General features: G+C 45.0%; 1 protein-coding gene and 1 long non-coding RNA gene across 3 annotated transcripts; both read right to left on the bottom strand.

Annotated features, from left to right (window-relative positions):
- Window positions 1-24,677: 24,677 nt before the first annotated feature.
- LOC118701498 (MLV-related proviral Env polyprotein-like) lies at window positions 24,678-25,824 on the bottom strand. Its single transcript, XM_036406145.1, has one exon. It carries the CDS (start codon window positions 25,472-25,474, stop codon window positions 24,680-24,682), a length of 795 nt encoding a protein of 264 aa, XP_036262038.1. The 5' UTR covers window positions 25,475-25,824; the 3' UTR covers window positions 24,678-24,679.
- Window positions 25,825-46,857: 21,033 nt separating this feature from the next.
- On the bottom strand, window positions 46,858-64,721 carry LOC118701499 (uncharacterized). 2 transcript variants are annotated; one of them, XR_008508918.1, is made up of 4 exons: window positions 64,681-64,721; window positions 62,677-62,879; window positions 50,947-56,353; window positions 46,858-49,350 (listed from the first exon to the last, which is right to left on the bottom strand). It is a non-coding gene; the product is annotated as an uncharacterized LOC118701499 (long non-coding RNA). The 2 variants fall into 2 exon arrangements; XR_008508917.1 differs by having other exon boundaries at window positions 62,519-62,879.
- Between the last annotated feature and the right edge of the window lie 7,368 nt (window positions 64,722-72,089).

Raw genomic sequence — 72,089 nt, forward strand, 5'->3', positions numbered from 1 at the left:
TTACATAGGTTGGTTTAGTTAAAGTAAAGTTATACCAACAGTCAGTGGGTTCATTTCTACAAAGCTTCTTGATTTCAACGTTGTTGGTATTGGGGTCCAAGGAATAGTTACTGATATTTTTTCTGACGACAACAAAGTATGAGGGGGGGTTTGTTTGTTACACATCCACACTGTTGTAGGGCAAAGTTTCACCGTGATGTTGGGGCGCAAATTGCTTGTTATATCTGGTGCTGGACGACTTCCAGCGATTGCAATGGTGAAAACTTTCTCGTAAGGGGATCTTTCTACTTTTCTGCATCCTACCTTAATTTCTTCACCAATTGTTCTAGTTGACACTCTAGCCCAATCTTTTTGGTCCCAACCCCAGTCACTTGGGCAGTATACTTCAGAGTCATGCAGTACTATGGTGGCTAGGCTTGGGCGATGATCTCTGGGGTAGAGTCCCAGAGCACTGGTCTACCTGATGGTTGCTTCAGACCACGGCCACTCAGCCAAGTTTTGGCTGTGGTGTTGGTAGGATGCAAAGAAGTATCACTAGTGTTACCACTGTTTATCAAGTCTTCATGTCCCTCGGAGTTCTTCTGTGAAAAAGTAAACACAACAGAGTCTGCCACCAAGAAGCAGGAAATTAAAATGATGGAATTATCCAGCATGTGTTTATCCAATGCTCTTTCCCCAGAGCATCAGAGGCTACCCATGCATATTTATTCAGAGGAGTTTTTAGCACAAGTGGTACTTCTCCATACAGTAGGGAGGTCCACCAGAACAGGTTTTCCAGGGTAATGTGCTGGATTATTAGGATCATTTGGTCCCTGTAGTGTGGGGATGATGCTTAGGGCTTTTGGAAAGAAAGCAGTGATTTTGGGACAACTGTTTACCCCCCATCTATCATTTACACCTTTTACAACTTCCCTTAGCCGAAGATCCCAACTTCCCTCCTGTGGTTTAAGGAGTCGTTTCAGGAGACCATTAGTTCTTTCTAAAATCCTGTTAGCTTGGGGCTAGTAAGGGGTGTGAAAAGTCAATTTTATTCCTTCACTTTTTGCCCAATGCTGTACACCTCTAGCAGTGAAGTGGGACCCATTATCAGATTGAATTTCCTGTGGTTTTGGGAATTTCCAAACCACCCCTGCAATGCTTTAACAGTATTATCTCCTGTAACTCTTTTAAAAGCTTTGGCTTGGACTAACCCAGATATAATCTCCACTCCTACCAGCACAAAGTGTTTACTACCTGAACTCCTAAAGGGACCGATATAATCTATCTGCCATGCATCCCGTAAGCCTTTACCCTTTCTTAAGTGCAGAGGATCTTCTTCCAAAGGATGTCTTTCTAGTCATCTGCAACATTGCTTGCAGGCTGATATGCATGTTTTGCACATTTCCCTGGTGACAGGCCAACCCTGGGCAAGAGCTTCTTTGTACAAATCTTTTGCACCTGTGTGCTGTCTTTTTACATGCAGCCATTCTAATAGGTGCTCCCAGTCCACTGTAATTTGTTCCTTTTTCAGGGGACTTAGTCTTGCTAACTCATCAACTGTATTGTCTTGCTAACTCATCAACTGTATTGTTCCACTCTCCTGCTGGGTTTCCATCTGTCTGGTGAGAGGCTACCCACCCCACGGCAAAATTCCCTTTATTTGCGATATTTAAAATTTCTTGCCACTTTTCCTTTTGCCATACTGGAATTCTGTTAACTTCACAATAATTTTGCTGCCAAAAAGGAAGCCACTCAGTACATCCTTTATACACAGCATAGGAGTCAGTGTAGATACAAATAGGAGAGGTATTCTGTTCCTCATACTGGAAAACACTCCAAACAGCTATCAGCTCCCCAACCTGAGCACTGCCTTCTCCCTCAGTAATAATGCGTTCACTAGAGGAAATGTGGAGGGCTTCTGCCCTGTATCTCCACACCTTTCCCTCTCGTTTAGCAGAGGCATCAGTGAACCAAGAATTTGATGATTGTTTGGGGGAGAAAGGAGGGGCTACTTTAATTAGAGGCAGGTTTGTCATGGCTGCTACCCAAGCTCTCAGTTTCTTATATCACTAAATTTTTTACAGCTCCTTCTGTTATCGAGAAGATGTTACAGTAATGTTCAATCTGAGCATACCATTTTCTAACTGAGGCCCTCTGGGCCACCCCATCAGGTGGGGGGGGTCCCAGTAGTGGCTATCTTAAAAACTTTGAAAGGGCCTTTCAAGACAATTGGTTGTTGTCGTGCAATTTTTTCCACTTCTATGAGAGCTAAGCTAACCACAAACAATCCTTTTTCCCAGGTAGTGTATCTTTTCTCAACATCTTTGAAACCACGGGAATAAAAACCAACAGGCCTCGTCGGACCCTCAGGACCTCGCTGCCATATGGGTACTGACAGCCCTGAGGAGGCAAATCCCCATTCCACCTTGAAAGGATCTGTGGGATCCCTTGAAATTCAGGAGTATGTTCCACCAGGGTCACCAAAATTGTTAGTAAAAATTGGTAAAAATAAAAAAAAAAAATCCTTGACACCCATATAGTATTAAAAAGTAGACAATCTTTATTCAGCTGGATGAACAAGGGGATATTTCATCCAAAATGCTGTGCATGCTGAATACAGAAAAGTTCCTGTTTATATGCCATATTTCACATACATTTTATTGATTTTCCCAGAATTAACATACATATGATAATCATTTCCCCAAAATCATTAACATATGTTCCCTCTTAATGCATGCATTCTTCTGTCTTGGGGGTCTCTTTGGTGGTCCCTGGTGGTCAGCAATCCCAAAGTCATACCTGACCGCTCGGTGAACTGGTAAAAGTTGGCACAACAGGGCTGGTTGCTTTCCAGTTGTCCTTCTTACAGAATGGGCATTGTGCAGTTCCATAGGCCAATGGTTTTTGAAGAATAATCATTGTGTTAGCTCACCAGGTGCAGATGATTTTTCATCTGGCAACACTATTGACCTTGTGTCATAGGGAGATGTTGGAAAAGCCTCTCTGTGAATGGAGGGCTCTAGGCTGTGATCAGCAGGATGTTGCTAGCCATATGGAGTATCCAAGCCTGAATTACACGGTATGTGTATCCACAGCTGCTAGCTTTTGAGTACTTATAAAAAAGCCTCAACTCCTAGTGCATATTTTATTTCATGTAATGTGCAAATGCATTTCTCAGTTGTGACACACCACCTAATGTTCTCTCACAAAGTTTGTGGTAAGGCTTTATTCCTCTCCTCAGCTGACCCCCTTTTTAGCAGGCCTTGCTGAAAGGCCAAGGGAACAAACAGAGGATTAAGTACAGAAGTGATATTAGTGCCTCAGAATAAAGGCTCAAAGTTAATATTTTGAATCTGTCCCATTGTGGCCTGTAAGCCTAGGCTGTTTCAAAACATGTTGGTGCTGAGAAGCCCGAGTCCTTCAGAGAAGCAGGAAGATGTGGGTCCCCAAGTCTTCATGGCTCTGTGGACGTCTCTGCCATACAGTATTTCCTGCCTGATGAACAAAGGGGTGTTTTACCCCATTCCATCATCTTTCATGAACTTTGTGGGCAGTGTTTGCATCATATAATTTTGGCACCTAATGTAGAAGGCAAGTTTCCCCTTGTCCTGGTTTAGGGCAAATTTTGGGTGGAAACCTCCAATTGGAGTCCCTCTAGAAAAGCAAATTCAAGCGGCCCCTCCCCCAACTGGTTTGGTAAAAGATTTTCTTGGAGAAAAGTGGAAAAAAACTGTTTATTTAACAAGCAAAATATTCACAAGCATTAAAAAAAAAAAAAAGAAAAAAAAAAAGAATAATATTAAACAATAAAACCTTTGCTGTTCTGAAGAGATGGCAAATTCAGCAAGTCCTTGTCGTGGAGTGTAGCTCGGCTCACTCAGTCTCTTATCAGTCCCTCCAGTTCTGGAATGCAGCATCCCAGGCCCCAGTAGGCCACAGGTGTGAGCTCCCTGTGTTTTTCTGGGTTTTCAGTCCAGAGCATGTTTGAACAGTTCCAAATTCCAAGAAAAAGAAAAACCACTGCAGTCTGGGGAACTTCTCTGCTTCAGCTAGCAAAAAAAAACTAACTAAAAGCAAAGGAGAGGTCTCTCCCTGTCTGTGCTGCAGACAACACAGTCCAGGAGAAGGAATGCAGAGGAGTGAGTGCAGTTTCTGAAAACAAACTGCCTGCTTCTTTTCCCCCCCCTTTGCTCTCAGAACCAGTCTTAAAGGTGCAGAACTTAGTATCCAGCATAAACAGAACAGACAATTGAGGATACAAGCATCATAAAGTCATCCCAGAACACCCCGGCTATAAGACAGCCAACAGCAGAACAAATGCAGCAATTCAGAGCAATTGAAAGCCCCACAGGATCTTTATCAGTGACTTGGACAATGGGACAGAATGCAGCCTCAACAAGTTTGCAGATGATATAAAAGTGGGAGTAGTTGATAGACCAGACAATTGTGCTACCATTCAGTGGGATCAAAATGACTGTAGCGGGTTGACCCTGGCTGGGTGCCAAGTGCCGATTAAGTCACTTGATCACTCCCTTTCCCACTGCGATGGGGGAGAGAATAAGATGGAGAACAACCAGCAGGGTGAGATAAGGCAGTTTTATTACAGTTAAAGAAAGAAATAAGCAGACATCTCCAGGTGCATGAGCTATAGAGGAAAAAAAGTCTCAAATTCCTGTCAGCAGTGATATTCAGACACTTCCTGGGAAGCAGGGCTTCAGCACACATGACAGTTCCTCTGGAAGGCAAACATTGAAAACTCACTAATGCCCCTAAAAGCTGGGGTACTGGCTTGTAGGGATGAGGGACTACCCAGAGATTCTTCTACATTTCGGAGCCAGGAGGATGCCCTCTCTCCAGTTGGTGTATCCATTTGCGGATAATACAGTGCTACCAAACTGCTGGAATATGATGCAGGGGTACCTTGAGCCACCTTTGTTCATATGGTGAGTGTACAAGGGACATCCGCTGGATCTTTGGAGACACTGTCATTCTTTAGATCACTATAGACAATTTCCAGCACTGCTATTTCTCTCAAGTACTGGATACCTTCATCTGCAGTAGTCCACTTCACAAGGTCTTCCTTAAAGGGATATCTTGCTAGAAAAACAAATTCAAGTGGCCTCTCCCCCAACTAGTTTGGGAAAAAGATTTCCTTGGAGAAAAGTGGGAAAAACTGTTTATTTAACAGGCAAAGCATTCACCAGCACAAAAAAATGAGCAATATTAAACAATATAACCTCTTGCTGCTCCAAAAGAGATGACAAACTCAGAAAGTCCCCTTCATGGACTGTAGCTCATCTCACTCACTCTCTTATCAGTCCCTCTGGTGCTGGAAATGCCGCGGCCCTGGCCCGGCCCGGTGGGCCACAGGTGCGAGTTCCCAGTGCTCTTCTGGATGTTCAGTCCAGAGCAGGTTTAAACAGGTCTAAAGAAAAAGAAAACCCACAGTCCAGGGAACTTCTCTGCCTCGGCTAGCTAAAAACTAACTAAAAACAAAGGAGAGCTCTGTCTCACTGTCTGTCTGTCCGCAGACAACACAGTCCAGGAGCAGGATGCAGTTTTTGATAACAAACTCTGCTCTTCTTCTCTTCCCCTCTTTGCTCTCGGAGCAAGTCTTAAAGGTGTAAAAGTTATTATCCAGCATAAACAGAACAGATGACTGGGGATGCAAGCATCATATAACCAATCCAGGACAGAAAGAAAACACTGTAGGGGGGAGGAGAAGTGTTCTAAAGGTTTTATTCTGATTCTTATTATTCTTTCTTTTAGTTACTGTTAATAAAGTTTTCTTTATACCCTTTTGAAGTTTTGAGCCTGCTTTGCCTTCCTCCTAATCCTATCCCACAGCAGGAAATAAGCATATTCTAGTGGGTGCACTAGCATTTGGCCAGCGCTAGACCCGCCACACTCTCCCACGGCTTCCACTGTACGAGGGCCAGGACATCTGCGGTGCTACCCAGCTAAGCTTCTGTAGCTGTCTGATCTTCCACATCTCCTCCTTTCTGTTCAACAATTATTATTTGCTTTATTGATTTATTAATCCATCTCTGAATACATTGAATCAAGCAAGGCAGGCATATCACTATAACTAATAGCATCCCAAATAAAAACATTCCCATCTTAATTAAGTATTTGACCCAGACAGTAATCTTTCCATTTCTAAAAAGGCTGTTAAACCAATCAGTTCCATCTTCTAGTTCTAATTTGGCTACATTATCTTGTAAAGCTTTAATACTTGCACGAATAGATTGTGAAGGATCAGAAAGGTTGATAAAACATTCCATCAAAATCTTCACATCCATGTCTGTATGCTAAAAGCAAAAAATCAATAGTGGCTCAATTCTGCAATGTAGAATGTCTAATTGAATCAATATCAGTTAACAATTCTGTTAAAGCAGGCGAAGTAGCATTAGTTTGTCAAACTAACCAGCAGCCTAGTCTATTTAACAATCTCAGTGCCTTTCGGGCTCCTACTCCTGGAACAAAGAAGGAGGCAACCTAACACCGTTGTAGTGACCAAAAATCAAGGTTATCATTGCAATCAGAGGTAAACACATGAATACTGCTGTGGCAGTGGGGTTTTGAAGATTATATGTTTAGTCTCTCCCTAAAGTTGTTTACCACCTGTCTACCCGCCTTTTCTCTGTGGCAGTTATGATATTTCCAGATCCTTCCTTGTCCATCCTCCAAAATCCTGCCCCTGCAGCCTGTCTGTCATAATTTGCTACACCCATTTATCTAGAAGCTTTGTTGTCAGTTATGATATTTCCCTTCACTCATTGGTATGCACCTTTCCCTTCCCCTTCTCTATTGGTTTTATGTTTAGGTTTATCCCCCCATATCCCTCCTATCTAGTCCTTGATTCACTGTTAGGCAGTCTCCTCCCGGGAGGCAGCCCCCCCCTTAAAAGCCACCATTTTATTTGTTTTCTACTCTTTTGCCTCTGATCCCCTTCGAGCCACAGCACTGCAGCACCTGAGCCGTTCCCATCACAGGAAAGAATAAAGACAGCTCGGAGACGCAAGCAAGGAGTCCTTCCTTCTTCCTTTACCCCGATCCTTTGACGTGGGTCCACATTTATCAGCCACTTCTGGTGGTACGGGACCCCAGCCAGTGGCTGAACCGCAATCCTGCCTGCCAGTGGCTGAGGCAGGGTGCAACCACTCCTGATGCGCGCCGAGAGCGAAAGGGGATCAGAGCAGGTGGGGGACCAGCCCCACCCCTCCTCCCGCGATCGGGGCCCAGTGTCATACTGTGTTTCCCCCTCCGCGGAAATCTATGTCGTGAAATCATGGATGTGTTGGGTGTTAACAGTGAGACTCGCCCTGAACTGCAGGGGTCTCCCTTAATATGTGATGGAATAGCAGCCCAGGCTCTGTCTCCAGAAATAAAAAACACTCCTGCTGGTAACAATAATGGAGCATTAGTAGAGCAAGAGATGTTGGTGGAAGTGTAATTACACCAGGAACTTTAATTTCTGAATATGAGTTAGCTTGAAGAAACATCCCATGTTTGAGATTGGTTGCCCCCAGAATAATTAAATTTAACACAAAAGTCCATTTTTACCGATCCCAAAAGTTCTAATTCCCGGGGCTCAAGGGTTGCACAAAGGAGATATGGGACCCATTGGTTCCAAGCATCAGCATGATTTTCCAAATGAAGAATATGAGTCGAAGGGGGATGTGGCCATGTATCTAAAGGTAAACCAAGGAGACAAGTAGAAAATGGGTTTTCAGGAGAGGCCGTAGCCAAGCATAAAGTATCTTGTCCTACTAAATTGTCTGAAGTTATCCATACATTTATTTTTAGCTGATTAACAGGACAACTAAAAGTAACAGGAAGAAGCATTGATACTAAAAAAGCCTTTGCTAGCATAAGCCAAATATTACTTTGAGGCAATGGCGATAGAGGGCTCCCCATTACTACTATGGGGGGAGTTAGAACTAACACTACAAAACATATTAACAGTGGCAAGCCACTGCTCACTTAATAATTCCTGATATTCGGGCAAACCATATCGATGCCCACGCATCAGCTGTTTAATTTGTATAGTATTCTGATTGCTCCTTAAAGGGCCTCAATGCTGACAGTCAGCTCTTGTTTTAGGAGATGCACAATACCAAAGGCACCCACACCTTTGACACTCACACAGAGTCCACGCTTGATGATGCCCTGTGTGACAGGCCAAGCAGGGAAAGGAAGTTAACAGACCTGCTGAGACCACACGTTCAAAAGAGGTTACAAACTGGCCAGGGTCTGGGTGTTGTCTAAAGCAAGAAAATGGTCATCAAAAGGAAAGGGAGCACAGTACTAATCACTTCTGGACATATGATCTGTTGCAGTGTGTCGCCATTTCCTGTCTCACCTATCCCATCCCCCTCAGGTATGCCAACCTTTCCCCCTTCCCCTTTTCCCTCTTGCCTGGAAGCTGTCCATTAATCTAAACCTTCCAGCAAGGCGTCGTGTGATTGGCAGATGCCCCCCAGGTCTGGGATCATTGGTTTGTCCTAGCGTCCACATCCCCTGACCCTTCCCCTGCTCCCACCTGGTTGGCCCTCACCTGTCCCTCCCCTCCCCCTGTCCCCGGGGCTTAAAAAGGACATGAGACCATGCGGCCGGGTCTCTGTCGGTCTGTCTGAGAGCTGTTACCACATTCAGATGTCTACCACGCTACAATAAAACTCTGGATCTAAGCTCCACGGCAGAACCCGCTCCTTTTCTCTTCACTGTCGTCTGAACCTTTTCTACCAAAGGTAAACTGAGTTCCTATTTTGCCTGGACTTGTTCTGAGCGCCCAGCTGCAGCACCCAGCCAGCCAAAGGCATCTCTGGGGTGAAAAACGCCACAGCTGCCGCCTTTGATCCAGAAGCAAGGCCAGACAAAGCCAGGCAGGACACACCCCGAAACATTCGGGGCTTAATATTTAATAATGATCGACTAATTCTCCGAGGACAGAAGATTTATCTTTTATTACTTTGATGTCTCTGGGAAACCCAAACCACTTCTTCAAGGACATTAATCCTTTTCTGTATTTTGATCAGCTGGCTGTTCAATGAAGGGTCTGATGTTCTTGACTGGAACCCAATGAGGACCGGTATCTGTGGAAACACAAGCATAACCCCTTCCCCATGTAATGAGGAGAAATGGGTCTATGATTTTTCCACTTTCTGGGTCTTTTACAAGGTCTCGTGCTTTTTTCCTTGTGTCTGATGATGTTTCTTTAGAAGTAGAAAAGTGTTTTATTATAGGGGGAACTTTGCTATCAGCATAGCAATTGAAACAATTAAAAACATACAGTGCTTTGTGTAGCCGTTCCATTGGAGTATATCCCTGCATTCCCCCTTTCTGTTGAGCTAAAAGACACTTAAACGTTGAATGAGCACATTCAATAATTTCTTGTCCTGTGGGGGAGTGAGGGATGCCAGTAATATGAGAGATTCCCCATAGGGTAAAAAAGGAGAAAAGTCATTGAGAAGTGTAAGCAGGACCATTATCAGTTTAAATCTGTTGAGGAATCCCTAAAGTTGCAAAAGCGGCAAAAAAAATGGCGGCAAACATCTTTAGCAGTTTCACCTGTGGGGCATGATGCAAATAATGTACCTGAAAAGGTGTCAATGGATGAGTGAACATATTTGAGATGACCAAATTCGGGGTAGTGGGTGACATCAGTTTGCCATATTTGGAGGCTTTGTAAGCCCCGTGGGTTAATTTCCCCTGAGCCTGTCACAAAATTATGACGTTGACAATCAGGGCAAGCAGCAATAATGTCCTTTGCTTGTTGGTGCTTTAAACCAAATGTGAGACAAAGAGCTGCAGCATTTTAGTGAAAAAAGGAATGGCTAAGTTTGACCTGTGCAAAACCATCAGGGAGTACCTGGACAAGTCAAGTAAGTAAATCCACCTGTCAGTTTCCTTCTTCTATAAAGCCAGGTTACTTTGTATGAGAGGGAACATACATAAAATAAGGGTGTTGTCTGGCATCTAAAAGAAAAATTATTTGCTGCAACCACTGGGAAAGATCGTCATTAGAAACTTCTCTCAACATAGCAGCTTCAGCTCTTTCAACAATACCTGCAACATAAGCAGAATCTGTTATTAAATTAAAAGGTGTAGGCCATTTTTGGAAAGCACAAACAACTGCAGCTAATTCCACAATTTGTGGGGACCCAGAAACTACAGTTACATCAGAGGCTTATGTACCAGTATCATTATTCCTCCAAAGTAAAACAGATTTATGGGATGGTCCAGAGCCATCAAAAAATACTGTAAGAGCTTGTAAAGGAGTTTCACTGTGCTTGGGTTTTAACACAATTTTAATGTTATAGTAAAAATTGTATGAGGTTGTGAATGGAGAGTAATCCAACCTGAAAAACCAGCTAGTGCAATCTGAAAAGGTCCTGATGTTTGCAAATGCCATTGCAGGCAGACAGTAGTTATAGGTATACAGATTTGTTCAAAATCACAACCTGTCAACATTTGTAATCTCTGTCATGACTCAATAATGAGCTGTGCAAACATTTAATGTTGAGTAACAATTGTATTTGTCATTTGATGAGGTAAAAAATTCCATTCAATGATAAGTAGAGGGTTGACTATATTAGGATCCCATTGGAACAGCAAAGCATGTGGCTGTCATGAAGGATTTAAAAGGATTAGTAAAAGTAGAAGATCAGGTGCCCATCGTGAGGCTTGCCTATGGGCAATAGCATCTGCCACCTTTTGCAAAGCCAATTGTGCTTCATGATTCAAATGTCTTGGGGAAGACAAATCTGACTCTCCTTTTAACAATACAAAAAGAGGAGTTAAATTGGAGTTTGTGGTTCCCAGTAAGGTTCTCACCCAATTAATGGTTCCTGGCAACTTTTGTGTTTCATGTAATGTAGAATTTTTTTTTTGAATTTGCAATTGATGTGGCTGTGCAGTTTGAGATTAATATGTCAACCTAAATACTGCCATGGAGGCATTTGTTGAATCTTGTCCTGAGCTATTTGCAATCCTACACATTTTACAGCTTCTGTGGCGAGGACTAAGGTTTTCTTCATGTCATCTTGTTTTTCAGCTGCAATGAGAATATCATCCATATAGTGGTATAGTAGCACGAGGCTTTGCCTGTGGTACTGGGCTAAGGGCCCACTCAACAAACCACTGGCAAATTGTGGGATGGTTTTTCATCCTCTGGAGTAAAACTACCCAGTGAAATCTTTGCAAAGGTTCTTGCATATTTAAACTGGACACTGAAAAGGCAAATTTTGGTACATCCTCTGGGGGCAGAGGAATTGTGAAAAAACAGTCTTTCAAATCAATGATTTTCAAGTGCAAATTTGGAGGAATCATGGTAGGAGATGGGCGTCCTGGCTGCAGGGCTCCCATATCTTCCGTGACTGCATTTATTTTTCTGAGATCATGAAGTGAACACCACTTGCCACTTCTTTTCTGAATGACAAATACAGGACAGTTCCACGGGCTTGTGGAGGGGACAATATATCCTGCTTGCAATTCTTCATTAACCAGGTTTTTTAAGGTGCTTTAGTGGTTTTGCTTCACGACTCCGAGTTTCCTGGCCAATGCACCAATTAATGTAGTGGGTTTAGTGCTGGCCAAATGCCAGTGCAATAGCTAGAATTATTTACTCATTTTCTTTTGCGAGATAAGGATTAGGAGGAGAGCAAAGCAGGCGTAAAACTTTAAAGGGTATAAAGAAAACTTTATTAGCAGAACTAAAACAAAAAATAGTAAGAAATCAGAATAAACCTTCAGAATGCTTCTCCTTCCCCCAACTCTTCTTTCTCTTCCTACTGAAAAAGTAAAGAGACAAATTTGGTATTTTCAATCAGTTTACCACTTTTAAAATAATCTTTCTTCAGTTCACTTAGGGAGAGGAGTGTCTCCTGCCATGCCATGGGGACTTTTCCATAGGAAACAGTTCTCTCTTGGTTTTCATTTTCATGAATAGCAGCCACCCAGAAATCTGCAATTGTGAAGTCCCTACCACAATTTGGTAGTCTTCCCACAACTACAATCATGGGTCATTTCAGCTTATTGGGGTGCAATTTTAAGGATGAGCTGTTCTAGTATAGAAACAAAAGTTCTCTTTTATCTCTGGGAACAGACATTTTCTTCTTCTATTCCTGAGGCAAGGTTTCTCATCTGTCTCATGTCTCTCTGTTCAAGCTTCTCATTGGATCACAGCTACTGCAACATCTGTTCACTTCAACACGGGTGCCTCTGCTCATGGCTGTGGTTAGAACACTACATTCCCTCAACGTATTTCATGAGTTACAGGGGAAAAAAAGAGTCTGATGTATCAATTCTATCTTCACCATAGCCTTACAACAGAATTTCAGCCCAATACTAAGGCATCTCCTCATTCTCCTCCCTTCTGAGATTTGACTCCTTCACTGACATTGGTGTCTCCATGTTTTCTTTACATGTTTTCACCCTTTCCTTTTTCAATTGAGAGAGGAGTGATGTCTGCAAGTTTCATCTGTACACTGAAAGAGTAAATATCTTCCCTGGGCCTGCAGATGGGCTGCAGGGCTGCCTCTGTTATTAGCCACATGATTTTCCTCTGTGCCAACAGGGTGGCTCAGCAGCTCACAACTGGAATGGGGCCTGGCTCAGCTCCATCCGAAGCTGAGTGGAGCTGGCCTGGCTTGCTGGCTGTGGCTGGAACTTGGTGGCGGCAGAAGTCTCAGCCGAGCTGCAACATGGGCCAACCTGGCCGCACGGACTAGTGGGGCCGGGCCCAGCCAGCACTGTAGCGGGGCAGGGCCCAGCCCAGGCAGTGTCCAGTTACCTGTTCAAAGGCCAGAAGCAAGAGAGATTTTCCTGGGGCTTGTTCGTCTTTAAATGTGATTTCTCAGACGCCTATTCAGCTCTCTTAAGTGGTTTAACAGGGTGTCAGTATTCAAAATTAGCCAACTGACTGGTTCTGTCAGGTCCAAAGGAAGCTGCCAAGGTCCTTACAGGGAACACTTCCATAGCATGTGGATTTTTCTTTAACTAAAACCCAAACTATGTAAAATCACGACAGCCTCCCAGTCACAGAAGCTGTTTCTCTTCCTCATCACGGCCTTATGATTTTGGTTTTCTCCCAAGAGAGCTGTTACCCTACTGATTATCTCAGAATATTCCTTTTCTGGTGTGTTGCTCAGACCCAATACCTTCTGTGACCAGGAAAGTCTGAGCACTTAGTTTTGGATCTGACTTCAGCCCTGGTGGAAGGCAGTGAAGGCTAGATATTACAGTGCTCTCTGCAGCAGGACTACTCTACTATGAAAGACTTGTAGGACTTTTTGGAAATCTCTTTACATCATAGATCCCATTAGCATTTTTCGTAAAATCATAGAATATTATGGATTGGAAGGGACCTTTAAAGGTCATGTAGTTGTAAAGACCTGATAATAAGAGAAATGCCTCAAAAAGTGCTTCTTCACTATATCTGCTTATCATAATCTTTCTTTAACACCTGAAAAGTATATGTGGGATGGACTTTGAGCAGCCCACCTTGAGGCCTGTGAAAAATGCATATTATATGACTGGCTCTTCGCAAATATTAAAATGAATGCTATATGTGTTATGTTGAAAAGTTATGCTGTATTAATCTCTTTTAAGTAGTGCTATATTAATCTCTTTTAAGTAGTGTGGTAAATATAGCTTTCAGGCTGTAGCATAATATTAAAATAGAAACTATGTGATGTAAGATACCTTTTGTAACTAATACATGAATGGAAAAGATAATGAAGAAATTCTTTGCATTATCCTATCTGGATAGAGATAACAGCAACAGACAACAAGATCTAAAGAGAAGAATTATTGCCTCCTTATCAGGAAAGCTCAGACTTAGAGGAACCAAGAAGATTGATTTACAAGATGAGGGGGGGAACTAAAATTAAGCAGAAACACCCTTGTGTGAAAAGAATGTTTGAATCATGTATGAGATATATGAATATGCAATAGGCTATTGCTTTTAAGGGGTAATCCTTTGTTAGCAAGGTGTGCTTTGTGGCAGAGTGCCAGGCACCTGGATGTCTGTAATTCTTTGCTTTTTATTGTCTCTTATTATCCTAATTTTTTTTACTATTTTTATTACTATTTTCATTACTATTGAACTTCTAAAATTTTAACAAAAATGAATAGCATTTTTCACAATTGGTGCCGTGACTCGGATCTAACACCTCGCTTCCAAAACCTCAGAGGATTCCGAGTGAGGGAGGCGCACCCTGTCAAGTTTGGCAGCCTCGCTCTGTTTCTTCTGGTGTGATTGGCAGACGCAGGTTCCTACCCGGTGGACAAAAAGAGACAATAAAACAAAGAAAAGGGAAAAGGCTCCCTAAAACTGCGGTAATTGGCCCCCTAAGACTAGTAGTGTACATGAAGACCCCGAAAGGAAAAAGGATTGTAAGTACTTTTCGGGGGGGGGGGGGGGGGGGGAGCAAATACAGGGGGGTTGTGAGAGGTGTGAATGAGACGTGGGCCAGCTACTCCAGACCTGCAAAGTGATCGTGGAGTTTCTGAATGCTGCGGTTCCACTATGTTGCAAGAAAGGTGGCCAGCGAGCAAACAAAGTGATTGAAAAAGGAGTGAGAGAGACCCCCGGGGTGACTGGGACAGGGGCCAGGGAGGGGTTGGACCCTTCGGAGGAAGGATACAGAGGAGTTTCCTAGCCCAATCTACTAGGAAATGGGACAAAAGTGAGGGGGCCCTAGAAGTTTTGCCAGGTTGAGGGTCTAAACCAAACAAGACACTCGGGAGTGCCAAACTCAAGAGCATCTAGGCTTAAAAGCTTCTAGGCTGAGAGTAGACACACTAGAGACTTGGGTGTGGCATCCAAGAGTACCTTGAAATGGCCAATAACATGAGATTTTAACAAGTGATTTAAAAGTAAAAGGTACCTTATTGTTGTCTTGTTGTGTGTGAGAGTGAGTGAGAAATAAGTGAGTAAATGCAGATGAATGAAAGTATATGTAATGTAGAGTGTTTAAGCTTCACTTTATCTCCTTGGAGGGAGGTGTATTGTACTGAATTGTATTGTGAGAGAAAGGGGTTTTTGTGTTGTGGGAAGAAGGTGGTATTTAGGTTGTTAGAGAAAGTGGGAAACAGAGGCAGGGGACGAATAGATAAGATCTTGAAAAATTGGGCAGAAAACCAATAAGTTGGGTACAGACAAAAAAAAAAAAAAAGGGTAATAAAAAGGTATGAGCAGAGATACCCCAAGATAGCCTTCTGGGAGTTATGTTAGCTAACTGGGATAAAAATCCTTGTACGAGGAGAAAGGACAAGGTAAAGATGATCTAATTTTGTATGATAGAATGGGCAAAGAAGGAAATAAGACTTGACCACGTTTACTGGCCTAGATACAGCTCTTTTGAAGTTTGGATTTGTCAGGCTCTGAATTTATTTGTAAATTCAAAAGAACCGTTTAATCCAGAAGAAAGAGAATATGCCGCATGCTGGACGGGAGATCGTAGGAGAATAAAATTCTTTAAAATATCATAAACCCCCAAGACAAAGCTAGAAAAGAAAAAGGGGAAAGAAAAGGGCTGGGAACAAGAGGGAAAAAAAAGGAAAAATTTGGATCCTTTACAAGTATTGCCTCCTCTGTTCCTGCTTGCTCCCACTCACCCCAGCCCCTGTCCCAGCCCCGTCACTTGCAACTGCACCACCCGATCCAGCCCCTGTGTCAGCTCTGGCCCCGCTGGTGAATTTGTCTGCCCCAGTCCCAGCCATCTGGCCTGCGGCTGCTCCACTGGCCATGCCGGGGGTCCTGCCTGCCGGGTGGTCTGTGGTTGCCAGCTGTGCCGGGCGTCCCATTTGTTCCGGTTGCTCCATCCCCAACCGCTTGTCCTGCGGCTGTCCCCACTGCCCCACCCCTGGCTGCTCTGCCCATGCCGAGTGCACTCGGTGTCACCACTGCTACCGCCCCCGCCCCACTTGCTTTGTCTACGCCAGCTGCGCTGGGAGCTGCTGACCTAGCCGCCATGAACCATGTGTGGGCCATCCATGCGCCCGTTTGGTTTCCACCGGAAGACCCCCCTCCTTTGGCCATTCTGGCAGCAGACCCTGTCTACGCCCTCTGCTTGGAGGACCAAGCCTTGGCGCAGATCAGTCTCCTCACTCCCCTTCCTTCGACACTTCCATCCATCCCTGCCCTGGGTCCCATTCCCTTGGTAACGACAGCTCCTGCTGTTTAAGAAAACTTTCTCCTTGAAGAAGAAGCACCTTATCGAAACACAAGAAGCTCAGCCAAAAGACAGGCCTCCCCTGATCGTTCCTCAAAACAAGGGAGAAAGGTTAAAAAGGATAAAGAACAAAAAGAGTGGGATGAAGAGGTTAGTTTATTCCCACTACTAAAATTTCCAATGGGAGGGGGAGGAATGGGGTTTGTAAATGCCCCTTTGACTTCTTCTGAAGTCAATTTTTTTTTAAAAAAGGGAAATAAAAGGATTACTGGAAGATCCCATAGGCACAGCTGAGCAATTAGACCAATTCTTAGGTCCTAACATTTTTACTTGGGAAGAGATGCAATCTATAATAAAATTGCTTTTTCTCAGGTTGAGAGGCAAATTATCAGGGTTGCTGGAATAAAAATTTGGGAAAGGGAAAACCAGCAGGGCCCCCATAAGATCAGAAAATGCCAATAGCACCTCCTAATTGGGGTCAAAATGATGAGGAGGGGAGGAAACACATGAATGATTCTCGTAATTTGATAATCAAGGGAATAAAAGAGGTGCCCCCCCAAGTCAAAATGCTAAAATGGCTTTTAAGTGACAGCAGGGGAAAGAAGAAACTCCAACTGAATGGTTAGACAGACTTAAGAGAAATATGAAACAATATTCCAGAATCGACCCTGAGACTATTGTGGGACAAGCTCTGTTAAAGATTAATTTTGTCACAAATGCCTGGCCAGATATTAGAAAAAAAAATTGAAGACTAACATGATAGATCACTAGATGATTTATTAAAGAAGGCTCAAAAGATTTATGTCCAGAGAGATGAAGAAAAACCTAAAGTGAAAGCAAAAATTATGGTAACCACTATGCGAGAAAGTAATTTCCAGAGGAATCTAAAACCCCCAGGCATCACTCCTAGACATGAAGGTCGTAGAGACAGGGGAAAGGAAAAGAACAGAACTCCAGTACAAACCAAATCTCGGGAGCATTCTAGAAATATCTGTTTTTACTGCGGGGTCAAAGGACATTATAAAAGAAATTTCCTTGATTGGATAAAAGATCTGAAAATCTTCCAAGAAATGGGCCCAGAGGAGGAATAGGGAAGTCATAGGCTCTATTTTCTGGGGGACAAATACCATCTGGAGCCTGTGATAACTTAAAAAGTGGGTCCCCAAGAAGAAAAATTAGAATCTGTGGTAGAAACAGGGGCAGAAAGAACCTGCCTGTTAAATATTCTAAAAAGTTATAGTGTAAGTAAAGACACTGTAAAGGTAACAGGGGCAAAAAGAGAGAGTTTTACATTCCTGTCATTAAAGATGTGGTAATTGAGGGAAAAACTAGAATTTGGGTAGGAGATGCCTTGTTGGTTCCTGGGGCAGGCATCAGCTTGTTGGGGAGAGACTTGCAGATGCAACTGGAAGTGGGGGTTGTACCAGAAGAGGAGAGAGCTGTGGACTTACTGTTAGAGATAAACTAGTTGTGTATACACCTCGTGCGGTCCAAAGTGTGTTAAATCAGAGGAAAAAAAAAAAGAGGAAAGAAATAGGAAAAAAAAACAGAAAAAAAAGAAGAAAAAGAGAGGTTGAAAAGAAGAAGGGTTGTTAACAGACTCTAGGATGTTGGAATGTGGGATAATGATATCTTGGTACTGGAGGAGGACAGGAGTTTGAATACAATTTTTGTATGAAGGGCAGGGAAGTGTCTTAAGACTTGGTTGTTTGGAGGTTGTTCAATGCCAAACTGGGATCCTGGAAGGTTTAGCAGAACAAGCTCTCCTTGAAGGGAAAAGAAAATATGTTGATGGCTTGTCCAGATGCTTACTAAAGAAAAAGAATGTCAGGAGCTCCTGGGGATGCCAGGTTAAAGGTTGTCAAGGTTAGGAGGTGTTTGGCTGCTCTCGTGTGAGCAGCAAGGTCTCGGGGGCTGCGGTAGGGGTCGATTTGTGGGGACAACCCAGAGCGGCAACTCCCAATGTTTGCCCACCCGGTGGAGGCAGCACAGGGCGTGGTTTCCTGGGGCACCGCTGGGGGTTGGGGGCTGGCTTGGTTGTTCCAGGGTCCCGGAGGGCGAGGGGTTGCCAGATGCACTTGCCAGCCCAGCGGCAATGCTGGGTGCGGATCGCGCAGGTTTGCTGCTGAGGAGCGGGCTGGCTCAGTGGCGGAGACTCCCGAGGTGGCTCCCAGCCTGCCGAGGTCCCGAGTCTGGAATGGCAGCCTTGGCCCCAGTAGGTAGGTGGAGATAGAGAGAGAGAAAGAGAAAGAGAAAGAGAGAGAGAGAGAGAGAGAGTGTGCAAAAGGGAGGTGAGGCACACCCCTAGGGTCCCCGTGCAGGTGGCTGTCTGCGAGTCTCCCCCACTCCTGGAGTGAGATAGGGCTGCTACGTTGCAGTGACGGCAGCGAGGGAGGGGCAAGGGACAACGTTGAAAGCGCTGCTGTGAAAAAGGGGGAAAGGGGCCAGCGCTAGAGATAAGGCAGAGGCAGAGATAACCTTAATGTCTTGCTAATTCTCCAAACCTCGCAAAATTGGTTTATTTTAAAAGCAAGATTTCTTTTTTCTTTCTGTTTCTTTTCTTTTTTCTTGCTGTTAGGATGGGGGCTTTTGTTCTGAGGAATGGGTCTGTGATGATAAAACAGTTAAATATTGCCCAGAGGGTAAAAAAGCAATAGATTAATCTTGTGTTAAAATCGGCCTGGACTTTCTTGTTTAACCTAATTGTGGCTCACAAAAAGAAGAATTTGCCTCTGTAGCTGTTAGCACAGCTGTATACAAGAAGAGGCAGCTCCGGGAAAAAAGCTTTTTGCTAAACCCAGAAAGTTTTGGGGAATGCTGATGGCAAAAGCTGGTGTAATATTGTCTTCCATTCATCACTGTCCCTGTGCTATTAAGAAGTCCTTTTCAGGTACTACTGAAGCAGCAATCCGAACCAGGGAAAGAGGGTGGATTCATGCCAGCAGAGTCAAAGGACTTGTGAGGGAACCTGAGGAATGGACTATCACATCTAAATCCGGTGATACCAAATTGACTTTCAAACGGGAACTGGGTGGTAATGGTTTGGGAAAACACAAATGATCCAAGGAATGTACAAAGAATCATGCCTAATTGGGAAATAAGGCCAAGCTTACATCACTAGTTTCAAGTACTGCCTGAGTAAGCCCTGAGATGCCTCTGACACCTCATTGGGGAGGAATACTTCCACTTCAAACATGAGAGATATCAGGAGTGTTTCGGTCAGGCAGTTCTCATATTCTGGCCTTAGTCTGTGACTTATACAAAGAAGAGGGGGAATTACAATTTCCATCAGTGCCATACTCTGATTGATCCCAATACTGGACATGCTAGCTGGGTTAAATGTAAGTGTTTAAATTCTGGGAATAATTGGTATTGCAGTTCACAAAATTGATGCTCTCGTTGCAGGAAGTGTCGAGTACTAAATCCATCTCCTATCCAGTTAGAACTCAAAACAACTGAAATAATAACTTTGTTTTGTGGATGGAAATTATTAGTGCCTGTTGAATGAGACATACCTGAGGAATGGTCGGAAACCACAGTTAAGGAGTGTCAAAAACGATTGGCCTGGAAATTAGTAAAGAGGAAGTCACAAGGGAAAAAGAGGGCAAGCCTGGATTGACCACTGTACTCGCCACCAAGAAGATCATATACACCTGCTATGGGTTGCAACCCCATAGGCAGGGGAGGTGGGGGTATAAGCCATACCAGACTTCTGTTACTCCTTTTTCCTTCACTCATTTGTTGTCTTTTCCCTTTCGGGAAGATCATGTCACAAACGCTACAGAAAGCATCACATGGAAAGAAACCAAAGTTCCTCTTTTATTACACACACCCATGTCAACAGCCACTGTTATAACCCATCCAAATTAAGAACCTGTAGGTAAAGTGGGAAAAAATATTGGATTACAAGAAACTCAGGAAAAAGTGGTAATAGACAGGGAATTGAATATCCAAAACAAGAGAGATGGATTTGTTGTACATTTGATCTTAGGGATATAGTCCAAGATTCAGTAAAAAAACAACTAGTAAACAAAAGTTAAAACCAGCACACCAATCTAACTTTGTATTTGTCATGATTTGACGCTTGCGCAATGCCAGTGCCCCCATGAAAATATAGTTTTCCCAGTGCCTGCTGTGAGATGTGACCAGAAATAGAGCAAAGCAGGCTCCAGCTTAGGAATAAAGGAAAAAAACTTTATTAACTTACAATATATAAAAAGGAACACACACAGAACTCAGAATGAAAACCTTCCAAAACATTCCTCCTCCTCTCCCAATTTCCACCACAGCACAATGAGATAAAACCTTGGATTATCAATCCAGTTACCACCCCTCAGATAATCAACTCTCAGTTCATCAAGGAGAGAAGAGTCCCTCTTGTACCATAGGCTTCCTCAGGAAACACAGTTGAAACCTCTTGTGTTTCCATGTCACATGTGGCACCACCCAGAGAACATTTGCCCTTGTGATCTCTTCCTTACATGTCCAGTGCTTTCACCACTGGGCATGGACCAAAACTGCCTCTAGGGTTCCCCTTTTAAGGATGCTTTGCCCAGTTCCAAAAAAGCAACAGTCTCTCACTTTTGGGACACCAGTCCCCCCCCAAATTCACCCCCTGGGGCCAAGGGTCTTGAGAACAGAGATCTTCTTCACTGAAGATCGAGGGCACCACCACCCTCCTCACCTGGCGTTTCTGTTCATGCCACTCCTTCACATAACATCACTGCACTCTCTTGGCTCAAAGCCATTGCCTCCCCCTAAATGCAGTCTCTGTGTCGCAGGAAAAAAAAATGGTTCTGTCCATGGCTATACAAGAAAAGAGTCCAGCCAAAGGCCACTCCATCATCTCCTCCCACCTAGGATTCTTCTCAACTCTTCTGACATCTTTCACTTGCTCAAACCTTCACCACACTCGCCCATTTCCTTCTATTTCATGTCTGTCTCTCTTCTAGGAGGGTTTAATGTTCTGCAAAGTTTTCATTGTCCAAGAAAAGGGTTAAAATCTTGGGCTCTGCCTGCCCAGAACTCCCATGGTGGCCGGGCACCTTCTCGCTGCATCCCCCCCTTCTCCTTCTCAGCCGTGCTGCCAGCACATGGTATCAAATTTCAAGGTGGCACAAGCACAGGCACAGGCTCTCTCGGTCTCTCTCTCTCTCTCTCCTGGGGGTGGGGGGGGGAGGGCTGCTGGATTCCTCTCAGTGTTCCTCCACTCCTCTGTCCTGTAGGAGCTCCGGCCTATCTCAACCCAGGCCACATGGTTTCCCCTCCCCCACCCAGCCTGTGGCTGGGCAGGGGAGATCAGACCTCTTCAACCAACCAGAACCAAGAGAGAGTTCCCCTGGGAGTTCTCTGCTTTTTTACCCCCTGTGTTCTCAGAGGCATATCCATGTCTTCAGTGGCCACACCAGGTGCCAGTATTCAAATCTGACCACGGATTGGTTTGACCAAAAATTCCCGAAAAACTCACTTCCTTATCAACCCAGGACACTTAACCCAGACCCCAAATTATATGTTGAATCGTATTATAAGACTCCAAGCAGTTATAGAGATGATAACAAACAAAGCTTCTCAGGCACTGGAATTAATATCAAGTCAGCAAAACTAAACAAAAACTGTAGTGTATCAGAATGGGTTGACTTTAGACTATTTATTGGTTAAAGAAGGGGGTGTTTGTGGAAAGTTTAATATATCTGAATGTTGAAAATAGATGACAAGGGGGATGTCATCCTGGAAAAAGCAAAAGATAGAAAATAACCCAGGTGCCACTCCAAAATTAGAAAACAATGTTAAAAACTAGCTGGTGGGGGAATATATTGGGGATAGGATGGTGGAAGTAATTAGGATTCTTCCTTTTATATGTTACAACTGTTTTGATATTTCCTCCTTGTGTGAAAAATGCATGTATTTTATGATTGGCTTTTCGCAAATATTAAAATTAATATTATATGTGTTGTGTTAAAGTAATGCTGTATTAGTTTTCTTAAGTAGTGTGTTAAATATAGTTTTAGGTTATAAAAATTGTTAAAATAGAAACTATGATATGTAGGATACTTTTTTAAAAAAGAAAGGACTCGCAGTGAGATAGCAGCCACAGGACACCTAAATCTTTCAGAGAAAAAGAATTTATGGCTCTCTTATCAGAAGAAACAAACTTCTTCCCGCCTCGAAAGCGCTGTTAGGATTTGGAGGAAGAAGTTGACGATGACCAGACAGAATCCTGTATTTGAATGGAATTTATGCATCATGTATGAAGTGTATGAATATGCAAGAGGCTATTGTTTTTAAGGGTTAATCCTTTGTTAACGGGTGTCCTTTTTCGGGCTTGTGCTGCCCAGAAAAAGGTACCCGGACATCCGTAACTCTTTGTCTTTATTGTCTCATATTGTCCTAATTCAGTTTGTCCAAATTATTATTACTCTAATTGTATTACTATTTTTATAACCATTTTATTACTATTAAACTTTTAACATTTTGAAAACAAGTGATTGGCGTTTTTAACACTTGTTTAATCTATTTTATTTGATTACCAGCATAGTTCAAAGAATGCAAGTGGACAAGAAATATTATTCAAGCCAAAAGATTTATAAAGAATAAGAGGGGGGATTTTGGAAAATGCATATTATATGATTGGCCCTTCGCAAATATTAAAATGAATGCTATATCTGTTATGTCTAAAAGTTATGCTGTATTAATCCCTTTTGAGTAGTGTGGTAAATATAGTTTTCAGGCTATAGCATAATATTAAAATAGAAACTATGTGATGTAAGATACCTTTTGTAACTAATACATGAATGGAAAAGATAATGAGGAAATTCTTTGCATTATCCTATCTGGATAGAGATAACAGCAACAGACAACAAGATCTAAAGAGAAGAATTATTGCCTCCTTATCAGGAAAGCTCAGACTTAGAGGAACCAAGAAGATTGATTTACAAGATGAGGGGGGGAACTAAAATTAAGCAGAAACACCCTTGTGTGAAAAGAATGTTTGAATCATGTATGAGATATATGAATATGCAATAGGCTATTGCTTTTAAGGGGTAATCCTTTGTTAGCAAGGTGTGCTTTGTGGCAGAGTGCCAGGCACCTGGATGTCTGTAATTCTTTGCTTTTTATTGTCTCTTATTATCCTAATTTTTTTTACTATTTTTATTACTATTTTCATTACTATTGAACTTCTAAAATTTTAACAAAAATGAATAGCGTTTTTCACAGGCCTATAAAAAGGAAGGCAAGACCTGTGCAAAAGTGTGGGTGGAAAAAAGAAGGGCAAAATTTCTGTCCTTCACATTCCCCCTCTCCCCCCTTTCCCCCACCAGCTGTGAGACACCCTGAGGCCTCTGGGACCTGCTGCTGCCACCTTGGGGAAACTCCTCCCCCCTCCATCCCTATCCAGCATCCTTGGACCAAAGTCACGAGTGAGCTCTGGAGACCCCTTGCCGGAAGTGAAATATTATCATTTATGGCTTAAACATATTTATAAAACATTTTTTTGTCCATTAAAACTGTATAACAAAAGCTGCACAGAAGACCACTGCACCCTTAATGGGCCTCCTGACTGAGGTCCTGGACTGTAAGTTGATTTGAGATAAGATCAAGTGGCACTATGGGTTTTGGCTGGCAGAGAAGAATGCTTCCACAGGAGGATTTAAACCCAGCAGCTTCTGGGTGGAGGCCATAGCCCCAGGCAACAGATAGTGTTGCCAGGTTTGCTCACTCTCCCCCAACCCAGGGGGAAGGAGGAAAGGTTTTGGGTGTGTGGCATAGGCTCTGGTCAGAGGAAGTGAATGCCCATCCTCCCCTGGGCAGACCAGCTCAGCTGTGGGCCCCCCACCCTGGGTAAGCCACATCTATGGGACATTCATGCAAAAGGAAGCAAAGGAGCCGTCATGGCCCATCAAAGGCCCCCCCGAAGAGGTCCCCAGACCTTGCACCAGAGCACTGCACGTGATGCAAAATGATGCAACTGACCCGGAGCCTTTCAAGAGACATTGTCAAAATTGCTGTCCTCAGACCTCCCTCCCCAAACCTGGTCCAATTGTATATTAATCCACTGGATTCTATACTTCATGGAGGGAACTCTCACCACCAGGAAAACTAGATGGAAGGGGAGCAATGAGACCTTGTTGGGATCCCAGGAGGGATGATATGTTTCTATTTAATCTGTCTCTGTCAGTCTTCCTGTTTCCCCCCTTGCTCCATCACCAATGTGGTGGACAGCAAATGGCGTTTATTGAGGGGTCTCAGGGGCATTTATGGACTGGGCAGTCTGTGTCACTTCCCTCTGCTCACGTCCGGCCGGGTGTGGCCGGGTACAGAGCAAAGGTCAGACTGCAGGATGAGGGGGGCCTTCTTATCTACCCGTACAGCCCGAGATCTTCCGCACGCAGATCCCTAGCTCTCCACATTTCCCCCCCCCCTCATGATTAGTAAAAATCTTATAAAATGTAAAGGTTACAAAATTTCATGGGTTAGTAGAATTAACGTAAAATCGCAAGTGTGTTAGTAAGTGGCACGCCTTAAAGTAATTGTCGGTGCTCGGGAAACAAAATGTTAGCCGTTTCCAAACGCCTTTTAACAAATAGCACCAGTTTGTTTAATATGCAAGGCCCGAAGATTAGGGTTAGTAAGATTATAGTGACTGGGCCTATTAGGGTAGAAATCAGGGTGGTGAGCCATGGAGACCGGTTGAACCACGACTCGAACCAGCCCTGTTGAGCTTCTCTATCTGCTTTCCTTAGGTTTAGCCGATTTCTCAGTTCGGCCATGGAGTCTCTGACGACTCCAGTGTGGTCTGCATAAAAGCAGCATTCCTCTCTCAAGGCAGCACACAGGCCCCCTTGCTGCATGAACAAGAGGTCCAGTCCTCTCCTGTTTTGGAGGACAACCTCTGAGAGTGAGGAAAGGGATTTTTCCAGGGAAGAGATGGATTTCTCGATCCTTTGCAAGTCCTCAAGTGTCATCTGCAGTTGTGCCAGTCCTTGATGTTGTGTTACAAGGGCCGAGATGCCTGTGGCAGTGCCGGTAGCTCCTAAACCGAGGAGCATTACGATGGTGACGCCTGTTATCACCTCTCGTTTGTAGAGCCGGTTGGGTTCCTCGACCAAGCGGTACACCTCTTCTTCCTGGCAATACAGGACTCTGGGGACAATTAGAACTTGGACACAAAAGTCAGTAGAATGGTCGAATTTGTCAAGGAGTACACATGGGCTTACCCCGGATCTGTGACAGACCCACATTCCCAATGCAGCTGGGATCACCCACTGGAACTTCCCTCCCTTAAGTTTGACGAATTCCTTGCAGACGTTGCCCATCTGCTTTGCCAAGGTTGCATTGCCAAAGCATTTGCCCTGGCCCGTAACCTGACTTAGGGTGATACCTCTCCGGGGGGTGTCCCATCTGCATTGGCGTGGATTGTTTGACTTTGAGAAGATGAATGGGAGATCGAAGGCAACACCTTCGTAAAAAGGGGGTTGTGCATCATAGCATAACCAGCATGATTCTGTGAAGTTCGGGTTGGATTGGTTTAACGATAAGAAGGTAGCATTTAACACGCTTAAGAATGGATTGGAGAGGGTTGGTTTGGTTAAGAGCTCGGATGGGGAGGCTAGTTTCGACCTCTGTGTTTCGCGGCTAGAACTACCGTTAGCTGCGATCCCCTCCTTGGGTCTACTCATTACTAGAACCGGATTGGGTCCGGCTGATTGGGATATTGAAGCTGGGAGTCTGATAATTTGTATGTTCGCCCAGATGCTGTGGCTAGAGAGATGAGCATACGCTGTCCACACTTTACCTGTGGCCCAGGCATCATGGGTCGGCTGCAGGATTGTCATTATATAACCTGTGCAAGTGTGTTGTTTCAAGCCTCCGGGCATAAGCGCATACCCATCCATGTCATATTTTGGTTCCATACAGCTGTGTGGAGTGTACTTAATTTGCAGGAACTTATCCGGCTGTTGAGGTGTCCATCTATTGCTTATCACAATAGTTTCACACCCCCAATATCGACAATATCCATGCCCTGGGTAATTACAATAACTTTTTCCTGGGTTGGAAGCAGGGCACCAGTACATCCCAAATACTGTTGTCTCCTGAAATCTGGGGTGCCCTGTATGCATGGAAAAAATGTCTTTTAACCTGAACTCGAAAGATGGGGTGTCGGCTGTAACAATTTCTTTGATGACCCCCTCACCTGAGAGATGGCGTAGAACCCACCTGAATGGCTGGTGAGGGTAATGTTTTGTGTCGGCTTGTCCTCCGCCTACTAACCCTAGAAGCGAGATTACACAGAGATACCGTTGCTGCTTTAATTTTGATGGCGCGAGCTTCTCAGGTGATGTCGGGTCGCTCGATGGCCTCCCTCTCTTTCCCGGTAGTGAGGCATATGAGTTTCGGGGACGTCCAATGATCCAGTCCTGTAAACAAAGTCTCACAATTATCATGAGTTTCCCTATGAAGGTCTGGTTTAATGGATTTGAGTGGGCACCATTTAATGTCCCCGTCTTTTTTAACGGCTGCATATCCCCGCCCCGTGAGCACTAATCTCCAACCCTGTTCCCACTCCCCTAGTTCATTTTTGATCACCACCCGTGGGCCTTCCTCTAGCGCCCGAGTGGCCCAGTGTCTCTGAGCAGGACTGTTTGTTTCGTCCCCCCTAGGGAATTGATTTAACGCTAGCAGCGCAGTTGCCAGCATGCGCACCTGGTCACCCAGGGGAATGGCATTGGTGAAGCCTTCTGCCTTTGCTAGCACTTCCAGCTTAGTTTTCAGAGTCTGGTTTGCTCTTTCGACGATGGCTTGCCCGGTGCTGTTGTATGGGATGCCATGCACCAAGGCGATGTTCCATTTCGAGGTGAATGCTTGGACTACCTTTGAGATGAAGTTTGGGCCGTTATCTGTTTTGGAACTCCAAGCCATGCCATGGCTGTTAGCCAATGTTGGATGGTCGCTTTGGAATCGGTCTTGAGATGCTGTGTGGCCACAATCATGCCACTGTATGTATCTATGGTAACCGCAAGCCACGCTCGGGGTTTCAACAGCTGGCATTGTGTGAAGTCTGTTTGCCATATTTCTGAGGCTTTGAGGCCTCTGGGGTTGACGCCACTCAACCACAGTGGCGACTTCTGGCAGTGGGGGCACGTAGCGACGACGTGCTTTGTGTCCGCGGTAGAAATCCCGCACCTTTTCGCAAGCGCTTTAGCTCCGATGTGAAGGGATTTGTGCAACTGACGAGCTTCTTTCAGTGTCCATACGCCCTTTGCGGCGGCATCAGCCTTGTCGTTGCCTATTTGGTAGAATCCTTTGATCGGGTCGTGGCTGTTGACGTGGATGACTGATATGGTGCCTTTCTGTGAATAGAGTGCTTCCTCCAGCATCGTTGCCACTGTGGACACTGACACACCTGGTCTGGACATGGCTAGGCAGAGCTTGGCCACAAATATGGAATCAGTCACAATGTTAAGGTGTTCTTCTGGGAACAGTCCGCACGCTAGCACTACAGCTGCTGCTTCAAGCTGTTGGACCGAAAGCGTGGGGTCAGTTACCTTGACACATTGCCACTGTTCTCCTGACTGCCATACTGCCGCCGCGGTGGAGGTCTGCGATGATGCGTCTGTGAAGATGGTTGGTCCCGCCTGCTGGTCGGTCAAGTACTTTTGGTGGGAGGTCGATATTGATGACCGTGAGCAGCCGAGTCCAAGGGGGTTTTTCCACGTAGCGAATCTCTCCTCCAAAGCCTGTAAGGGCCATGGCTAGATATTCCGATATTGTTGTTGACTGCACAGAGAGCTGTTTGCGGAGAGGCAAGCTTATCTTGGAAGGTTTGATGCCCAGATGTCTTAGGGCGAGTTTCCTGCCTTTCATGATGAGGCTGCAGAGGCACTCGACTCCCAGGGAAAAGGCACATGACGGTTTCCCCAAGACCACCCATAGTATCGGTTGGGCCTTGTGGGGGGGTCCTTGGGCTAAGGCTCCCACTCCCCCCTTTTTTTGGAAAGTGGACATACAGATCGACTGGAGCACTTGAGTCCCATCTGGTGAGCATGCTCTCTGACGTTCGATGAAGTTGAGGGAGCTTACCGCTTCCGGTGTCAGGGTTTTTTGCTCCCATGGGTTCTTCCCTTTCAAGAGGTCATTCAGAGGGTCCATGACCTCGGGAGGAATCAGGACGATGTTGCGGAGCCACTGTAAGGACCCTACCAGCTGTTGCACGTCGTGGAGCGTCTTGATGTCTCGGCGGATTTTCATCTGGGGAGGAGTTATGTAGGAGCTTGTGATTCCCACTCCTAGGAAGGTCACGCATGGTCCCTTTTTTATTTTTGCACTCGCTACCTCAAAGCCATTTGTCCTTAAGGTCTCGGAGATGGTAGACACCAGCTGGTCCACTTGTCTCATGGATGGTGCGGCGATCAGGATGTCGTCCATGTACTGCACGATGGTTACAGTCGGATTGCTCTGCCGGACTGGTGCTAGCGCTCGGTCCACGGTGATCTGGCAGATAGTCGGGGAGTTGAGCATTCCTTGTGGAAGCATCCTCCATTGGAAGCGTAGGTTGGGCCGCTGGCTGTTTGGGAAGACGATGGAGAAGGCGAAACGCTCCTTGTCGTCTTCGTGCAGGGGAATAGAAAAGAAGCAGTCTTTGATGTCAAGCACTGCACAGGGTTGTCCTTTTGGTATCCCAGAGTTCATGGGCAGTGAAGTTTGCACGGGGCCTATAGGCTGGATTCTCTTGTTCACTTCCCGCAAGTCGTGCAGGAGACGAAAGCCTTCACCAGACCGCTTAGGTATTACGAAGATCGGAGTGTTCCATGGACTCGTGGAGGGTTCTATATGATTCTTGTGTAATTCACGGCTAACTAACTCAATGAGGGCAATCATTCGAGGCGTTGACAAGGGCCACTGTTCGACCCACACTGGGTCGGCTGATTTCCAAGTCAGCTTGATGGGCAATGGCGGGTACGCGACAGTGGCCCTTAGAATAAATTTGTCACCCTAACATCCAGCAGGGCTAGGGCATCCCTCCCTAGCAAGGGTGGGCAGTCCGACATCACAAATGCAGTGAGGGTGATAGTTCTTCCCGGTCCTCTCTCAGTGCAGAGGGTTATTGCCACGGGTTGGGTGCTCTTGTGGGCTCGGGACAGCCCTCCAACTCTGCCCACCATGGGGGCTACTTCTAGCTTCCATGGTCGAGGCCAATGTATGTCTGGGATGACGGTGACATCTGACCCTGTGTCCACCCAAAAGGGAAGGCAGATGGCCAAGTCGTCGGAGCTGTTGTGGAGACGACACACTGCCCACATGATCAGAGGGTGTTTTCCCCACCTTCACGGCGAAGGCCACCCATGGGTCCCGTTCCCATGCTTTCATGGCCAAAGCCACCCAGGGGTCTCGACCCCAGGGAGCTGTTCTTGGTATTCCTGAGGTGCAGATGGGTTCGGTTGAGCCTTTGGCTGGGCGACAAAGTTGGTCATTCCCTGAGGGGGTTGTGGTGGTGGGCATGAGAGCCCTGTGCCCCATTGGGGGTTGCTGTAGCTGGGCCGCTGCATGTTCCAGGTGGGAGGAGGCTGGATACGGCCCGACTGCCCCCTCCCTCTCCCGTTTCCCTGATGCCTGGATCTGCATTCCGTAGCTAAATGCCCTTTCTTTCCACATGCCCAGCATGGTCCCCTAGGTCTCCCCTGGCGTGGTGGAGCAGCTGCTGGTGGGCGTCCTGACTGGGGGCAGTTTGTTGCCACGTGCCCAGCTTGGCCACACTTAAAGCATGCCATGACACTCGTTATTGCAGTGTGAACTGCTGCTTGAATGGGAACTAGGTGTTCTTCCCTTGCAACATGTCTGATCATGGCAGCTAGATTAGACCCTTGCGGCAGTGATCTTAAAATGTCCTTGGTGGCTGAGTTGCATTGCTGGCGTAGGCACTCTGCCAGCACAGGACCCTTTGCCTTTGAGGGTAATGTTGAGGAATCCAAGGCAGCCTGTAAACGATCCACAAACTGAGTGAAGCTTTCACTCTCACTCTGCTTTATTGTGGACCAAGGCGACGGTTTGGCTATTACTTTGGAAGCAACACGGATGGCTTCTCGGGCAGCACGGGTTGTTGTCATAACCTCATGTGCCCGCAAGCCCTCAGCCTGTGCCTGAGGGGTGATCATTGTAGGGTCTGTGCCCATTAGCCTCTGTATGCTGGAGCCGTGCAGTGGATGGTCTGCCCCTGTTACCAGGGCTAGCTGCTTAATACAGTTATCCTCCCATTCCTGTTTAAAAACAATCATCCCTGCCCCATCAAAAATCATTCTGCAAGTCTGCTTAATATCAAAAGGTAACATGTCATCCCCTCCAAAAACGCTGTCAATGAGTGTGGAAACCATGGCAGAATTAATTCCCCTATCTGCAATTGCTTTAATAATTGCCTGCACGTCTTTCGGGTTTACCGGAGAATAGGTCCTTTGATTCCCGCCGGTTCCCCCCACCCAAACCGGGAACACCAGTTTCGCCAACGGAGTCCATTCAGCACACGCTATTTTTATTTTCCGCCAGTCTGTAAGCGGAGTTCAATCTTTCTCCGATATCCCCTTCACCCATGCAGGAGCGCTGTGGCTAGTGACCTTATATGCCGCTGCTCTCCTGTTAAAACCCGAATCCGAGTCGGAACTCTCCGATCCCCTCTCGAGCTCGGAGCTCAAGTCCGAGTCCGAGCCGGAAGTCGACTGGCCGGACGTTTCCGGGCTGCTCTGCCTTTTTCTTGGGCTCCGACCCCGCCCCTTCTTGCGGGGGTCGGGCCGTTCCCTCCCCCTGGGGTCCCCCTGCCTCCTGCTGGGGGAGGTTCTTGCCCCGTAAGGACCTAATGTGAACTGAGCGCTCTGATTGGTCTTACGCTCCTCCCCGGGGGCCGCCCCGTCCCCCCGCTCGCCTGCACATGCGTTGTTAAGCAGGGTGACTGCATTTCCGCCCCCCGTGTTTCCCTTTCCGCCCTGAACACGCGGTTCGACGCCATTTTCAAACGCATACGGAGGGGGTGCGCTTTTATCCACCCCTTTGAGGTCCGGCAATTTCGCCGCCTCCCGCGCTTCCTCCGTTAACCCCCGCCAAAACGCCCGCGCGTGTTCCCCCCCCTCTGATGGTAAAGCGGTCTGCTCGGGGGAATCCAGCGTTCGCGGTTCCGCGGTGCCGATCTAATCGAAGCCCTCCGCGGTCTGCGTTGCCGCGCCCACCCCCAACTGCGGCGTGGCTAATAACCAAGCCTGCGCGGCTTTCCAGGGCTCCTGCTCTTCTCTAGCTTTCTGCAGAGCCTGCACGACTCTGCCCCATGACTTTAGAGCTATCCCTGAGCCTGAGGACATAGTTTCCTCAGCTAAAACCTTTGTACAAGTATCCCATATCTCCGAATGGAGAATATCCACCGGGCTTTCTATCGCCCCCAGCTTAATAAGTCTCGGTATAGCAAGACATAAATCTTTTAGCTTACAATCAATCCCCCATTGAGCATGCATCTGAGTTACGACCTTCGCTATGGCTTCCATGGTCCACGCTGGTCCGGGGGCATCCCCCCCGCTGCACTAGGCCTGCTGTGCAGCCGCTGGTCCCCTGTCTAGGCAGAATCCCGAACTCCGGGCGCTGCGATTGTCCCGGGTCTCGGCACCAGATGTTGCCGTTACGGCGTGGCGACCTGGTTCGGGAGGTCCGGCACGGTGACCCAAGGCCCAGGGTCACTCGGTCCAATGCTACATACACCGATGTGGTGGATAGCAAATGGCGTTTATTGAGGGGTCTCAGGGGTATTTATAGCTTGGGCAGTCTGTGTCACTTCCCTCTGCTCACGTCCGGCCGGGTGTGGCCAGGTACGGAGCAACGGTCAGACTGCAGGGTGAGGGGGGCCTTCTTATCTACCCGTACAGCCCGAGATCTTCCGCACGCAGATCCCTAGCTCTCCACACAAAGGACTACATAAGGAAAAAGCTGCAGAGCTGAGAACTGCCCCTCGTGCATACCATGTGGCTAGTTTGTCTTCAAGATGCATGCTCAGTCTTTTATACCCCGGGGGGTTGCATCAGCCAGCCCTGGCCCCTCCCAAAGTCTGTCAGTCAGCTCTTCTTTGCCATTTACCAGTGGAAACTGGTTTCTTGTAATTTGATTGGAGGTCCGGTGTTGCCATGCTGCACCCCCTAAGCAACAAGCTTTTTCATTCCCAACTGCCCCATGCAAGGGGCACATGTTCAACGCCTTCTTTTTACTTGTCCTAGACAACCCCAGCTGTCTGATGGTCACAATACAGGGGGAGAAAAGGGAACTATGGGGAGAACAGAGGACATCTAAACTACAATAACATAACTATACGTCACTTAAGCTTTTCCTAATATTCACACAATAGTTATCTTTTAATTGCGAGAGCCAATCATCTCATTATCCATCTATAACATCCATAGGCTGAGGTACTTGTGAGGTACAGACTTCTCGAATCGCCTAGTACAGACCCCCTTCAAATGTGTAAACCCCCCCCCCCCCTTTTTTTCTTTTTCCTTGTGTCTCTGTTCTTTTTCTCTAAGTCCAGGGATTTAACACAGTCTTGAGTGATTAACAGTCTGTGTCAATTAGTGGAATTGCTATGGAAGACATGGTTCCCTCCATTGCTTCTTTCACCTCTCTGTATCTGGCCTTATCTACCAGCAGGCTCACAGTTTGTAAAGACACCTCTTTCTCTTTCTCTTTCTCTTTCTCTTTCTCTTTCTCTTTCTCTTTCTCTTTCTCTTTCTCTTTCTCTTTCTCTTTCTCTTTCTCTTTCTCTTTCTCTTTCTCTTTCTCTTTCTCTTTCTCTTTCTCTTCTTTCTCTTTCTTTCTCTTTTTCTCCTTCCTTCCTTCCTTCCTTCCTTCCTTCCTTCCTTCCTTCCTTCCTTCCTTCCTTCCTTCCTTCCTTCCTTCCTTCCTTCCTTCCTTCCTTCCTTCCTTCCTTCCTTCCTTCCTTCCTTCCTTCCTTCCTTCCTTCCTTCCTTCCTTCCTTCCTTCCTTCCTTCCTTCCTTCCTTCCTGCCTTCCTTCCTGCCTTCCTTCCTGCCTTCCTTCCTGCCTCCCTGCCTCCCTCTTTGCATCTTTGCCTCTTTTACTGTTAAATAAGACAGATCAATATTTTGGTATCGATATTTAACCTCATTTGGTTTTAATCTTGTTTCAGGGAATATTTTGAACCTCAGGATTCGTAATCCACAGACAGGTCACTTTGCTCCTCTGTGGTTAAAGCAGGTCGTAAAACTGCCCCCCCTCCCTCCCCCCATTCTGTGGCTGCGAGTGGACCAAGGTTTGGCTGTGGGGATCGAGCACCATGCCTGCGTTTCAGAGGATGGGCAGCTGCATTCCAGCCAAGCTGCTCCCAAGATTAGAAAAGGCAGAAAGGTGGCAAAGTGTGGTGGTGAACTATCCTATGCTTTTAAAGTAATCTTAGCTTTTTCCAACTTTTCTCTACTTTTCTCTTTCTTTCTCTTTGCCTCTTTTACTGCTAAATAAAATATATCAAATTTTTGGTATCAACATTTAACTTTGCTTAAGTTTTAATCTCATTTTGGGGAATATTCAAACCTCAGGTTCTTTCCACAGTTCATATTAAGTGGATCGTTACAGTAGTCCAACCCCCTTGCCATTAGCAGGGGCATCTTCCACTAGACCAGGTTGCTCAGGGCCCCATGCAACCTGATCTTGAACGTTTCTAGAGATGGGGCATCCACCACCTTATTGGGAAACCTGTTCCAATGTCTTATCACTCTCACTGTAAAAATATCTTCCTTCTATCTGGTCTGAATTGACCTTCTTTCAGTTTAAAACCATTCCCCCTTGTCCTATTACCCTGCTAGAAAGTTTGTCCCCATCTTTCTTATAGGCTCTCTTTAAGTATTGAAAGGCCGCAATAAGGTTTCCCTGGAGCCTTCTCTTTTCCAGGCTAAACAACCCCAACTCTATCAGCCTGTCTTCATAGGAGAGGTGTTCCATAACTCTGATCATCTTCATGGCTGTTGGTTTAAGACAATTTAAAGGAGATACCCTCTGGATCGAGTTATTTCCTTTAGGATCCAAATAAACCCTTTCTGACAATAAGAAATGAATACTAATAGATGAAAATGGGAAAAAAATATACAATGGTTTATTAACAAACAGACAGGGGAAAAAAGTAGATAACAGCTAGATATTGAATTGCCAGCTCACCTCCCCACTGGTACAAAGAGTCAATATGGCATCGGCTCCCTCTTGGGAGGGAAGGAGATTTATGGTGTAGTTTCCAGCAGCAGACAAAAAAATCACTTGTGCAGCGTCAACCTCCTTCCCCCAGTAAGGCATAGCAGGTGAAAACAGCTGAGCTGAGGTCACTCAGTGTCTTCTTCTCCCCGGCTCCAACTGATTAATGGTGGCTTGATCTGAGGACAGCTTTGCTGCAGCTTCTGCCTGCATGATGCCTCCAACTCTCCAAAGAGTGAGAAAGGGAGCCAGCCTGGGGCTGGAGCTGGCTTTATTTTTTCAAAGCCCGGCATGAAAGCCGACTTCCTCTCTTCCCCTCTACCCTTCCCTCAAAGATACAGTAACAAATTTTGGGCCTGGACAATTTGGGACACATTATTATTATAAATCACCCCAAGACGATGGCCCTCCTCTGGATCTGTTCCAACAGGTCCATGTCTTTCCATGACCATATCAGTCATGAATGCACTCAGGTTTTTCTTCTCAGTCATTCACAGAAGATACCAGGAATTTCTAAACTTGTCTATCAGCACTGCTACTCCATTTCTGTTAATCCAGCTCTCAGGGTCACCCAACTCCTCCCGCACAGTTTGTCAGTTGTGGAGAGCTAGGGACCTGCGTGCGGAAGATCTCGGGCTGTACGGGTAGATAAGAAGGCCCCCCTCACCCTGCAGTCTGACCTTTGCTCTGTACCCGGCCACACCCGGCCGGACATGAGCAGAGGGAAATGACACAGACTGCCCAAGCCATAAATACCCCTGAGACCCCTCAATAAACGCCATTTTGCTGTCCACCACATTGGTGTATGTAGCATTGGACCGAGTGACCCTGGGCCTTGGGTCACCGTGTCGGACCCCTCCGAACCAGGTCGCCACGCCGTAACGGCAACAGTCAGTCCTCCCCAAAATGGTGTCTTTTGCATTTTCATAAAGCATTGTTAGAAAATGTCTACCTTTTGTCCCAAGGTATCACAGACATTTTAAATATGACTACTGAAAAAATGATCCCTGTAGAGCTCCACTAACAAACTATCCCCAGTCCAGCACTTCTTCTGCTACCATACCCTTATTTTCCCTACTGGTAAACACCTTACAGTTTTCTTTCTAAGGTCTGGTTTCTCCAAACTCACTAATCCAGCTAATCCCTCTCTAAAGCAAGAATAAGGAACACCTATTTAATTCCCTTTTCTAAAAGTTAGGTCTCTTATCAAAGGAATATGCCAAAAATTAATGGCATTGTCTGTCTTTGAAAAACACAAGTTATATTTAAGATCCCAACACTATATCTGTAGCCATTCTTCCATCCAAATATTGTCCTGGTTTTGTCACTTTACTGAGGTTAAAGCACTTTTTCAACTTCAAAATTAAAGGCATAATTTGTTTCTTACCAGTTTAGATCTGGAATGGACTGCATTGACCTCTCATTTTCTTACATCTCAGATGTGGTAATATCCATTTTTTTCAGCTGCACACCCCTCCCTGTATGCTGAGCCAAGGTGTGTGGTTGGATGTTGAGAAGCAAAACCAGTGTTTTCCTGAGTCATCTGATAAGACGCTTTTCTTTAAAAATGTCTCCACTGCCCTGCATCTTCCTGTGAGAAATAGCTACTCACTTTTCATAAATTTAGAAAGGTTTATTAAAGCTTATAAAAAATACAACAGAAGACTGAATAGAGAAAATGTTACAGTTCCGGGAGCAAAGGATTTTCCCCACCATGTGCTTGCTCACACAATGGAGGTTTCTCCTTTTAACCCTTTGCCCCTCCCAAAGTTCTGTCCATCGACTCCTTCTTCGCTGTCCAGTGGTGGTGTTTACTTCCTCAAATCCTGATTGGAGGTCAGATGTCGCCATAGCAACAAGTCGACCCTCCCAAATGTCCCAACCCCAGTGTCTTGGTTTGGAAAGACAGGTGTCTGCTAAGAAAGGCAGGAGCCTCCCCTGAAATGGAAAATGTAACCGCCCCCCTCCAAATTGCTATAAATTTTAAATTAAGGGGCTCTCAGGCAAAAAACATGGGAGCAGGAAATAACAGTTCTTTAATAGGGAGGAAAAAAAAAGATAAAATAAACAATGCAGCAAACCAATACAACACTGACAGAGTCAGAACACAACCTGACACCCTGTTGGTCAGGGTGCTGGTAGCAGTCCAATTGGAATTGTGGCTGCAGTCCTCCTGGAGTGTCAGGTGTGGTTCTGTTGGAGCAGGGATCCTGTAGAAGGGTGTAGTCTTCCTCCGAAGATCCAGTGGAAGAGGCAGCTGTTCCTTTGGGAAATACAGTGGAGAAGCCGTGCTGGTGTTCCAGAATCTCAAGATTATATCTGGGTACGAATGCTTGGCTTGTCCCTCTGGGTGGAGCATCTCACAATGGGATGCTAAAGTTCTTATCAGTCATGCAGTGACATTCAATAGCCTCTTATCAGTAGATGTCTCCCAGGAGGGAGGAGTGGTTGTGGAAGAGATAAGGAAAACTACCCACTTAACAGAAGACAACTGCCATACAGATGACAAATAGAATACAATTTGCTTGACAATCCAGGACACCTGGCTGTCCCTTGATAACAACGAAAGGGGGTAAAACATAACTATAAATCTATAAAACTTTTCTTAACCTATATACATGATATTTGTCTGTTAATTGTGAGAGTCAATCATCGCATTACTCATTCATCACAATCCCCCCTTTTCCTTTTCTACAGATTATTTGGCTTAAACAATTCAAATCAATGAGTCATACTAGCATCTGTTGATGTGGGCAAGGACACACGGAATCAAACAGAAAAGAAAAAAATATTCCCTAGACACTTATCCAGAATGAACAAAAGGACATTACAGAGGTCTGGTATGGCTTTTTTCCCCATCTACCTTGCCTATGGGGTTGATACCCATAGGACGTGTCTCTTAGTAGTGAGTACAGAGGCCAACTCGGTCTTTCCCTCCAGTCCCTTATGTATTCAAAGACAATTGGGGAATTACAGAGATCCAGTATGGCCTTTTGTCCCTACTTTACTATGCCTACGGGGTTGCTACTCACAGCAAGGCTATGGAGTCTTCTTGGTAGCAAACAAAGGGGCCAACCCAGTCTTGCCCTCCTTCCTTTGTCTTATTTTCTTAAGGAAGCTGCCCCATCACCTTTTATGGTCCCTTGTGTACTTCCCTTCAACAAATACTCGTAATTCTTTCTCATTAAAACATGAAAAACACCCAACAGTTCTTGGGCTGGCTGGTGGAAGCTTGACTCTACTTTTCGGGCTTTTTGGTGTTTTTCTGGTTGTCTCTCCGTCTCTGCTTGAGATTCAATCTCTTTTCCCCTGGGCCTGGATGTTAGATGTTACAGTCCATTCTTTCGGTTCTTCCATTGGGCCTTTAATTCTGTTGGCATGAGTCCATCCCCGCTCTGCAGTTCGCATGGCTGATTCGGTGGTGAGCAGTACCTGAAAGGGACCTTCCCACTGAGGAGTTAGAGGCTGATCTCTCCATGACTTAATCATCACTCAATTCCTGGGATTAATATTATGGATTCTGAAATCCAGGGTGGTAGTTTGAGGAATTGCCCCTTTATGTCTTAGCCCTTCTAAGGTTTGTGCTATAGACATAACATATTTCTTAGCATTGGTTTCCCCTTCCTCATAGCTAGCAGCCTTCTGGGGTGAGGTCAGGAAGGGAAACCCAAGCATCATTTCATAGGGTGACACCCCCAAGATCTGACCGGGGTTGGGTTCTAATTCTTAATAAGGCCAAAGGGAGACATTTTATCCATGACATTTGGGTTTCAATCATTAGCTTAACTAGAGTTCTTTTAAGAGTTTGATTCATTTTCTCAACCCGACTGGAACTCTGTGGATGCCGTGGAGTGTGTAACTCCCATTTCACTCTAAATTGAACATGTTATTGGTTCAAACAGTGTAGGTAACATAAATCAGTTAGCCAGAGGATCAGGCTTTTAGGTTGTCAGGAAAATCCCACAAATGACAGAGGTTTATGTCCAAAAAAGAGACAGAGGAGTCCTGCAACTTTATTTGAATAAAGGAAGAGAGTCCACTGGTGCACACTCCCACAGAGTTTTCTCTCTCGAGGTTTAGGAGGGCACAGCCTCCTTTTATCCTAAACTCCCAGCTGCATGCTGCCCTCTTCCTTTCCCCATTGGCTGAGGTACTAGGAAGGTACAGCCTTTCCGAACCACCTACCACATATTCCCCCTCAAACCTGTCATTTTACTCCAAAGTTCAGAAGTTCAAGCTTGTGCAGACCCTTGTCTGTTTCAGGAGCCAAGCTTTCTGGACTCTGTAAAAAACCTGCTGCTTGAAGTTAGTAGAGACATTAAGACCCATTTCAAAGATGCTAACACCCATACCTTTACCCCTCAAATTGTTTGTAAAGACATTAGCTTTCTTCTCAAGGTGGATCTATCTGTTTATCTTCCACTCTGTCCATCTGCTCCCTATGTTAAACCACCCCAGACAGGCGTGTGAGATCAAAGCTTTTACTGGGATGTGTCTCAGCATCTGCCTGTTTTGACAGGACAAAACCTCTCTGCAAGGATGGGTGCTCCTGCTGCATTGACTTTCTCTCCCCCTGAGAAACCCAAAATGTTATTATATTCCATATCTTTCTGTGCCCAAAATTGTTACTGTCTCTTCTAGGCCTGGTGCTATGGCCATGTTATAGATGAGTAATGTAATAGTTGGCTCTCATAATTGTGTAAAACACGTTCACTCTCCTGTGAAAATTAAAAAAGTTTAATAAAGGACAATAGGAGACAAGGACCATAGAGCAAAGGTTATTACAGCCAGGTGCATCTTGGAACTCAGCCAAGAGCACACTGTTACCTTCAGGGATACCCCTTAAATACCTTTTACATTACATCAGCTCTTTGCATATTCATAGACCCTTATGCATATCCATAAACTAGTTTACATATTCCAGGAACAATTTTACATGTCCCCTCCTTGGGTCTGCCTTTTTAGAGCATGTGGGTTTCTTGGCTGTGGTTTTGGCTCCTTCTCTTTATTACTTCCAGTTTGGGCCTTGGTCCATACTTTCTTCAGATGGTGAGTGCTGATAGTTGGCATATCTGTAGCAGGTGTCCTCATCCTATAGTCATTGGATGTTATCCCATCCAAGCAGGCATTTTAACACAAGCATAGCTATTTCACTAACATGTCTAAGCTTAATTAACAGCAGAAATAAAAACTATATCTTTATAACAAAGTTACTTTAACATCACACATATAAAATCCATTTTAATATTTGTGAAAAGCCAATAATATAATTTGTATCTGTAACACAATTAAGAGATAGATATTATGTAGATGTATAGTAATGTTATGGTAATATGTCATCCCATAGTCCTCTCCTCCTCCCCCCCCCCCCCCCCCCGTAATAGCCTTAGTAGTCAAGACGTTTAGAAGACGTTTAGAGGAGGCCAGCTTGTTACCAGGAGGCACGGCGTAACAACACCTGACCTCCAATCAAGATGTAAGAAAGTAGTCTCCACCAATAGATGGTAAAGAAAGAGTTGACTGACAAAACTTTGTGAGGGGCTAAGGATATAAAAGGCGGAGCACCCATTTTGTAGATGAGCACGTGGCTGATAGTCACAGGGTCTCCTAGTGCTGAAAACTTTTTCCTTATTTAGTCCTTTGTTATAATTTTTGTTAAGGTTTAATAAACCTTTGAAATTTTAAAAGTGAGCAGTGAGCAATCATTTCTCACAGCTGGAAACAGGCCCAGGAGCTGCCCAGGCTTTTTAAGTCAGAGCATGCAAGTAGAGTGTTCTTTGTTCTCATGTTCTCTGACTGGGGCAGAGTCTGTCTCTGTTGCTTTTTGGTTTGCTCTCATGTCTCTTGCCTCGCTTGCCTCTTGGTTTTTGCTATAAAGCTGAGGCAGAGTGGGTGGAGGCTTCCCTTTTGGGTTCTCTATTTTTTTTTTTCCTCTTTGGAGGAGATATGTTCAGTGGACTTGGACTGCCTTGGGGAAAATTTCAGAAATGACTGCCCCCAGCTGCAGCACTGTGCTGGGAAAGATCAGAGCAGCTTCACTGTGCAGGCCCCAGCCCGCCATCAACGCCTGGCCAAAGTGAGAAAGCACCGAGTCGCTCCAGCTAACTGCCTGCTGCTCCCGCCGAGGAAAAGGCGAAGTCCCTGCAACATATCATTAGCATACTCATATTTACATAAAGCTGTGTCACATATATAACAGTTTGTACCTTTTGTGCATGCCTCAGTTCCTTCTGTGGTGGTTGTCAGTCTTCTGGTGGTCTTTGATGAAGACTTTTGTAGTCTTCCTCGCATTTGAACTTTTTACCTTTGTCTTCAACACATGCTCTGTGCTCTTGTTTTTCAGTCTGTTTTTAGCTAACTTTGCAGTTTGCAAGTTCTGTTAAAACTTGTTATTTTGCTTTCTTTGCTTGCACATTTACAATATCTTGTTACAATATTACTTGTGGTTCACCTTTTGTTACAGGATCATCACCTAGGTTTCAAATCCCCCCTTTCTTTTTACTTTTGTTAATTCTTTCACATTTTATAATTGGTTCATATTTTGAAAATATGTCCCTTTCCACTCGGTCTCTAAGATTATGATGTTTCCACTGTTCTTATGATGTAATGGTCCTACTACATCATCAGTATATACAACGTACTGCACAACACATTCCTATAAGTAAAAGCCCATTTCCTAAAACACTTACAAAAAGTTGTTTGAGCCAATTTAGATTCGGTAGCCAGGAGGTTAACAAATTACACAATTCACTTTTATCATGTAGTTGTAGTTGCAACACCAGGTGTTTAAAAGTAGTGATGCTTTTATGAACTGACTCAGAATGATCACTCAGATTCATGCAATACATACCCTCGAATTCTTCACATCCATGACCTTGAGCCAGTAACAAAAATTCAACAGCTGCCCTATTCTGTAAGGTTGTATGTTTTACGGAGTCAGCATCAGTTAAGAGGGCAAAAAGAGTGGTGCCTGTAGCATTTGTCTGTTTCACCAGCCAGCAACCCATTCTGTTCAGTGATTGTAAAATATGGACAGTGCCTACTGCTATTACTATGCAACTAAAAATGCCCCCAGCTGTATTCCAAAAATCAACATCTGAATTACAGTTTTCAATAAATTGTCGAACATTTTGTTTGACTTGATGTTTAATTGAAAACATTGTACAGTTTGGGTAAAATAAGGTTAATTGTTTGTGGAGAGCTTTGTGGATAATTGGCTAGCTGAGAAAGGCCACTTTGATGTGATACCGTCGGATAAGGATAGGGGAAACAAGCTGGGGATTAAGTAATAAGTGTCCAATCACTGACAGAGGTCATGGTGACCTTCGCTGAAACAGGAAGATGGGGGAGAAAATCGTTTGCCAGAAAATGAAGATAGCTGTGGTAGTTTGACAGGAAATGTGTTTTTTGAGATGCTGTGTTTTTGGCCAATAGATATTCAGACTTTAATATTGGCATTTAACCTGACCATTGAGACATGGACACGCCTCTGAGAACACGGAGTTAAAAGCAGAGCTCTCCCCTGGGAGGGTCCTCTTGGGTTTCCGGCGGGAAAGAGTTCGGGTCTCTCCCCCGGCCCAGCTGCTGGCTGGGCAGGGGGAGGGGAAAAGCCATGTGGCCGAGAGAGGTAGGCCTGAGCCCCGGGGTAGAAGGGTAGAAGAGAGACACAGAGAGAGAGAGAGACACCGGGAGCCATCGGGCAGCCCCCCCTGAGAGACACAGAGAGAGAGAGAAAGAGAGCCGCTGCCTGGGACTGTAACCTTGAGACTTGATAAACATGGGCCTGCGCCGGCAGCACGGCTGGGACGGAGAAGAGGGGGGGGTTCAGCCGGCCGCTTGTAAGAGCTTTTAACCCCTTTTTAGAGAATGAGAACTTTACAGATCATTGACCTCTCCTGGAAGATAGAGTGGAAAATGAAGAAAGAAATGGGCCAGTGTGAGAGAGGTCTGGGCGAGTGAGAGATAGTAAAAGAATAGAGAAGAATCCTAGTGGGAAGAGATGATGGAGTGGCTTTTGCTGGACTCTTTTTGTATAGCCATAGACAGAACCATGTTCCTTGTGATACAGAGACTGCATTCTAAGGGGAGGCAATGGCCTCAGAACCAAGAGGGTTCAGTGTTGATGCCCCTCGGCCCCAGGGGGTGAAAATATGGAGGGAGACAGGTGTCCCAAAAGAGAGATTGTTTGTGATACAGAGACTGCTCAGTGTTGATGCCCCTCGGCCCCAGGGGGTGAAAAAATATGGGGGAGACAGGTGTCCCAAAAGAGAGATTGTGGGGACAGGTGTCCCAAAAGAGAGACTGTGCCTTTTTTAGATCGGGACAGAGCATCCTTAAAAGACAACCCTAGAAGCAGTTCTAGTCCGTGTTCAGTAGTGAGAGCACTGGACATGAAAAAGAAGAGGTCACAACGGCAAATGTACTCCGAGCGGTGCCACGAGTGACACAGAAACACACGAAGCTTCGACTGTGTTTCCAGGGGAAGCCCATGGTACAAGAAAGACTCCTCTCCTCTTGATGAACTGAAAATTGATTGTCTAAAAAGTGATGCTGGACCGAGAGTTAGTAATTTGAAGAACAAATGTATTGTGTTAGAAATTTGGTGAGGGGAAGAGGAAATGCATTTGTGAAGTTTTCATTTTCCCTGTATGTGTGTGTTCCTTTTTATTTGTAGTTGTAGAGTAGTTAATAAAGTTCTGGTTCTTTTCTTTCCTAAGTAAGAGCCTGCTTTGCTTATTCCTGGTCACATCTCACAGCAGAAACCAGAGAGAAAGTATCTTCATGGAGGCACTGGCATTGTGCCAGTGTCAAACCATGACAATAGCCTAGGTAGAGTAGCTATAAGAATGTAAACATAGAAACAAAATAATCATTAGAGCATAGAAGTAGGTGTGGTTGATTCATGTGTGTTTTAACCAATAATGAGCTCAGCTTTTGCAATATGTATAAGCTTCATTAACACCAATATAAATATGTGTGAGCTATCAATAAACTTTGGGATTTGCTGTTCATGCATATTGTGTGCTGCAATTCTTCCGCCGTTCGTGACAAATGGTGACCCTGAGACGTGATTCGCCGGTAGCCATGGTCGATCGGTGTAAGGGGTTCGGGTCCTACCGCAGCCGAGGACGGTGAAAGCACCGCTGAAAAAGGGAAAGTGCCATGCCCCGGGTGAACTCATCGGAGACCCCGGCCGATACGTGCTGCCGAGACCTTGAAGGGCTGCAAGAAGCGCGCTGTTATCTTTAACATGGATAAAGAAAGGCAAGCAGCATATGATTTATTTACTAGCTTTTTACAAAAGCGTCAGGTTAAGGGTACAGATTTGCAGATAGAGCTTCATGGGTTGTTAGCTTATGGGTAGGCACAGGGACTGTTTCAAAATCCTCACACAGTGCATGAGTTATCAGAGTGGCGTAAATTTAGGGATGTGGCAGGCAGTCATAGATGATGATAAAACTGCAAGAAAGTTGGGAAAGTTGTAGCGAGTCGTGCATGATGAATTGTTGAAATATCAGGCAGAGGAAAAAGCTGCTCAGCAGGCTAGTGCAGCCCATGAAAAAAATAGGAATTATGGGGACTGGTTTGGTTCCCCGTTACCCCCTGTTACGTCCACAGTCAATCTGCCGCCGGCATTGCCTTCTGCTTTAAACAGCACTTCCCCGCCGACATCGGCGCCTGCTTTAAATAGCACTTCCCCGCCGACATCGGTTCCTGCTTTACACAGCAGGTCCCCGCCGGCATCAGCGCCTACTTTAAACAGCAGCTCCCCGCCAGTATCAGCGCATGCTTCAGGCAGCAGCTTCCCCCCCGCACCGCCTGCCCCTGTGTCAAACCCTACACCTCCTCCACCTAGTAATGCGCCCATCCCTGGGTCAGAAAATGACCTAGCGGGGGCCATTGCACAGCAGCAAAGGGAGGCATGGGCAGTGGTAGCAAAAGAAATCATGGACACGGGGGATGACGAAGCGATATCAGCTGCTATGGAAATTGCCTGTCCAGTGGTTTATTCTCCCCTGGCGGGGGGAGGGTTTCAAGCTACAATAACTGCTTTGGATTGGAAACTGTTATCACAGTTACGATCCACGGTTAGTCAATTTGGAGTAACCAGTGAGCCCACAAAACAAATGCTGGATTACATCTGGGGCACTCAGGTTTTGCTGCCGGCAGATTGCAGAGCGTTAGTAAAGCTCATTTTTACTCAGCATCAACAGCTTTTGTTCAACGCACATTGGCAAACGATCTGTCAGCAATGTGTCGCAATAGTACGGCAACCAGGCGACCCATTATATGGGGTAACCCTGGAGGAATTAATGGGGTTCAGGCCTTTTCTTCGAACGGAAGCACAAGCATTAATTGGTCCTGAAAAGTGCAGGGAAGCTATGTGGTTGGCACGTTTAGCTATCGACAGGATTAAGGATCCGAGAGGAATTCCTTCTTACATGGGAATAAAGCAAGATAGAGATGAGTCATTTAGAGCTTTTATAGATAAGGTGGCCAACGCTATTGAACAGGCAGGAGTCCCTGAATTCATGAAAGGGACCTTGCTAAAGCAGTGCGCCCTCCAAAACAGCAATCCGTCTACCAAGAATGTGTTAAATACCCTGGGAGCAAATTGGTCAATAGAGGAAGCTTTAGAACAGTTAGCAAATGTTCCAGCAGGATCACAAGCAATGCTAGTAAATGCTATTAAAGAGCTAGGAGTCGGGTTACAGAAACAGGCAGAGTCTTCACAGAATCAGATGCTAGCGGCCCTCGCCCCGCTCCAAGCGGCAGCAATAAATGCTCCACGAGCTCCATCTACTGGCCGATTCAAATGCTACCGGTGGGGAGGTATGGGGCACATGCGACGGGCTTGTCCCGCAGTCACTGTTTGGTGTCATAATTGCCACCTGGATACCCACAACACCAGAGCCTGCAGACGCCGCTCGGGAAACGGCAGAGCCAGCGCGTCCACCAGCCGCCGCTCCCAGACACAAGTAGCAGTTGTCACCGCTTCAACTCAACCTGCCTCCAGCCAGCCACCGCCGGGAGCCTCGGATTGGACCTGGCAGCCGCAGCCACAGTAACCCTGATGACCACCCACCCAGAAAAGGTTCCAACTGGAATAAAGGGACCACTCATTATTGATGGATTGCCTATGGGAGCCTTGCTTTTAGGTCGTTCCTCGGCTACCATGATGGGATTGTTTGTTTTATCTAGAATAATAGACGCTGACTATACAAGGGAGATTTCTATTATAGTGCATACTCTTTTTCCACCTATGCAAATCGAAAAAGGGCAAAGAATAGCTCAAATCTTTAAGCTTAGGATCATAATTACGCTCTATCGTTAAAGTTGGCATTGTAGTAGCTATTGTAGCTTTGTTGTTAGTATTAATTTTGCCATGTTTTTGTATATGCTTACAGAATATGGTGCAAAAGATGATAGCTACCGCATTTAATCAAACCATGCTCGTTCAACAGAAAAACAGGGGAAATGTGGAGAGCTTTGTGGATAATTGGCTAGCTGAGAAAGGCCACTTTGATGTGATACCGTCGGATAAGGATAGGGGAAACAAGCTGGGGATTAAGTAATAAGTGTCCAATCACTGACAGAGGTCATGGTGACCTTCGCTGAAACAGGAAGATGGGGGAGAAAATCGTTTGCCAGAAAATGAAGATAGCCTAGGTAGAGTAGCTATAAGAATGTAAACATAGAAACAAAATAATCATTAGAGCATAGAAGTAAATGTAGTTGATCTAAGTGTGCTTTAACCAATAATGAGCTCAGCTTTTGCAATATGTATAAGCTTCATTAACACCAATATAAATATGTGTGAGCTATCAATAAACTTTGGGATTTGCTGTTCACGCATATTGTGTGCTGCAATTCTTCCGCCGTTCGCAACAATTGTTGACCAACCGCTGTCCTGGGTATTCCCTTCCAGGCACATTTTCTGCATGTAAGAAATAGATTGGAGGGGAGGCCTATAGGACTTGTAGCTGGGGGCATCTGGGTTTCTAAGGTCTGATTACACCATAAGGATGCATTGGCAAAAATACTTTTAGGGGAGACATCTATTCCTGTATGATTTATATGATGTCCGTATGTGAAATTCAAATAAAAGCATAGTGGGGCCTGCAAAATACCTAGTGCATCTAATTCTTGTGGTTCTATAGATAATTCAGGAAAGTTGTTCATGTCACTGAGGTTTGTATACCAAGACTCATTTTCCCTGCACTTTGTCGCCACGAGCCTTTGCACCACCATATGGGTTGGAATATTTGTGGGGCAGTGCAATTTTGCTGTACACTTTTCTTATACAAGGAACCAAAACACTTCTGACTAATAGGTTATTCCTACTAAACATGTACGAAAAGGGTCACTAGGGGTAGACATAGAGATGCACATAGTATCAGTGTGTGTTGCATTGGCAAGTGCAATCCAAATATTTGCCCAATTTAGTTTAAGAAAGGCAACAATGTTACAGCAAAGCAAGATAACTGCAAAGCAAACTTATATTCTCATGTTTCATGTGTGAGCTACAACTTAAGTCAGTTGGTTTAGTCTGCCATGGCTGTCCACATTGTTATGGGTGATTTTTTCACTCAGGAATAGTGAATCCAGGTAGGTTTCTGCTTCACTTGGACTGCTGTGAATGTTGCAAACAACACTTGGAAAGGTCCGACCCACTTGTCTTGTAGAGGATGACCTGTAAAATTCTTAACATACACCCAATCACCAGGATCAATAGTATGCAATTTATGGTCAGGTTGCTTGGGTTGATTTTTAAAAACAGTGTTAAAATGGTGATGTATTTGCCTATTAATTGCTTGTACATAATTGTACACATATGGGGTGCCGACTTGGACTGAGTTCTCATCATGTGTAGCATTCAGCTCATAGGGTCTACCACAGAGGATTTCAAACAGACTAATTTTCTTTTTTGATCTGGGCTTTGTTCTGATTCGTTTCAAAGCGATAAGTAGGGCTTGATACCACTACAAATTTATCTCTTGACAAATTTTAGCTATCTGTTTTTTGATCATATGATTCCTTTTTTCCTCGTGACCACTAGCTTGTGGCCTGTAGGGAGTATGAAGCTACCATTGGATTCCTAGGGCTTTGTTGATGGCTTGCACAATTTGTGTGCAAAAATGTGTTCCTATATCAGAGTAAATTGTTGCAGACAGGTAGAGAAATTATAAAAGAAAGGTCTCATAAAATCAGGCCTGCTCTGTTAAATCAATATCTTGCCTGTCATTTCTTCTAAGTGCAGCTAGTACTTTGCAAGTTCCCATGCGAAAACAATCTTGGTATGAATAGTTTGTTAACATAACAACCTATTCTTGGGTGAAAAATAAGTGCACCTGCACAAACATTACATCTGTTCCATGAGAGCCCACAAAAAAAAAAAAGTAACAACCTGAACCTTAGCACGTACACACAAATCACCTTCTGACCAATAAATGAAGTAGCAAGAAAACTACCAAACAATAGATGATGCACACGAGATCTGTGAAAACTGTATAAAATAAGTTATGTGAATAAAGATTTGGCTTTTCCCACATGAAGAAAATGGAGTCTTTCTTGATTTATTCCAATAGGAAATTTCCCTGGGTATAATAAAGCCTCGATTTTGGCCTTATTATCGAGTGATGCAAGGTAGTCTGGATAGCTCAATCCCTCTGGGAGACAGAGTGCTCGAATACCCAGTCAGCTCGCAGCCGGCACCGCAGGATACCCGTAGCGAGCTCAGTGATTGTCAGCTCTTAAATGATTATAAGCTCTCTTAGGATCTCAGCTCTTTGCTTGCTTGCTAGGGCTCCTTTGGCTGAGGCAAAAGCAGATGCGAGAGAGGAGAAGGAGAGGTCCTGGCGGTTCCACAGCAATGGTTTATTGGGGAGTCTGTGAAGGGTAGCAGCGACAGCTCTTCTTCTGTTGAATGGGCTAAAACAGCCCCTTTTTATAGGGTATAGGGGGATCCAAACTTGTCCAGTAGTAAGGGTTAGGGAGAATGATCTATGAGGTTACAAAGATAAGCCATTGGGGCGGGGGGTCAGAGACAGGAGCTTATTTTGCTGTCTCATCATGACTCAGCAGCTCCTACTGTTGAGTCTCAATCCTCCATGGAGCTCTGGCCAGATCCATGGGGTCTGCTACACCTGGGTACTCTGAACCTAGGGATAACTTCATTCAGGAATGCTTTTATCACTTCTCGAGCTTTGTTTGTCCTAAAAGGGAATGCCTCTGGCTACCCAGAAAAAGTGTCAGTCAAGTATCTGAAACCTTCCTTTCTTGGGAGTTCAGAAAAATCTATTTGCCACGCGTTTCTGAGAAAAGGTTCCCCTGCTAATAACTCCTTGTTTTAGCCTAACTGTTGCATTTGGATTATTCTTCAAACAAATGTCACATTGTGATGTTATTTCCTTAATAACCTCTGTATTGGTTTGGCATGGCCTGGTTTTTGGTAACAGGGGATCCACAAAGATGGCTCCTGTGAGAAGCTGCTGGAAGCTTCCCACCATGTCCAGCAGAGCCTATGGCTGATGGCTCTAAAGATGGACATGCTGCTGGTCAAAGCTGGGCTGATGAGAGAGGTTGGTAATGCCTCTGTGATGACATATTTAAGAAGAAAATCAAAACAAAGTCACAAGGTTTTTGCTCCTAGTCAGAGAAGAGGACATGAGAACATGTGAGGGAAAACAACATGGCGACACCAAGGTCAGTGGAGAAGGAGCGGGAGGAGGTGCTCCAGGCGCCAGAGCTGAGATGCCTCTACAGGCTGTGGTGCTGATCATGGTGAAGCAGACTGTTCCCCTGCAGCCCATGGATCCACAGGGGATGCAGAGATCCATCCACAGCCCGTGGGGGAGGTGCCCATGCCAGAGTGAGTGGGTGCCTGGAGGAGGCTGTGATCCAGTGTAAGACCTGGTGGAGAGAGGAGGTGCCTGCTTCCAGGCTACAGCAGCCTGTCCATGGAGGACTGCACCCTGTGGAAGGAGAGACCCACGTTGCAGTGGTTTTGGGAGGACCGTCTGCCCATGGGGGGAGTTCACACTGCAGCACATGCAGTATGACTGCTGGTCACAAGAGTGGACCCATGCCAGAAAAGTTCTCCTGTGGGTGGGACCCCATGGTCTCACAGGCAAAGGGCTCTTCTCCCATCCAAGTACTAACTGGGCCCAACCCTGCTTATCTTCTGAGATCAGATGAGATCAGGTGTTTTCAGGGTGATATGGCCAGTGTCAAACCACTACAACTTCAGATAAGTGTGGTCCGGCAACTCGTGCCTTAAGATATTGGTACAGGGGGGTCGAATCCCTATTGAGTCGTCTTATGTTCAGATTTAACATAGTGTCTTAAGGCCTTCTCAGGTATCAGTAAGTGACCTGCTTCTAATTGTCCCCATCCATTTTCTAAAAGCTTTCCTTTTTTATTTTGAATCCATTTGTAATCTGCTGGCTGGTATTCTGCAGGTGGGTTGATGGGTAACCCAGTGGGTATCAAAGCAGACACAACTGACAGATTTCATTCAGCTGCCAACTTAGCTTCATAATTTGCAGATTTGTTACCTACTTCCGGGAGGGTGTTACCTCTGGAATGCCCATGACAACGTATAATAGCTACTTGTGGTGGGAGTTTTACTGCTTCAAGGCATTGGAGGACCTCAGCAGCAGGTTTTCTTTTGTGCAATCAGGAATACTCTTTCTTTCCATATAGCTCCATGGGCATGAACAATTCCAAAAGCATATTTAGAATCAGTCCAAATATTAATTTTCCTTCCTTTTTCCAGTTCTAATGCTTGAGTGAGAGATATCAGCTCAGCCTTTTGTGTGGAGGTTCCTGCTGGTAGTGGGTTTGACTTGATTACCTCAGAGACAGTAGTCACAGCATACCCTGCCATTCATTGTCCTTGTCTTACAAAGCTGCTGCCATCAGTAAACCAATCCATTGCATCTGATAGGAGTTCTTCTTTTAGGTCAGGGTGGCTAGAGTACACAGCTTCAATGGTTTCTAAGCAATTGTGCACTACAGGCTCAGCCATGGACTTCCCTTGCAGGAAAGAAGCTGGGTTAACAATGTTGGTGACTTGAATTTCAATATAATCTGATTCAACCAAAATTGCCTGATATTTTAAAAACCTTGAGGAAGAGACTCAGTCATTTCTGTTCTAGGACAGTTGATACTGTGTGTGAAACTAGTACAGTCATTTTTTTGTCCCAATGTAAATTTTCTGGCTTCTCCAATGTTGAGGATAACTGCTGTGACTGCTCTGAAGCAGGCAGGTCAGCCCTTATGCATGGTAAGCTGTTTGGAAAAATTATCTACCACTCTTTTATACAGGCCCAAATGCTGGGCCAGGGCTCCCAACACTATTCCTTGTCGCTCATGAGAAAACAACCAAAAAGATTTACTCATGGAGGGGAGTCCTAGAGCTGGAGCTCTCATTAGCTCACACTTCAGGTCCTTGAACACTGTCTCAGAATCAGGAGTCCATATCAGGGAACTACTTCTGTCAGTTGCAACCAGTTCATGTAAAGGTTTTACAATTAATCTATAGTTATAAATTCACAATCAGCACCAACCTTTCATCCCAAGTTCCCTTACAGTCTGTAGTTTAGGCGTCTGGCAAATTTCTTCTTTGTGTGCTGTTCCTAGACATTGCTGTCCTCCCGAGACTTCGGACCCGATGTAGGTTACTTGTTGTACAAGTTGAGCTTTCTGTTGAGACACTCGATAACCATTTAATCCAAGAAAATTCAAAAGACTTACTGTCCATTTGAGACAAACTTCAGTAGTTTGGATGGCTATTTATAAATCATCTACGTACTGCAAAAGTACTCCTTCTCCAGGCAGAGACTGCCAGTGCTTCAGTTCTTTAGCCAATTGGTTTCCAAAGATTGTGGGGCTATTTTTAAATCCTGGAGGCAACATCGTCCAGGTAAATTGGTTCCTTCTACCTGTACTAGGGTTTTCCCATTTAAAAGCACATATTCTCTGACTTTCTTCTGCAAGTGGTAGGCAGAAGAAGGTGTCCTTAAGATATATAACTGAAAATCATACTAATTATTCTCATAATTTTGTTAACAAAGTGTAGGGATTAACAACTACTGGGTGAATACTTTTAGTTATTGAATTAATAGCTCGTAAGTCCTCTACCAGCCTGTAGGTCCCATTAGGCTTTTTCACTGGTAATATTGGAGTAATAAATTTGGATTCACGTTCCTTCAATCACCCTAAATTAAAAAATTTGTTAACAATGGGTTCTGTTCCCTTTTTGTCTTCTAATCTCAAAGGATATTTTTTCCTAACTACTGGTCTAATTCCTGTCTGTCATTCAATTTTGATGGGTTCTGCTAACTTTGACCTTCCTGGGGTTTCAGTATCCCACACTCCTGGGTATACTCAATTTAATATCAGCTTTAAATGAATGTTACTGTCTGTTGGGGCTGATTCAACTCTTAATCCTAATGCTAAAATTAATTTTTCTTCAGGTACTTTGAATTTTACTTTTCCTTCTTTGAATTCAGTGGTTGCTTCTAATTTTTCAGTCAAGTCTCTTCCCAATAATGATTTGGGAGAGTTTGGCAAATACAGAAATTGATGAATTCCCATACTTTTCCCAATTTTGTAATAAAGTGGTTTTAGGGAAAATGCATTTTCTGGTTGGCCTGTAGCTCCTGTTACTTGAATATGTTTTTCACTTCTCGGCATCAGTGTCTGATTCAAAACCAAAAATGTGGCCCCAGTATCAACTAAAAATTCTACTTTGCTGCCATCCCCTAGTTGTATGTTAACCAGCAGGTCCACTAGGTTAAGATCTGCTGGTCCCTGTAACTCACTGTTATCCACTGTGGCAACAACAGTTTCCTGTGTATTGTTCAGTAAATCAGGGCACTGGCATTTCCTATGCCTTTCTTTCTTACAGTAAGCACACTGATTTAGCCCTAGCCTCCCTCGGGATTAATTTGAGCCCTCTCTACTATTTCCACCTCCGCCTTGGCCTTGTCCCCAACCACATCCTCCTTCTTGATGTTGCTTTAACGATGCCACTATAGCGCCTGTGAGTTTTTTTTTCTTCTCTTGCTTGTCTAGGTTGTTATATACCCTCCAGGCTTCTCCCATTAACACCTCCAAGTTTCTATTATCTCTCTTTTAATTTCTGTAGTTTCTGTCTGATATCTGGGCTGGACTCTCTTAGCATCAAGGAGACTAACTGCTGCTTCCCCATTTCTGAAGCAGGATCAAGGGCTGTAAACTTTCACATTGCCTCTCGGAGCCCATTTACTAAGTCACTAGGAGACTCCTGCTGTCCCTGTTTAACATTATACATTAACGCCCAATTTACTGCTTTCAGAATGGCATTCTCTAATCCAAATTTGACTAACTCCCAGTATCTGGTTAGTGAGGCGTATTCACCCGGATTGTTCGGATCCCACAGAGGATTTGTGGTAGGGAATAGCATGTCCACATTACCCTGTAGGGCTCCACTAGCAATTTGTCTCTGCATGTGAAATACACCAATCACTTGTTTTAATTTTTTAAAAGTTGAATAGCAATAAAATTGTTATAAAAATAGAGTAATAAGAATTTGGACAATCAGAGTTAGGACAATAGAGGACAATAAAAACCCAAAGAAATACAGACAGTCTGGGTACCTTTCTTAGGGCAAATATGCCCCGAAAAGCACACACGCTAACAAAGGATGAACTCTTAAAAGCAATTGCCTGTTGCATATTCATATATCTCATACATGATGCATACATTCTTTTCAAACAAAGGGTGTTCTCTGGTTATTGTCAACTTCCCCCCCTTAATCCTGGTGGCTCCTTAAAGACAGGAAGGAGTTGAAGGAATGTTGGTCTTCTCCGATAATGAGGCAATATTTCTTCTCTTTGCAAGTTTAGATGTCTTGTTGCTGTTATCTCTGTGCGAAGAATTTCTTAAATTATCTCATAGCTAGTTAAAAAAGTATATTATGTTATAACCTAAAACTATATTTACCATACTACTTAAAAAAAGATTAATACAGTAATACTAATTAATACAACATAACACATATAATATTCCTGCAAAGAGCCAATAATGTACCATGTACTTTTCACACTGGACATGTGCTTTAGCTGTTTTAATCACTAATTCTTTTTCAGTTTCTGTTAATTCCATCAGCATTAAATTGACATCACCCAGTCTGGGTCCTGGTTCTTGACTATCAAATCAAATCAAATAGTTTTGCCACTTTACTGGGGTCTTCCTTGAAATGTTTAACCTCTTCTCTACAACTATTCAGATCACTAGTGGAAAAAGGTACTGTTACTCTCATGGCATTTACCACAGGACTTACCACTTGTTTCAAAGGAGCAATAACTGGTAAAACCTTTTTAGTCTTGCTTCTCGTGGGAGCTGTTACTGGAGTCCCTGAGCTTGTTCCCTCATCTGGGTCATCTGAGTCATGTCCTTTTTCACTTTCTAATCTACTACCACTAGGTGATAATTGAGGGGCCCTGGGGCTGATCTGATCTCCTGAGGAGATTAGATTGTAACTCTAAAAGATCAACTGCCACTATCTTCTTCTCTGTCTCTCAGCTTAAGGCATCTCTGACCTAAACTTCATGAAAAACATCACCTCATTTTTCTTTTACCTCCCGTCCTTTTCTAGGGCCAAAACTAAGGGATCTTGTGGGGGTAAATTAGTCCCACATCCTGTCTGCCACTCTGGTTTCCCTCTCAAGGAAAAATCATATCGGCATACATTACCTCATTCCATTTGCCCTCTCTTCTTAAAAACATTAGCTGCAACAAAGTATAATTCAGATTCCCATTTAGGAGCCATTTGTCTTCATTATCCAACCTGTAAAAGGGCCACCATTGATTGCAATACTTCATCAAATAACTTTTCTTTAAATTGCCTCCAGGGATCCCTCCTGAATCCTTCCAATGAGTGAAAACACACCCCATTGGACTCTTTTTGACAATCTCCTTACTGTCGGTCCTATCCATTCCTGGTGCTATCCAGATTCCCACACTTTACAGCAAAAATTATCACTTGCGCTTCTTTCTTTACTCTTATTTCACAGATACTGCACCAACCACAAATTGGGAATTTTTGTTTTGACCTGCACCAGTATTTGCAGTTACAATGTTGACAAGCAATAAACATGACAGGATCACTGTCATGGTTTGACACTGGCACAATGCCAGTGCCCCCATGAAGATACCTTCTCCCTAGTTTCTGCTGTGAGATGTGACCAGGAATAAGCAAAGCAGGCTCCTACTTAGGGAAGAAAGAAAACAAAACTTTATTAACTACACTACAACTACAGATAAAAAGGAACACACACAGGGAAAATGAAAACCTTACAAATACATTTCCTCCTCCCCCCACCAAATTTCCAACACAATACATCTATTCCTCAAATCACCAACTCTTGGTCCAGCACCACTCTTCAAACAATCAATCCTCAGTTCATCAAGAGGAGAGGAGTCCTTCTTGTACCATGGGCTTCCCCTGGAAACACAGCTGAAGCCTCGTGTGTTTCCATGTCACTCGTGGCACTGCCCAGAGTACATCTGCCGTCATGACCTCTTCCTTTCATGTCCAGTGCTCTCACCACTGAACACGGACCAGAGCTGCTTCTAGGGTTGTCTTTTTAAGGATGCACTGTCCCGATCCAAAAAAGGCACAGTCTCTCCTTTGGGACACCTGTCCCCACAATCTCTCCTTTGGGACACCTGTCCCCCCCATATTTTTTCACCCCCTGGGGCCGAGGGGCACCAACACTGAACCCTCTTGGTTCTGTGGCCATTGCCTCCCCCTAGAATGCAGTCTCTGTATCACAAGGAACATGGTTCTGTCCATGGCTGTACAAAAAGAGTCTAGCAAAAGCCACTCCATCATCTCTTCCCACTAGGATTCTTCTCTACTCTTCCACTATTTCTCACTCGCCCAGACCTCTCTCACACTTGCACATTTCCTTCCTCATCTTCCACTCTATCTTCTAGGAGAGGTCAATGATCTGTAAAGTTCTCATTCTCCGAAAAGGGGTTAAAAGCTCCTACAAGCGGCCGGCTGAACCCCCCCCTTCTTCTCCTTCCCAGCCGTGCTGCCGGCACAGGCCCATGTTTATCAAGTTTCAAGGTTACAGTCTCAGGCAGTGGCTCTCTTTCTCTCTCTCTGTCTCTCGGGGGGGGGGGGCTGCCCGATGGCTCCCGGTGTGTCTCTCTCTCTCTTTCTCTCTTCCACCCTTCCACCCCCGGGGTCAGGCCTACCTCTCCCGGCCACATGGCTTTTCCCCTCCCCCTGCCCAGCCAGCAGCTGGGCTGGGGGAGAGACCCAAACTCTTTCCCGCTGGAAACCCAAGAGAGCCCTCCCAGGGGAGAGCTCTGCTTTTAACCCCGTGTTCTCAGAGGCGTGTCCAATGTCCTAATAGCCAGGTTAAATGCCAATATTAAAGTCTGAATATCCATTGGCCAAAACACAGCATCCCAAAAACACATTTCCTGTTAAACCACCACAATCACATGGTCCACTCCTGCACAATCTACACTGTCCTGGTCCACACAACAAACAAGGGAGTGGAGTATGATATGACATGAAGTAACAGACAAAACACTTAAGCCAACACACTCCAAGCACCAAAATCAAGGGGACTCCATCCCCTTATGACAACACCAAGATTTGTTGTAACAACCAATCAGGGGACTCCAACCCCTGTGGGGATTCTGATCCCTTATGTATCAACGTCAAGAATTTCACCTGTGATACAGGGCCCTGCATGGAACATCTCCCACATCTTACAGCTGTTACTTAACCAAGACCAGAAACAAAATTCAAAACAATCAACAAATACCTTAAATTTCCTGCAGCTCATCCTTGTCTACTCCTGCAGAGAGCCACTGAAGTGCAGACTCCCTTCAAGACAATGTCAGGGTGGATCTTGCAGCTGAACAGAGAATTCCATCCTGCCATGGTCACCAAACTGATGCCCAAAACTAGACAAGAAAATAAAATTCTATAGTGAGATGGCTATAGAGCAGGTATTTGTTTATTCAGTGCCGGAAGTGAAGGGGATCGCTCCACCACAAATACACTCACTCTTCTTTAGTCTATGGTTACATTTTAAAAGTCCTTCTGCACAACACCACAATTAAAACATATCATTAGCATACTCATATTTGCATAAAGCTGCGTCATGGTTATATAACAGTTTGTTGCTTTTGCGCATGTGCCAGTTCCTTCGGTAGTAGTCGTCAGTCTTCTGGTGGCCCTTGGTGAAGACTTTTATAGTCTTCCTCACATTTGAACTTTTTACCTTTGTCATCAGCACATGCTCTGTGCTCTTGTTTTTCAGTCTGTTTTTAGCTTACTTTGCAGTTTGCAAGTTCTGTTAAAACTTGTTATTTTGCTTTCTTTGCTTGCACATTTACAATATCGTGTTACAATATTACTTGTGGTTCACCTTTTGTTACAGGCTCATCACCTAGGTTTCAAAAGGGATTGGCCAAAACTGAAATAACATTTTAAAACCTAAGTAAACCAGGAACCTACACTCCCCAAAACCCAATGACCTTGTTAGGAAACCAATAGAGCATTGCTTAGAAAGAAGAGGTTTAAATTATTTTTAACTAGAGATGAATGCAAAATTTCACAATAATATGACACCAGTAGATCAGCATGTACTGCACGTGTGTAAGAGACTGCCAATGTGGAAAGTTCACCTAGAGGACAAGTGATGAAGACTATGAGACACCCACCAGAGGAAGTAAAGGACCACCAAAAGGAGTGTAATAACTGCTAAAGGATTTTAGATGGGAGCAAAGAACTTGAAATAGTTAACTCAGTTTTATCTAGCTATTTTTTAAAATAATATGCATGCTTTATGTTGCTGATTTTTGTCTGTGTAAGCAATATGTAACAGCATTGTAAATATAACCTGCATGAACTCATCCAGTAGTTGGAAGTCCTTATGGAAGGAAAATCCCCAGTGCTACTCCTGTGCCACTGATAAAGAATGCCTGCTTAACACTGATCAAATCTCAGTGTTGAGTAATTTCCTTATTTCAAAACAAAGGGGGAGAACTCATTTTAGTGTATCCCTTAGATTGTCTTAAAACAAGACAAATTTGGTACCCAAATTAGGTGCCATGAGAGAGAAAGTAGAAAAAGAACAATTTTATCTGGAACATTTGGCATAGAACTCACTGGTCAACATGATAAACAGACTAATCATGGGACTGTGGCACTTAGGGTTGGGTCTCTCTGTATGTATGGTACAATTTGCCTGAGATAGGCCTCCTTTTTGGATCACGAAAAAAACCCAAGATTGTTTTGTTGATAGACACTGCCATACCAATTTATATAAAGTTAATCAAAGGATTAATCCAGAAGGTACAAACTTCAACGGATGCAAAAGTGATTTTTGCCTTTTGCTTTTATATATTCCTTATATTCTTCATATATATTTGTTTCTCTGTAGCTTATTATTGTATAACTACACAGATTCATAGCTAGCATTTTACCTATTCTCTTAGACAAAACACCTTCTTAAAGGCCCCAAACCTAATCTTGCTTCCTCTGGGAACTGTTTTGTGGAGATAAACAAAACTCCACAACTTTGTGAAAGTTGTAAAGCTGGTATGCTTATTACAGCGCTGGACACATGTGGAGATTACTCTCCTTAAAATGACATGTACCTCTGGGAACTCCAGATCCCTTTTTATCCCCCTCTCAAATCCATATGCATTCAATTTCACAATAGGTTAATACATATTCATTTTTACAAATTTCACGTGACATTTGCCACTAATTCTTCTTTATCAGAAAGAATTCTTAGGTCAGGTTGACCTGCTCCCATAGCAGTTTCTCTGTCTCTCTGTCTCCCCCCCCTTATCTCTGTCCTTCACTGAGGCAGTTTCTCTGAGCCTAGGCTTTTTACAAGAACAGGCAGTCAGACTAAACAGCTATGTTTTCAAACTACAGACTTAACTCAAACATGTACATTTCACCTAAATCAAAATGGATTTCTACTCTGGAAAATTTCTACTCTGTCTCAGAACCAAGGTTAAAACCAGCTTCTTGAAACACTTTCTCATAAACAAAGGTCAGCTAGGTCCTGGTTTAGGGCAAATTTGGGAGGAAATGTCCAAAGGGGTTCCTCTAGGAAGCAGACTCAAGTGGCCCCTCCCCCAACTAGTTCAGGAAAAGATTTCCTTGGAGAAAAGTGGAAAAAACCTGTTTATTTAACAGGCAAAGCATTCACAATTAATAATATTAAACAATAAAACCTCTTGCTGTTCTGAAGAGATGGCAAACTCAGAAAGTCCTCCTCATGGGGGGCGGTTTGGCTTTCTCAGTCTCTTATCAGTCCCTCTGGTGCTGGAATGCAGCGTCCCAGGCCCTGGTGAGCCACAGGTGTGAGCTCCTGGTTTTTTTTCTGGGTTTTTAGCTGAGAGCAGGTTTGAACAGTACCAAGAAGAAGAAAAACTACTGTCCAGAGAACTCCTCTGCCTCAGCTAGCTAAAAACTAACTAAAAAGCAAAGGAGATCTCTCTCCCGCATGTCCATGCTGCAGACAACATAGTCTGTGCGAAGGCTACAGGGGAGCAAGTGCAGTTTCTGAAAACAAACTGTGCGCTTCTCCTCTCTCCCACTTGGCTCTTGGAACCAGTCTTAAAGGTGCAGAACTTAATATCCAGCATAAATAGAACAGACGATTGGGAATAGAAGCATCATAAAATCACCCCAGGACATACCTAAAGGGAGTGGGCGTCCAAAAAGGGTTAAGCTAGGGAGGAATTACCTTATCACCTGTATCTCTAATTGGGGACTATTGTCAGTTATGCTAATTTGCTAAACTTATAAAATTGTGCCTGCTTTATATTACGATGTGCATCTTCAGCGCATTTTCAGAGTGTTGTGCACCAGAAAGGATCCTTTATAAGGGTAATTGCATTTTATCACTTAACTGTGTCTGACTCGAGATTTTAGGATCAGGAAAAGGCATCACAACAACTCAGGAGCTGTTGAAGTAATATCCCTAAAAACAACTCTGGCCAGAGATCGGGGACAAACGATGATTTATTTACCAAAGATGTCCGATAAAGACTTTCAGGGGTTTATATACACTACAGCTTTTACTCCCCCTCTTTTACTGTTTCATCAGCTACAGGTGTATCATATTTCTTCTTGCTATTCTTCTTTAAAGCAACACTGTCTTCCAGCATCCTTTTCTGGTAATATTGGGGAGCGGTCTTTTCTTTCTTCATCACCTTCATCATGCTGCCCTCCAGATGATCTTTCAAGCCTCACACATGTGCCTTTTCTTCTTTTGGTGTCCCATTTATTATTTTATTGTTCTAATTGCCTATTTAGACATCTAATCCATCTCTAGTTATAAAATAACTCTAAAGCTCCACCAGTTAAAACAATATTATTTGACTAAAACTTCTAGGGCATAGTAACTCCATTACTGCAGGTGCAGTACATTTATCAGTTAAACCTAAGTTATTCCCTGTACTTTCCCATAACATCTTCCATATTTCATTAGAACAAGGTTAAAACTAAAAGCAGCCAAAATAACAGGAATATAGAAACTAAAATAGCAGTCACAAAAACATAGATTTCTTAACTAAGCTCAAAAGAGAAGAAGCTTTCTGCACTAGGCTGGGCCCTGGCTAATGTTTATCGCTAGCTGCTCATTACTGTACAGCAGCAGCTACAGCCAGAGGGGAGGGAGAATAAATTTACAGATACCACAGTCACTCAGGCTGCAATTAAGCCAGAAGGGCAGTCTAAGCCAATAGCAGTCATCCCTGTCCAGTGGAGGAAATATAAGACCAAATCTGTTCACCCAGTGGAAGACAATGGAGAGGCAGAATCCTCACAGCCAGCAGAGGAATCAGAACCAGAAATAACCACTGAGTCTTTGTCCTTTGAAAGTCTCCATAATCTGAAGAAAGACCTTACCCAATGAGTCTATATTGAGCTGGTTGATCTGAGTTTGGGATGCTGCAGGTGATGTTTCAATATTGTATGGTACTGAAGCAAGGCACTTGGGATCTCTGTTGTATGATGTGGGTATTTGTTGTTCTTCTATTATTTCTAGAGTCCCATATTGTTGTTATTAGATTTCTAAAGTCCATACCTCTCCGGGGTATTCTCATGGCTGCAGATCTTCACAGCACAGACTCCTTCTTCTGCATGCTGTTCTCTCTCAGGCCAGGGCTCCTCCAAGGCTCTCCCTGACTGGCTTACCCGCCCCCTTTTATCCCGGTCATCTTCATCGGTTACAGCTGCAGCCCAATTAAGGACATCGCAGCTGCAGCCCATCAAGGGCAACCGGGACCTCTGGGGCAAAGCCTCTATACAGACATTCTAATACATTTCCACTACTATATTTCCCCCTTTTCTTTTACACGAGTTAACAGTTGTACAGATGTTTGAGTACAATACATACATTTCTCCATGACTCACAGGCCATGTACAACACACATAGCTCCTTGCTCAAAGGCCATACTCTTTCACAGATCCCTGACCCAAAGGCTATGTTCTGTTGCAGCTCTTGGCTGTCACAGCTCTCGGCTGTCTTATCTCATCGCAGCTCTTGGTGGTCTTATCGTCAACCAACTATCACCACAGCTCTCGGCTGTCTTATCTTGTCACAGCTCCTGGCCACCACAGCTCTCGGCTGTCTTATCTTCAACTATCATGACAGCTCTTGGCCGCCACAGCTCTCGGCTGTCTTATCTTCTGTTAACTATCACGTCGGGGTCACCACTTGGTCGCAGCTCTTGGCCACCACAGCTCTCGGCTGTCTTATCTTCTGTTAACTATCACGTTGGGGTCACCACTTGTTGTTCTTCTATTATTTCTAGAGTCCCATATTGTTGTTATTAGATTTCTAAAGTCCATACCTCTCCGGTGTATTCTCATGGCTGCAGATCTTTGCTGACTCCTTCTGCTGCACACTGTTCTCTCTCAGGTCAGAGCTCCTCCAAAGCTCTCCCTGACTGGCTTACCTGCCCCCTTTTATCCCGGTCATCTTCATTGGTTACAGCTGCAGCCCAATTAAGGACATCACAGCTGCAGCCCATCAAGGGCAACTGGGACCTCTGGGGCAAAGCCTCTTTACAGATATTCAAATACAAAACATTTCCTCTACTATAGGTATTGACCAGGGGATCACGAGAAGGTGTCCTAGGGTGACGTTAGGATGCTTGTATCCCCATTCATATGTGCTGTTTATGCTGGATATTATGTTCTGCGCCTTCAAGACTGTCTCTGAAGAGTGAATGTTTTGTTTTGGTTTCTTATCAGCTGCTCCCCCACGGCTGGCGGGACATACAGACGGGACAGTACATTGTACTGCTTTTTGCTTTTTGCCAGGCTTTTCGCTTTGCTCTCGCTCTTGCTTCTGCTTTGCTTCTGCTTGCTCTTGCTTCTGCTCATTAGTTAGTTTAGCTAAACAGTCCAAATTTCTTCCTGGACTGTTTCTTCTTTCCTCATTTGGACCTACTCTAACCTGCTCTGGACTGGGACCTGGGAACACCAAGAGTTTGCACCCTGTGGCCTGCAGCAGCTGCCCCAACGTTGGAGGGACTGATAACAGAGCGACCACCCTCAAGAGAGACTTTCTGAATTTGTCATCTTTTTCAGAGCAGTGAAAAAGTGGTATCATCCGGTATTGTTCATTTTGTGTGCTGGGGGGTGCTGTGCCTGTTAAATAAACAGGTTCTTTCCACTTCTCTCTGAGGAATTCTTCCTGAACAGGTTGGGAGGAGGGGCTGAGTGGGTTTGCTTTCTGGAGGGGCCCCCCTTTGGAGATTCCCTCCCAAATTTACCCTAAACCAGGACAGGAGGCCAGTACCTCTTTAGCCTCTGGATGCGACTCTTAGCAAGAAGATCTCCAGCTGTAGCAAGGCCCTTGGAAGACCATTGAGTGAGGAATCCAACACTTGAGAGAACTGGCTGTGATAGAAATTCTTTTCTCAAGTGACGACCAAACCACTACAAGTCCAGACTTGGTAAAATGTACAATGCTGATGTGGTTCAAACTCGCACAACCTGGGACCTAAGCATACCCCCAATTCCTAGCAATGCTGCAATGGAATGAGTGGAACAAAATGGTGGGTGCTATGACAAGAAGACTCTGTACATACGAAGATACTGTCCATGTCCTAATGTGAGCCCAGGTCTCAGCCGTGGAAACAGACTTGACTGAATGCATGTGCAAATTGGAAGAGGGGATTGAAGAGAGGCATCATAAACGCAGCTAGGAGCTTGAAGAGGACTTTCTCCAAGTTTCTTCAGTACAGACCTCAGCCACTGTTTTCAGAAGCAGATGTCCCCTGACTGGGGAGAAGGGGTCCCCCCAAGAGGTGACCTGTGGTTCTTCCTGTGTTTTTAGGATGAAGGCATGAGAAGACTATCATCTGAAGAGGAAGAAGAGCAAGTGACGTGCTGAGGAGGCCCCACTGTAGCAGACACAGTCCCTGCAAGGGCCTTGTGGTGAGCAGAGGCCTAAAGATAGGAAATGCCAAGTCATGGTGAATAGCTAGAAGCCCCTCTCTTCCGCCTTTGGACCCCTGCTTATCTCTCTGTAACCCTATAGGTCACTCTCCTTTAACCCCTGCTATTGTCAATTTCTGATCCCCCTGTAACCTATATAATGGGATAGTCTATTCTCATTTGAAGAGCTGTCACTGGGACCCTTCACAGACCACCCAATAAAGACATTGCTGTGGAACACCAAACAACCTTCTCCTCTCTCCCCTGCGTCTGCCTGCCTGTGGCACCTAGCAAGCTAAGAGCTGAAATTACAATGAGCTAATGATCACTAAAGAGCTGATATCACTTAAGCTTGCTAGGGTTGCCAGTGGCTGAGAACTGCTTGGGTATTCAGGCAGTCCGTCCCGTAAGAGAACTGAGCTGTCTGGACCCGTGCAGCCTGCTGGAGACACCCTGAACCCAGCAGGATGCTGCATAAACTAGCGACCTGAACAGAAATAATTTTGAGCAGAATTTCTTGCCTTCGGAGAGTCAGAACCTTCGAGGAGTGGCCTTTGTTATAGCAGGACCTCTCTGCAGGAGGTGTCATTCGACCCTCACAGCTGAGATCTGAACAAATTGTTCGAGGAGACTGACAAGGCAGACCACCTCTAGCAGACCTCTGACCCACACGGCTGAAGAAGTGTAAGTTTTAAAACAGCCCCTATTGCACGCATATTTCTTTGGGTCCTCTTTTTTTTGCTTTTTTTTTTGCTTTTTTTATTTTTTTTTCTCGTTTTGTCTGGCAGTAGGGACAGGAAAACATGGGATCGAAACTTAGTACTTTAAAACAATCCCAGAACGAGAGAGATTTATACTTATTAATCCTAGAAATCTTATCTTCTCACAACTTTTCTTTCTCTAAAGGTAAACTCTCTAAAACTAACCTGAAAAAATTTATAAAATGGATTCTCAGTTTCCAGATACTAACACAGACATTATCACTAAAGACTTCTTTTGGGAAAAAGTTGAGACGGGGATATATACTTTGCAAACTAACTAAGATTTCTCAGTAACTCAGTATATGCCTGTTTCACACTATAAGACTGTAGAAAAAGCTAACAGAGATAGATCGCATGTCAGGCAGCCTTTAGAAACAAGGACAGACTATCTCCTTTCAAATGCTAATCACGCTGATAACAATCCTTCTCTAGAATACAGACCTCTGGTCTCGGGTCTCCTGGGTCCTAGTGCTGCCGCCGCCACTCTGCTGCCCCAGCCCCTGCCTCTCTCCCTGCACAGCTCGCTTCGTCGTCTGTCCGTCCCCCCCCCCGTGCCTGCAGGGTCAGCACCGTCCTCCCTCCCCCCACCCCCGAACGTGGCAAACACGAATTCCACGGCATCCTCTGTCTTATCTACAACTGCAACTGTGCCTCTTTCTGCCAGCGCGGGTCCCCCCACCCCTCCTGCTTCCCCCGCCCCCACTGCGGCCCCCACCACTGCGCCCACACCCGCTGTTGTTCTACCTGCATCCGCCGTGGCTTCTCCCACCTCCCCTCCCGCGCCCCCGATCTCCGCCGTGGTCCTCCCCGCCGCCAGTCCCCCGATCCCAGCCCCCACCCCTGCTGCCGCCCCTCCCGTCCTCGCGTGTATCCCCACCCCTTCCAGCCTGCCTACCACAGCAGGAGTCCCCCCTGCGTGCCAGCACGCCCCAGCCCCAGGACACCACCCTGTAGCTGCAGCACCCCAGACCGGTCTCACAGCCCCCTCTCCCCTGCTCCCCCCTTGCCCCCAGCCCCAGCCTTTCCAGCCACCCACCCACCCTCAATGTCACCTGAACGAAATCCCAGAGACTCCCCACTGTGCCAACTCACTCCCCCAGTCCTGTGCATGCTGTGCTGCTATTCCAGCCCCACTGCTGCCTCCCTCTGGCCAAGCTCTGCCACGTGCCTCTTCACAGCCCCCAAAGCCCCTGAAAAATCTTGCTTCAACACGCCGAAAAAGCATAGGACAGGCTCTCCTTCCTCCTCTGAGATCAGCAGTCCCAGTGACTCTGATTCTGATACAGAGGACATTGATCCATGGGCTCTAATTAAGATAGAACTGACTAAGGCTGGTGACTGGCAGATGGCAGAGAAAATTAATGCCTTCTCAGTAGACTATAAAAAGGGAAAAAGAGGAGGGGCCACTGCTAGAAAGACGTGGGAACCTAATTCAAATAAGGAACTCATACAATTAAGAAATATAGCCAAAGAACATGGCAGAAGCTCACATATTTTTAGAAATTTCCTAGAAGCTATGTTCTCGGCACATGTTTTAGTACCCCACGATATTAAAAATATTGCCCACAGCCTCCTTTCCCCAGCAGAATATATGTTATGGGAAAGGCATTGGAAAAGACAATTAAAAACATTATCAGACTCATATTCTGCAAATGCTGATAAGACAAATTTTACAGTCGAACAGCTGGCTGGGGAAAGGGATTTGCAGAAACCCTCTGACCAAGCTGATACCTTGTCCAAGGATGCACTACAAGATGTGGCACTTGCTGCAAAAACCTCCTTACTTCTCACTCCTGATGATTCAATTCCTACTCAGCACTTTTCTAATATTAAACAAGGAGTAGATGAAAGCTTAATCAAATTTGTGGACAGAATTAAAGATGCCCTGGAAAAACAGATAGAGAGCACAGAGGCAAGAAAGGAACTGTTATGCAAGCTTGCCGTGAGTAACTCAAACGAGCAATGCAAACCAATTCTGAGGTCTCTACCCTTGCATACAGAACCTGCCATAGAGCAAATGCTGGAAAGCTGTACATGTCACTTGTCCACTGAAAATACAGTGGCCCAAGCAGTTGCTAAGGGTATTACTGAAGGAGTTTCTGGTGCATATGCAGTAATGGCTTCTAAAGACCAGACCCACTGCTTTCACTGTGGAGATTTTGGACATTTTATAAAGGACTGTCCAGACAAGTTACCCACCAGAAACCCCTGTAACACCTATCAAAGACCCCAGAATCAGCAGCACTATCAACAGCGTTCGGGAAACGCCTTGAAGAGCGGGCAGGAGCCCCGCACTATGACAACAAATCAAAGGCCATCCAGACCCAACTATGCACCATCCCAGGAGACTCTGGACCACAAGAAGAGGATCCAACACACAGCGCGATACAGATGGGAACTTGCGGCCAGCTGGTAACTGCTCTATTGACTTTAATAATGAGAATGTTTATCGTGTTCCCACAGGCAAATATGGGCCAAAAGGTGGTCCTTCTGACATCTTAATTATAGGTGACACTCTCCATGGCCCAAAGGAAATCTTTGTTGTTCCAGAAGTACAAACAGCGCACCTGAGCCAAGAGATTCTTGTCCAGGTGTACTGCACAGACTTACCATTTTTCCTTTCAAAGGGAACTCCGATCGCACAAGCCTTTCTACTCCCAAAGAATCACAGGGAACAGATTCCTCTCAACCCTACAGCAATGTGGGCACTAGTTGTGGGACCAAGCAAGCCTACCATTGAGTGCGGCCTTACCTGTAGAGGAGAGAAGATCCACCCACCGGGGATGCTGGACACCGGTGCTGACGTGACCATCATCACCCGCTCAGAATGGCCGACACACTGGGATCTACAACCTGTTGCAGGCATGATTTCAGGGATTGGTGGAGCTACGGTATCCATGCAAAGCAAGAACAACATCCTCGTCGAAGGGCCTGAAGGCAAATTGGCAACCATCCACCCATTTGTGGTAAGGGCCCCCATCACCCTTTGGGGCAGGGACGTTCTATCCCAATGGGGGGCTTCCCTACGTATTCCCACTCGAGGTTTCTAATCGGGGCCACTGAGGAGCGCACCCTGCCAGATACCCCTCGTCTCACCTGAAAACACCATGACCTGATCTGGATTGAACAGTGTCCCCTTTCTAAAGTAGAGCTGCGCGCACTACAAGCCCTCGTGGAAGAATAGCTTGCCAAAGGCCACCTTGTCGAGACTACCAGCTCTTGGAACTCTCCAGTCTTCTTACTACCAAAGCCTGGAACGGACAGGTGGAGGCTCCTCCACGACCTTCACAAAATCAGTGAGGTCATCAAGGACATGGGCCCCCTCCAGCCTGGCCTGCCCTCCCCATTGATGCTGCCTAGAGACTGGACACTTGCTATCATAGATATTAAGGACTGTGTCTTCAGCATTTCACTGCACCCCCAGGATGCTCCACAGTTTGCTTTCTCTGTTCCCTCTCTTAACAGAGAGGCCCCACTCAAAAGGTATCATTGGCGTTTTTTTACCTCAAGGACTAAAAAACAGTCCCACTATATGCCAGTGGTACATTGCTCACATCCTGTCTCCTGTTTGGAACTTATTTTCAGATGCAATCATCTACCACTATATGGACAATATCCTGGTTTGTGCATCAGAAAAAGCTTACTTAGACAAAGCAGTTAAAAAGACTATTGAAACCATAGAAAAGGCAGGATTTGAGATCTGTGAGGACAAAATACAGTACACCAACCCATGGACTTACCTTGGAGTCCAGATCCGGGAAAGGACCATCATACCTCAGCAGCTCACCATCCGAGATGACCCAAAAATCCTGAGAGACTTACACAGCCTGTGCGGATCCATCAACGTCCACAGCTAGGAATTACAACAGAGGACCTTGCTCCCCTGTTCAACCTTCTTCCTGGCAATGAAGACCTGGACTCTCCATGCACTCTCACAACAGAAGCCCAAGATGTCATCACCAAGGTCCAAGAAGCCCTGTCTTCACGCAAAGCCCACCGTTTCAAGCCTAGCCTGCCTTTCCAGTTCATCATTCTGGGAAAAGCACTTCGACTCTATGGACTGATTTTCCAAAGGGACTTTTAGCTTCGAGACCCTTTGCTGATACTGGAATGGGTCTTTACAAACAACTAACCTACAAAGACAATTACTACCGTCCAAGAAATCATGGCACATCTAATAAAAAAGGCTAGAACTCGCCTCTGCTCTCTTGCAGGGTGTGAGTTCACATGCATATACTTGCCACTGACCACTGGGGACCTGGAGCATTTGCTCCAGACCAGTGAAAATCTTCAGTTTGCTCTAGATAATTATACAGGACAAATTTCAGTTCAGATCCCAAAACACAAACTTTTTAATCCTGGTGTAACCTTTCATCTGACCCCAAAATTAGTCCAAAGTAAAACACCTCTCAAACCTCTAACCATTTTTACAGATGGCTCAGGGTCATCCCACAAGTCTGTAATGACATGGAAGGACCCTCATACACAAAAATGGGAATCTGACATACAAATAGCGAAGGGATCTCCACAGATTGCGGAGGTAGCAGCTGTTGTCAGAGCCTTTGAGAAATTCAAAAACGAACCTTTTAATCTGGTCACAGATTCAGCTTATGTTGCTGGTATAGCTATGAGAGCAGAACATGGTCTTCTCAAAGAGGTTTCCAATCCAAAGTTATACCAATTGATTTCTAAATTAATACGCCTAATCTCCCACAGAAAGCAACCTTACCATATCATGCATGTGAAGTCACCCACTGACCTCCCAGGTTTCATCACAGAAGGGAACAGGAAAGCACATGCATTAGCCATGGCAGTAGAAACTGCTAATGTTCCTAACATCTTTGCCCAGGCAAAGTTATCACACGCATTTTTTCATCAAAATGTACTTGCCCTTATCAGAATGTTCAAGCTTCCAAAAGATCAAGCAAAAGCTATTGTTACTACATGTCCAAACTGTCAAAACTATCAGATACCATCTATGGGGACGGGAGTCAATCCCCAAGGTCTGAACAGCTGCCAGCTGTGGCAGACAGATGTGACTCATTTCACACCTTTTGGAAGGTCAAAATACGTGCATGTATCGGTCGACACATTTTCAGGAGCAGTATTTGCATCAGCATATCCAGGAGAAACTACACAGCACACAATAAAACACTTCCTCCTCGCCTTTGCCACCCTAGGAGTACCAAAGGATATCAAAACAGGTAACGGACCTGCCTATACCTCCCAAAGTTAAAGGAGTTCTTCAGTGAATGGCAAATAGCACACAAGACAGGCATACCTGCAAATCCCACAGGACAATCCATCGTGGAAAGGACACATCAAACCCTCAAAAGAGTCCTCAGTCAAAAGAACAAAGACACAAGAATCACATCTCCAGTGAAAAGACTTTGCAAGGCTCTCTATGTCATCAACTTCCTAAATTGTACAGCATCAGAGCCTAACCCACCAATACTTCGCCACTTTGCAAATACCACCCAAGCAAAGCTCACTGAGAAACCACCTGTGCTCATGAAAGACCCAGAAACACATCAAATTTCTGGGCCTCACCAGTTGATTACCTGGGGCAGAGGATATGCGTGCGTGCTATTACCATCTGGTCCAAGATGGTACCCAGGAAAAAACATAAAACCATATCTAGGCACTGCAAACACTACTCCTACAAACAGTGACAAGAACTCTTCTGAGTCAAACACGAGACCTCCTCAAAACCAAACCAGTTCTGCCTGGAGATGAAGGCGTCGCCGAACACCCACAAGCAGAGAACAGACCGTCCCACCACGAGACAGCAGACAAAATAGAAAGCTGAATAACATTCTGCTGCATCAAACCATAGATTGCCTGAACACAAAAGTGTTCTCTGAATTATATGTTGTTACCCTTTTCGTACCCTAAAAAAATCCAATTATTCCCTTTTCTTAACTCTTTCCAAAATCCCTTAACCTTATACCCACTCCACCTCCCTTAGCTTAGGAAAAAAAAAAAAAAGTAAGTGGGAGGAGGAGGGGAAGAATAGAGGAAAGGAACAAGGGAGAAAACCCTCCCCTCGCATCATAAAGATAACAAATTTTGCTTATATTCCCTATCAGAAGCCCCATTCCTGTCCAAAGATGAAAAATATCTCCGTTGGTGCTGGCCTCACTGCTGCCTGGATGTTCTTCACTGTACCACATGCCTTTGGCTCATTAGCCCACAGCCTAGCCATAATGTTTGGGTAGCAAAGACAGTAAAACAGGATAACATGTGCCTATCCATGGGAAGCATTGATAACCCACTTTCCACATGTCTAGTAGGAATTCCCTTTGTAGCAGATGATTGGCCCGTCTATAACTCTGAGCTCCTCCGCACCACAGGTAAGAGACCCAACCTGGTAGATACTTGGGACGAGTGGACAAAAATGCTGCCCAATGCTCTAGAGGAACCCCAAGATCTGGACCTGTTGGGGTCCTCCAAGGCCACATACTATGTCAAATTTTACTTTAGATGTCTGAAAAACAATTGGCCAGAAATTGACCAGAAAAAAACCACATATCGAAAAGACATATCACCCATTAACAAAGCCTATAACTATCACGACTGGTGTAATTACACTGCTCGTGTGATCTGTGTCCTCTCTCCACCCCAAAGTATTACCCAAGGGAATGTTTCTCATCTGTGGTGACAGAGTATGGGCTGGGATCCCCTCCCGACTCCAGGGAGGTCCCTGTACCCTTGGAAAACTTTCTACCCTCACTCCAAATATCACCCTGTTACATAATTGGAAAAAAGAAAGTGAATTAAAATGCCACAAAAGGTCCTACATGGAATTTGATGAAAACTGTGATCCCAAATTATATGCTTGAAACAAACCAAAAAAGATTGCTGTCTCCCTATTCTTACCATGGGTAGCTGAAGCTAAAGCCCTTGGTGAAATAAATCACCTCAGGTGCTGGTTCAGTAAGCAAGCTAACGCTACATCTGCTGCCCTGAACAATCTCTTAAAGGAAGAAGAAACCACAAGACATGCTTCACTCCAAAATCAAGCAGCGATTGACTTCCTGCTGCTTGCCCACAGACACGGCTGTGAAGACTTCAAAGGGATGTGCTGCTTCAATCTCTCTTCATGCTCGGAATCCATCCATGCAAACATCCAGAAACTGAAAGAACTCGTGAAGGACTTGAAAGTAGAAAAACCCCAGACTGGGTCAATGACCTTTTCAGTCAATGGGAGTTAACAGGATGGGTTGCATCTTTGGTTAAGGGAATGTTGTGGATTCTCCTTGTAATTGTCATTGTATTAGCTATGTTCTTATGCCTTGTTCACTGTTTCAAAAGAACTATAGGGAACGCCATTTTTCTAAAAACAGAAAGTGAAGTTGTAGCAGACACAGTCCCTGCAAGGGCCTTGTGGTGAGCAGAGGCCTAAAGATAGGAAATGCCAAGTCATGGTGAATAGCTAGAAGCCCCTCTCTTCCGCCTTTGGACCCCTGCTTATCTCTCTGTAACCCTGCTATTGGACAATTTCTGATCCCCCTGTAACCTATATAATGGGATAGTCTGAGAACTGAGCTGTCTGGACCCGTGCAGCCTGCTGGAGACACCCTGAACCCAGCAGGAGGCTGCATAACCCCACCATATAACCAACTACCAGAAAGTGAGAGGCAATATGCTCTCTTCATTGATGGATTCTGCCATTTTGTAGGGACCATCAGGAAATGGAAAGCGGCTGTATGGAGTCCTATGCTGCAAGTCGTGGAAGCCTTGGAATGACAGGGTAGATCAAGTCAAATTGCAGAGCTGAAAGAAAGGCAGCTGGCTTTAGACATTGTTGAGCGAGAGAAGTGGCCAACACTCTACACTGAATTGTGGATGGTAGCAAACACTCTGTGGAGGTGGCTGGAAAGACAAAAAAAGACCAATTGGCAGTGCAGGGGAAAACCCATCTGGGCTGCTGAAGAATGGCAGGACATCACTGCCCAGGTAGGGAAAGTGACCGTGAAAGTCCATCGTGTGGATGCACATGTGCCTAAGAGTTGGGCTAACGAGGAGCACCGCAACAACTAACAGGTGGGTCGGGCTGCCAAAATCAAGGTGTCACAGGTAGATCTCGACTGGCAACATAAGGGTGAGTTATGTCTAGCTTAGTGGGCCCATGATGCCTCAGGTCATCAGGGAAGAGATGCAACATACTGATGGGCTTGTGACTGAGGGGTTGACTTAACCACAGACACTATATCCCAGGTAATCTATGATTGTGACATGTGTGCTGCAATCAAGCAGGCCAATCAGGTAAAGCCCCTGTGGTATAGGGGGCAGTTGTCTAAATGCAAGTATGGGGAGGCCTGGCAGATTGATTATATCACACTGCTGCAAACCTGCCAAGGTAAGCGCTACGTGTGCACAGTGGTAGAAGCAACCAATGGATGGATGGAGACATACCCTGTGCCTCACACCACAGCCCAGAACACCCTCTTGGGCCTTG

Source organism: Molothrus ater, chromosome W, assembly GCF_012460135.2.
Source record: "Molothrus ater isolate BHLD 08-10-18 breed brown headed cowbird chromosome W, BPBGC_Mater_1.1, whole genome shotgun sequence".
Lineage (NCBI taxonomy): Eukaryota > Metazoa > Chordata > Aves > Passeriformes > Icteridae > Molothrus > Molothrus ater.

Coding starts and splice junctions, on each gene's coding strand:
- LOC118701498 (XM_036406145.1), bottom strand. CDS start 25,474: ATGGGCAACGTCTGCAAGGAATTCGTCAAACTTAAGGGAGGGAAGTTC.